Raw genomic sequence first — 56042 nt, forward strand, 5'->3', positions numbered from 1 at the left:
CCTGCACCCGGGCTTGGGGACAGCAGACTCCAGCCTTGCTCCTGCTGTCCCGGGGAAGGATGTGACCGATCACAGGCGCCCTGGCAAGGATCTGGGACCGCATCGGTGTGCGCTCACGGCTGCGCCCAGGGACTGGGGGACCCGACTGCGCGGGATTCTAACAACAGCTGCCACTGCGCACCGGGACCGCCGGGATCTATACCCGCACCCGGGCTTGGGGACAGCAGACTCCAGCCTTGCTCCTGCTGTCCGGAGAAGGATGTGACCGATCACAGGCGCCTGACAAGGAACTGGGACCCGCATCGGCCAGCGCTCGGGTCACCAAGGATAGGGACTCCGCGCAAGACGGTCGCTGCGTTTAATTCCGCGCAGACTTGGAAAAATGCAGCCACTTGCCGGCTGCCGGGGTTCGAGTTGACCCATAACGAGTTCGCTAATGTGTATTCATGAATGGCCGCTGTCCCTTTGGGTCCCCGTGTCTCCCTCCGTCCCCGTCCCCCCCCACCCCAACTGGAAAATTCTAATCTCAGCGCCGGGGCGGCAGGAAGCTGGCCCTGTCTGGGCCTATCTGGGGCGGGACAACAGCCAGCATTTATGTAGCACCTGCTGTGTGCCCGCCACCTTGCCAACCCGCCCCCCAAGACTGGCGTTTGTTGCTGCTCTCTGGGCGGAACCTGGGGTCGGGGAGGAATCCCCCTTCTGGGCCCCCCGCGTGGGGTCTGGTCCCACGACAGCAGGTCTACACTGGGGCCGTGGCGTCCCCACGGCTGGGGATAGGGACAGTCATCCCCCCAGGGGTGGGGATCTGACCACCTACCTGGTCCAGGTCATGCAGCATCTGTAGGGGACTCCTGTTCCCAGCGAGCCAGCCGGAGCCCAGGGCGCGGCTTTGAAATGCTGCGGGGCACAAGGACAGAGGTGTTGTCACCGCTGTGTCAGAGGGACCGACGTGGAGCTGGCGGGCTTGGCCAAGCATCTCGGCCCAGGTGACCCACCTCTGGGACTCAGTTTCCCTCTGGTGTCCTGCCTACCTTCTGGGGGCTTAGTGGAGTACGCTGACAGGGGCCCTAATGCATGTCCTTGGGGATATGGTGGCATCGTCATTCCTTGGTGCCATTCCTGCCGCCATATCCTGCTCTCTGAAGCTGCAGGGTGCCAGGCAGGAAGGCACGAGTGGGCAGGCGGGACGCAGCCCACCGGCCACCCGGGAAAGGCCCGACCACCCAGCCGGGCCCACCTCCGTCCGCCCCTCAGCCCCGGGAGGACCGGAAACACGGTCCCACGGAAACTCGTGCAGCCATGTTGCCATCAGCATTATTCATGACAGCAGGAACACGGAAACGCCCCAAATCCATCCCCCGCTGGCGACGTGACCGTCTCACTGTATCCTCGGAGTCACAGAACATCGAATATTCCCGGGAAGAGCATTGCGGGAACTCAGGAATGTAGGAGAAGAAAATGTGGCCGGGCGCAGTGGCTCACGCCTGTCACCCCAGCACTCGGGGAGGCCGAGGCGGGAGGATCGCTCGAGGTCAGGAGTTCGAGACCAGCCTGAGCAAGAGCGAGACCCCGTCTCTACTAAAAATAGAAAGAAATTAGCTGGACAGCTAAAAATATATATAAAAAATGAGCCAGGCGTGGTGGCGCATGCCTGTAGTCCCAGCTGCTCGGGAGGCTGAGGCAGGAGGATCGCTTGAGCCCAGGAGGTTGAGGCTGCTGTGAGCGAGGCTGACGCCACGGCACTCTAGCCCGGGCGACAGAGCGAGACTCTGTCTCAAAAAAAAAAAGAATGCATCTAGAAGAACAACGGTTTCTACAACCCTCCGCGGTCAACAACATGCAAAGTCTATAAATGAATATATTCGCCGAAAACATTCTAGAATTTTCCTTACGACGGACTTCTGGGAGGGTTCAGCGGCTGCTTGTGTCTCGGGGTCATTGAGAGTCCCAGCACTTGGACTTGTGGCTCCGGACTCAGACTCAGGGATCCTGGACGTGTCCCAGGGACACCACTGTCATCAGAAAGTGAACGGACGACACAGGGCAGCCGTGTTGCCCAGTCCCTCAAAGCGCGGGGAGGCCACAGGCCGGGTGTGGCCACCGCTGGCCCGAGTGTAGCAGCTGTCACCGCGTGCTGAGCTGGCACCGCTCCAGGCCGCTCTGACAGGAGGCGGGGGCCTCCTCACCGCCCTGCAGATGGCAGGTGTCCCTTTCCCCGGGGCCACGGCTGGGGACCGAGACGAGGCGGGGGCCCACCAGCCCGGGTCTGTGGGCAGGGGTTGGAGCTGCCCCAGGGCCCCACCGTTGGCAGTTCTCGGCCTTCCGGAAACACCAGCTCTCCCGCAGGGCCTCTCAGTTCCCGGCCAGACCACAGCCTGCGGGACAGTGGGTCCCCGACAAACCCCAGGGGCCCGTGGGTGGAGGGCAAGAGGGGACAGGAACCAGACAGAGGCCCAGAATAGCTGCGGCCGGTGATTACACGGCTGAACCGCCCTGCAGAGCCCCGCCCTGGACACCACGCAGACCCGAGGAGCTCGGGGCCCCGCAGACGGGCGGGCGGGCTGGCATGCAGGGGACAGATGGGTGCCTTGTAGATCCCTGGGTGCAACCCCCCACTCAGGGCCACCCCCCACTGCTGTCGTCCCAAACCCAAGCCCCCTTGGCCTGTACCCTCTGCCCCCAGGCCCTCCGCTGGGTCGGAAGGGGTGGGAGCAACAGGGAAGGAGCTGCCCACGGTCTGGGGGAGCCCAGGGTCCCTGCCCGGACGTGCACACAGCGGACGGGACAGCCCCGGACTCGAAGGCAGGTCTCGGTCCCCAGCCAGGGGACACCCTGCAGTGCTCGGCCCCCGGCGGACACGGTGCCAACCGCAGTGTGCGAACAGCAGACCCTTGGGGTGGCAAGTGCCCAGCACTGTGCTTTGCACTTTGCGTCCCTCGGCGTGCTGGCTTTTGGCAGGTAGAAACTCATATCACCCCCATTTAACAGATGGGGAAACTGAGGTCAGAGGGACAAAGGGACTTGCCAAGGCCTCACAGCTTACCCGCTGTGCCAGAAATGGCATCCAACCCCAGGGCCCAGGCACCCCTGCCTGCACCCTGATGTCCATGCCGTCCTGCCTCTCGGGCACCCACGGCCCATGCACACGTTGTCAGTGCATTTACACGGACCGATGGGGAAATGCCAGCTCAGGGAGGGACAATGGGCCGGTCAGCAGAGGACACCTGCAAACACCACGCCCACCCCACCCCCCCGCCAAGGAAGGGCTCATGCCCCCCCCTTTGCAGGGCTGAGGGGCACAAGTCACCTTTGGCAGGGACACCCCCGGTGCAGCGAGCGGAGATTACGACATGGCTTCTGGTTAATCAGTTCCAGCCGGGCAGTGTCGCAAGGCCGGGAGAGCTGGAGGGGCCAGGGGCCAGGGGGGCCTCCCTGCTGGGTCCCCTGTGCCCCATTCCCCTCCCCCAGGGACATTGTGGGGTGATCTTTGCACCCCAGAGCCAGAGACATTCCTTCTGGGCATCAAGCCCAGGGAGGGACAACTGGGCAAAGCCCTTCACAAGTAAAAAGCAATTGTGAGTTAGTTTTTTTTTTTTTTTGAGAGAGAGACATAGAGATCTCTCTATGCTGCCACTACTGGCCAGGCCCGTGGCTCTCCCTGGGACAAATGTCCCCTCTGCAAAGAGGGCCCGTCCGAGCAGTCTAAAGCAGCACCCCACGCCAGGACTGTCCCCGCGCCCTGCTCTGACGTACTCCTGGCAGTTATTCCCGCGGAATCATCTGGTTTGTGCACAGGTTGACCCTTCTGGAAGGTCAGTTCTACGAGGAGGGGGACCGTTTTGCTTTCCTGTAACCCTTGTACCTCACCCAGTGTCACTGACTATTTAAAGACCGATAATGGTCACTCACAGCCATAGGAAGAGCTCCTAGCCCGCCATTCAAGGCCGTTCATGACTGAGCCTCAGCCTAAAGTATCTTTCTGGCTGCCACCACCCCCCCACCCCTCCTTCTCGAGGACCCAGACCTCTGCCCACGACACGTCCCTTAACACACCAGGCCATTTTGTCCGGCCTTCTGTCCGGCCTTTCCCTCTGTCTGTAGTTTCCTGTCCGGTAAACTCCTATGCAGCCCTCAAAGCCCAAACACAAATGCCCCTGCCCTGCAGAACGGAACACAGCCCCCGGGACTCCAGCCGCAGCTGTTGGCGAAGGAGCCCTCTCTTTTAGCTGGGGCCGCTGAGCTGGTGAAGCTGAGGGTGAGGCCACCGCAGAGACCAGCCGAAGCTAGAGCCGGAGCTGTCCTCTGAGCCCCTGGGGTCTGTCTGTGTCCACGGCAGGGACACCTGGACTGTTACCGTTGTCTGCGGGTGGCTCCCAGTCTCGGGTCCCTCACTCGCTGTGGCTGAGCAGAGCCGGGACTGCGGAAGGAGTCGGTTGCAGACCAGAGCACTGAGCAAGGGACTAAGGGAATGCCACCGGCCGGGGGCCCGCGGGGGCTGAGTGGCAGGCGGGGGACACGGGGCAGCTGAGAGGCTCCAGCTGCCCGCCCGGGCGTCCTCCAGCTGTGCCAGTGTGGCCCGGCCCCTGTGCTGGAAGGTTCCGCAGCGGGGAGTCCTCGGGGGGCCCTAGTGGGCTCCAAGCCCAAGCCCATCTCAGTCCTCAGCCACCTGCCACAGCCCTGGGGACTCGGCTGTCCGGCAATCTTTGGGCGTTTCTGCACGTATTCTGCGAGGGACCCCAAAATGGCATTTCGTCAACGCCTGTGGATGCTTCCAGGGCCGTGCAACTGTGGTGTGTCGCCCACCTGCAGGGGACCGTGGGGGACCCACCCACCTGGGCCGACGGGCTGAAATTCCCCTGAGGCCCCCGTAGAAGCGCTCACAGGCGACAAACCACACTCCTTCAGCCGCTCCCATCTGGGGCCATGGCTGCAGGGACATTGAAGCCGCCCCCCCTTAAGGCCATTTCCAGAGGTGACAGGCAGCGGGGTCTCTGTCTAGCAGGCCTGAGGCCTGGCAGGAAAAGACCTGCCCCCAGCTGTGTCCCCTCCCCTCAGCCGGGGGGACAGGAAAGAGCTCCCCGGAGAGGCTGGACGAGTTGGTGACATTAACCCTTGTCTGTCTGAGGCCGAGGGTCCTCTCGCATCCGACGCCGCGGCCGAGCCCTGAGGGGACAGAAGCCACTGTGGCCTGCCCTGTCCCAGCTCCCGGGTGACCATCTGTCTACTGAACGGGTGGCCGGGGACAGGGACGGCCGCACGCCAGACTGCGGGGAGACGGGAGGAGCACCCCCACGCGGCCGGGCGGCTCACGGGTGGGGGGAGCTCCATGCCCAGGGCTGGCCTGCTGGGTCTGGACGTGCAGGGGACAGGGGACAGCGAGAATGACAAGGTGGATGGGCAGGAGCCTCCCCAGCCCTGCTCTCCTCCCCGCCCCCACTGCCCACGGTCCCCGCCCGCCCTGGGGGGTGGCTAGTGAGTGACTCCCTGGGACTGCGTCTGGGAGGCTCCAAGGGTCAGCCGCAGATTGTCACAGAGCTGTGGGGGAGGTGGGCGGAGATGTCCCCGCCACGTGCACACGCACATGCACACACATGCACACACGTGCACATGCACACATGCACACACGCATGCATGTGCACGTGCACGCACACCCATGCATGCACATGCACACACATACATGCACACATGCACACACATGCACGTGCACATGCATGCACACACGTGCACATGCACACACATGCACGCATGCACACGCACGTACACGCACACATGCACACACATGCATGCATGCATGCACGTGCACATGCACGCAGGCACATGCATGCATACAGACACACACGCATGTACATGCACGCATGCACACATGCACACACATGCACGTGCACATACATGCACACACACATCCATGCGTGCACATGCACACGCATGCACACACGTGCACATGCGCACACACATGCACATACACGTGTGCACACATGCACATGCATGTGCGTGCACACACGCACGTCCACACATACACGTGCACACACATGCACACGTGCGCACATGCACACATACACATGCACACACGTGCACACACGTGCACATGCACACATGCGCATGCACACATACACGGAAAGGCAAACAAAGCAAGACGTCAGGAAATCAGGGCGCCGACCGGGCACCTCCAAGCCCAGGCATTTCCGTAACCAGCACCCGGCCCTGCACACCCGTCCCCCGGCCTCTCCGGCCTCAGTTTCCTTCGTTGTGACATGGGACGGTGGGAGGATCTGAGCAGAGAGACTCAGAGCGGAACACTCAGCACGTGTCCGGCTCCAGCAAGGACTCAGCCCTGCAGGGTCAGGACTGGCTGCCTCAGTTTCCCCAAGGGAGATGCAAAGGAGCCCCGAGTCCTTCCCAGTGGGGACTTCGGGGAGAGCGGGACGCCCCTCCACGGCCCGCACAGGCTTCCAACGAGGGGCTCCGGGGGGGGCGCTCAAGGAGTGGGGACAGGACAATGAGGTCCCTCCGGTGACTGGCCGAACGCCGGTCCCCACCCGCAGCAGACCGGGTCCCCAGGCACCCAATGGTCACCTCTCCCCGCGGCATTGAGAGACCCACTTCCGACGGGGACCAAGACGGTTGCTGGCGCGCGCGCGCGGTATCTAAGCCTTCCTGGGCCACCCCGCCCCCAGCCCTACCCTGCCCCCACCCCAGGTGGCAGGTGTCCCCGCATCCCCCCACCTGCCACCCTCCTCCGTCCGTCGCGCGCACTCACCGGGGCGCAGGGCACGGGGCACCGCGCACAGGACCAGGAGCGCTGCGCCCAGACAGGCCAGCGCGCGCCACCGCCAGCGGGGTGTCCCCATGCTGTGCCGGCGCCGGGTGGCCTTGCTGTCCCGCTGGGGGCGGAGGGACCTGGCCTGCCAGCCCCGCCCGGCGGCGCGTACCAAGGCGCGCGGCGCACGGGGGGTGCGATGGCCCAGCCTCTGGGGCCGGGGACACGGACGGGGGCGACGGTGGGTCAGCGTCCCCGGTCGCCTTTGTAGGTCCCCACCCCAGAGGGCGCAGGGGACCCCTGTCGCCGGTAAGGCCCTGCCCCTAGAGCGTGCGCTGGGGTGCCAGAATCCACCCAAGGCCAGGAAGGGTTGTCACAGTGGCGTGGCTCCCCCACCCCCAGGACAGTGTTCTTGTCACCGTCCTGTGAGTGGCTGGACTTTAAAGTATGTCCCTGTCCCCCGCTGCCAGACACTCAGCAAGGGAGCGTCAAGAATTCTCTGGAAGGGAAGTCTAAGGCTGCAAAGCGAAACGGGTCTGTCTACACTCGCGGAGACAGACTCTTCTTCTGTGTTTTGCATTTCACACGAGTATACGCTGATGCAAACGCCCGTTATAATTACTTGTGACTCTGTGTCACCAGTTTTGGGGGGTCTGGCTTTTCCCAGACACGGACATAACTTAAAGGTTCGGTTCCAGACGTTTCCTTTCTCCTGTAGGTTTGATGGGCAAAGTCACCGATTATGGTGTTTTCTATTTTCTGGCTGGCGACCGCCGGTCCGCGGTCTAATTACCCGCTTCTTCAAGACCGAAATAACTGTTTCCGCTGGTTCTTTTTTCTTTTCTTTTTTTTCTTTTTTTTTTTTTTTTTTGAGACAGAGTCTCGCTCTGTCGCCCGGGCTAGAGTGCCGTGGCGTCAGCCTCGCTCACAGCAACCTCAGACTCCTGGGCTCAAGCGATCCTCCTGCCTCAGCCTCCCGAGTCGCTGGGACGACAGGCATGCGCCACCACGCCCGGCTCATTTTTTCTATATATATTTTTAGCTGTCCAGATAATTTCTTTCTATTTTTAGTAGAGACGGGGTCTCGCTCTTGCTCAGGCTGGTCTCGAACTCCTGACCTCCAGCGATCCTCCCTCCTCGGCCTCCCAGAGTTGGTTATTTTTTCTGTAACTATTTCCTCCTCCTTGTTTTTCTGCCTCTATCATTCCTCCTGTCACCTCTTGTTTTTCTGTCCCTAACGTCCTCTTGCCTTTTTGCTGCTTGAGATACCAGAGCCCCCCCCCCGCCCCTGGGGCCACCGTGGGCTCAGCCGAAAATCCTTAGACGCCCTCCCTGCTAGTCCCACTGCCCAGCTGTGTGAGGTCGAGAAAATCCCTCACCCTCTCTGTGCCATTTCCCTGCACTGATTTATTTGCCGGTTACTGCCTATTTCTGGCAAGCGACTCTGGTTTTGGTGACAGTGGCAATATAAAAATTCTTTGCTATCCCATTTGTTTACGTTTGAAACGTCTATTGAAGGAAGAAGATTAAGGAAATGGTAGTTTTGCTGGCTTTTTTATTTATTTTTATTTTTATTTTATTTTATTTTATTTTATTTTTGAGAGAGAGTCTGGCTTTTTAATTTATTTTTATATTTTATTTTATTTTATTTTATTTTATATTTTATTTTATTTATTTATTTTTATTTATTTTATTTTATATTTTATTTTATTTTATTTATTTTATTTTATTTTATTTTATTTTATTTTATTTTATTTTATTGAGAGAGAGAGTCTGGCTCTGTCACCCGGGCTAGAGTGCCGTGGCGTCAGCCTCGCTCACAGCAGCCTCAACCTCCTGGGCTCAAGCGATCCTCCTGCCTCAGCCTCCCGAGTAGCTGGGACTACAGGCATGCGCCACCACGCCCGGCTAATTTTTTATATATATTTTTAGCTGTCCAGATAATTTCTTTGTATTTTTAGTAGAGACGGGGGGTCTCGCTCTTGCTCAGGCTGGTCTCGAACTCCTGATCTCGAGCGATCCTCTCGCCTCGGCCTCCCCGAGTGCTGCGGTGACAGGCGTGAGCCACCGCGCCCGGCCTCTGCTGGCTTTAAGACATGGTTCCAAACGGTGACAGTGGGTCTCCAATGGCCGAGGGGTGGGAGATCCAGTTCCCAGGGAAAGTCACAAGCTCCTGATCATGACTCCCGGCCTTGGGGACCCTGCCACTCACACCCGGGACGCATCCCTGCCGGTCCCAAATTTCATTTAAACCTCACTGGCCACATGTCTGCCCCCGGGAGCCCTGAGTGTGAGTCTTGGCCTTCCGTGCTGCCACCTGGTGGCCAATGTGGAGAATAACATTTCAGCCCATCTTTGGGGACGTCCCCTGAGATCCCACCACTGGGGGGACCACGACAAGAAGGTCTTGGGTCTTGGGGTGGGAGTCGGGTGCTTGGCTAGAGAGGACACCCTCCCACGGGGTCTTGGTCAGGGACAGGCTTGGGGAGGAGGTGACATTGCCGCAGAGATGTGACCCCGGGGAGGTGTGCATCACCCAGGTATCTGGGCGGGGGGGGGGGAGTTGGGAGTTGTTCAGCCCGTGCAAAGGCCCTGGGGTGACGTTCCAGTGACCACGTAACACATTTATGGCTTTAAAACAACCATTTGAACCTTGGTCGCGATTTTGGGGATCAGGAATTGGAGAAGGAGCTTGGCTGGGTGTTTCTCCCTGGCGGGGGGGGGGGGGGGTGGGGTGTCTCGTGCTGCCACAGACAGGTGGCAGCTGGGGACCCCGGACGGCTCACGCTCACCCTGGAAGGTGATGCTGGCTGTGGTCACGGTGCTCTGCCCGGCCGGCGGTCCCACCGAGGACCTCCACGGGGCCACACTCGGGGACTGCTCCTGGGAGCCTGGCTGCGTGGCCATTTGTCCACCCGGCCTGGGGCTGGCATCTGTGGGGGTCCCCGAAAATCACAAAGCCTGGCCCAGATTCAGGAGGCGGGGCCACCCCCGCCCCCAGCGTCACTTGCAGAAGTCCGGTTCCATTCTGACGCGACCCACAGGGAAATAGTGTCAGGTGCCACAGTTTGAGGCCACAGTGTCACAAGACGACCCCCTGCCCACTTCGGATGCGATCGCAAAACCCCCAGATTGTGACCTGTGCCTGTGACCCAGCCGCGCAGCACAAAAGGGCTGCAGAGGCACCGTCCCTTCGCCGGTATTCCCGCCCTTCGGGAACTGTGCGTGTTCAGCTGTCCCCGAAGGCAGCTCTTCTGAATCCTGTCCTTTTCGGTTTCCTACGGAGACGTCATTCCGTGGGCTTGATTGACGGCGCCATTGCCCGCGGGTGACCAATCCCTTTTGGCCCCTCCCCCCTCCCCGGGGCTGGAAGTTCTAACCCTCTAACCGCAGGTCGGTTCCCCTGGCAACCAGCCCCCATCCTGAGGCCACCAAGAGTCACCTCCTTAGAGCAACGATGCTCCTGTCACCTAGGAAATCCCAGGAGACTCAAGAGCTCCGCGTCAGAAGCTCCGGTCACTCAGGGAATGACAAAGGTCTCAGGCCTAGGACTTAGGGACTGTGTGTCAGAGACCGGGCAGATATGGATGTACGTTTCTTACTGTGTCTCGATACCACACCGGTCACGCTGTCCCCATGGCTCCCCGGGGGGACCACTGGAATCCCAACTGCGGCACCTCCCTGGCCGTGCCAGTGAGACCCGGGCCTCAGTTTCCCCATCTGTAGTATTGGGCCGCGGCAAGGAGTGCTTTCTGGCAGAGTCGTGCGTGGGTTTGGGGACGACAGCGAGGCCCCGGGGCAGGACGGTCACAAAGAGCTTTGGGGATGGGGGCACCTGTGGCCGGGACAGGGAGGAGGGGGTGGTCGCTTTCTGGGCCAGGTTCGAAGTCACGTGGCTCCTGATGGCGAAGACACAAATTGCGACATCGCTTGCTTTTTGTGACGCCCCCCTCCAGCCCCCTGGCGTTTGTAAAAAAACACAAGCCCTGAGGGCCAGCACCCCAGTGGAAGGGTCCACTGAGACCGTCTGCCCCGAAAGGAGCCTGTCCCTTCCCCAGAACGCTGCCCCTCCCCCCCTGTCAACACGGCAGGTGGCCTGCCTAGAAACCAGTGACCCCTCTGACCTACACGTGGCTCCGTGCGCGCACAGGCCCTAGGTCCAATGAGGGGCTCGGGGAGGTGGCCCTGGGGTGGGTGGCGGGTCCCTCCCCTGCTGGGCTGTGACTGCCAGTCTCTTCCTAGCCTCCCACGGAGCTGGCCTCAATCCCGGCTCGCCATGTCCGGCCTCCAGGCTCTGTGCTCCGGCCTGCCCCTGCGTCCCCTCCCAGAGAACCGGGGACGCCGGGCTGGGGTCCCGCACGCCCCGGTCAGGACCCCGGGCCTCAGCCCGCGCGAGCAGCAGGTAAGCACCGGGGGGTCCCCCACTTCCTGCTGTGGCCCCGCCCCGGCCTCCAGGGGCTCCCCGTGGGGTACGGGGGTGCTGGTCTCTGTCACACTCAGGATCACATGGCTGCAGCACCCTTGGGTCACCCTTGGGTGCGGGATCACTGTCCCCATGTACGCTGAGGCTCCAGGACACCCAGCCAGTGAGTGGTGGCACTGTGGTCACTTCCAGTGTGACAAGGAACCGGCCGGGTGTGCAGTGCCGCACGGCCAACGCGGGTGACCGTTTTCCTTGCCCGGTCCCAAGGCATGTGACTTTTGCGTGCTGCTCCACGGTCGGGCAGTGCCTGTTTTCTTTTCTTTGCTTTTCGAGACAGAGTCTGGCTCTGTCACCCGGGCTAGAGTGCCGTGGCGTCAGCCTCGCTCACAGCAACCTCAGACTCCTGGGCTCCAGCGATCCTCCTGCCTCAGCCTCCCGAGGAGCTGGGACGACAGGGGCTGCATCACCACGCCCAGCTCATTTTTTAAAATTTTTTTTGTAGAGATGGGGTCTTGCTATGTTGTCCCGGCTGATCTCCAACTCCTGGCCTCAAGCTCTTCCTGCCTCGGTCTCCCAAAGTGCCGGATGACAGGCGTGAGCCAGCGCCTCCTCCCCAGCTGTTTTCGTTTCAAGTTGCAGGCGTGGGGCTAGAACCCTACTGCGGTTTGGGGGTGCTGGGGAGAGCCAGGGCAGAGGCCGGGTGTCCCCTCACCTGATCGCCCCACTTTGCCTATAAGGAAACAGGCCCGGGAGGGAGGGCGCGCTTGTGGGGGGGTCCCCCGCGCTGCTGAGGCCCCACAAGAAGTCACTGGCCTTTGGGGACCCCATTTTTCTCGCTTGTCAGCTGCGGGCGTGGAGAGGGAGTGACAAGTGGCACAGAGCTGTCGCCCACTTGCTCTGTACTCAGAATTATTCGGGGATTTTGGATCCTGGGGGGGGGGACTGGAAGGCACAAACAAGCACAGATGTTCAAAGGGGAACCTACGACCCCCGGTGAAGACCCTGCACTTTGGCCCGGCGGCTCCTACACCGCCCACCGCCCCCAGCGCCGGCCACGAAGGCAGGGCGGGCGCCGCCGTGGGGAGGGGGTGCTGGGGGTCTTGGGGGCGGGGCTGGCGCCGGGGCGGGGGGGTGTGCAGGGGTGGGGATGGGGTGGGGGCGGGGTGCTGGCGCTGGGGCGGGGGTAGGGATGGGGGTGGGGGCGGGGGCTGGGGCAGGGGGTGTGCAGGGGTGGGGGATGAGGTGGTGGGCGGGGCTGGCGCTGGTGCAGGGGGTGGGGATGGGGTGGGGGCGGGGCTGGGGCAGGGGGTGTGCAGGGGTGGGGATACGGTGGGGGCGGGGGGGTGTGCAGGGGTGGGGATGGGGTGGGGGCGGGGGGGTGTGCAGGGGTGGGGATGGGGTGGGGGCGGGGCTGGGGCAGGGGGTGTGCAGGGGTGGGGATGGGGTGGGGGCGGGGCTGGCGCTGGGGCGGGGGGGGTGTGCAGGGGTGGGGATGAGGTGGGGGCGGGGCTGGGGCGGGGGGGTGTGCAGGGGTGGGGTTGGGTTGGGGGTGGGGCTGGGGCAGGGGGTGTGCAGGGGTGGGGATGGGGTGGGGGTGGGGCTGGGGCGGGGGGGTGTGCAGGGGTGGGGATGGGGTGGGGGCGGGGCTGGGGCGGGGGGTGTGCAGGGGTGGGGATGGGGTGGGGGTGGGGCTGGCGCTGGGGCGGGGGGCGGGGGAGGGATGGGTTAAGGGGGGGCGAAGCTGGGCTGAGATGGGGTGAGGGCGGGGCGAGGGGCGGGGCTGGGTTGAGATGGGCGGGGCGGGGCGGGGCTGAGGTGGGGCGGGTGGCGGGTGGGGGCGGGGATAAGGGCGGGGCGGGGCTGAGGTGGGCGGGGCCGGGTGGGTGGGGCTAGGGTTGGGGGCGGGGCTGGGGTGAGATGGGGCCGGAGTGGGACGGGGTGGGGCCTGGGTGGGTGGGGCTAGGGTTGGGGGCGGGGCAGGGCCAGGATGCCCCGCCCCCTGGCTTGCCCATCTGGCCCCAGGTCCACAATATCCGGGCAGTGGTCAGTGTTACTCCGCCCTTGGTCACCTCCCTGCTGGGTGCCCATGGCTTGACCTTTGACCTTCGGCCATGCGGGCTGGAGGGCCTGCCACCTGCATGGCTCACGTGATCCCAAAGTAGAGAGGAGTGACAGCTTCCCTGTGCTGAGAGCAGGCGCCCAGGGGCTGGCCGCCATCTGCCGGAGGGACACAGAGGCCCCGGGGTAGCAGAGGGACCTGTGAGCTTGGGGACCTCAAGCCTGAAGGGGCTGGATCTTGCCCCTGGCTCGGGGACAGCCAGCCTCCCGCTGTGCCCAAGCCCAGAGCCGGCTCCCTCTGCAGCTTGCTTTGTGCTGTGGCTTGTTTGCTGCTTTTTTTTTTTTTTAATTTAAATGTATTTCTTTGATTTTTGACATAAATTTTAAAGGTAATTTTATAAGATGAGAAATCAGATATGGCCGGGCGCGGTGGCTCACGCCTGTCACCCCAGCACTCTGGGAGGCCGAGGCGGGAGGATCGTTTGAGCTCAGGAGTTCGAGACCAGCCTGGGCAAGAGCGAGACCCCGTCTCTACTAAAAATAGAAAGAAATTAGATGGAACTAAAAATATATAGAAAAAATGAGCCGGGCATGGTGGCGCATGCCTGTCGTCCCAGCTACTCGGGAGGCTGAGGCAGGAGGATCGCTGGAGCCCAGGAGGTTGAGGCTGCTGTGAGCGAGGCTGACGCCGCGGCACTCTAGCCCGGGTGACAGAGCCAGACTCTGTCTCAAAAAATAAAAATAAAATAAAATAAAAGTCCCCAACCTTTGTGTCGAGCCCCAGAGGTGCCCTTGAATTGCACCTGCTGTCCTGACCTCTAATTGCGTACCTCGGCCGTGCCTGTTCTGGAACTTTCCATCGATGCAATTGTGCGGCATGTTCCCTTGTGAGTCAGCGTCTGTCACTGACTTTACGTTGGGAGAGTCATCCCTGCGGTTGGGTGCGGCTGCGGCGTGTTCATTATCACTGCTGTAGCGCAGCGGTTCTCAAAGTAGGGTCCCGGGCCAGCAGCACCGGCACCCTCTAGAACTTGCCGGAATCACCAATCCGGAGAGGGAGGGGGCAGCCCTCTGGGTGGTGCCAGAGCCAGGTGACCCTGATGCGTGCTGGAGTCTGAAAGACCCTGTCACCTCCTGCCTTCCTGTCCGGAGCCTGTGTCTCCTCCTAGCTGCACCCCAGCACCCCTCGATGGATGTTTGTTGATTGACTGAGTGAGCACATTCACCAAACCGGGCTCCTCCTGGTCCCTGATGCCTGCAGCCGGCCAGCCAAGCTGGGTGCCCGGAGGCGGACGCTTCTCTGCCTTTGCACAGGGCGCTTGGGGCTGGGGGCAGGCTGAGTCTGCATCTCCCCCATCGGGTCATGAAAGCAGAGGGAAGGGGCAATCAGGGCGGGCTTCCTGCAGGAGGAGACATTGAACGTGAGCCTGGGGAGACAGTCAGACGGTCTCCGGGTAGGACTGAGCACGGCAGAGGCACATCCAGGTGGGGGAGGGAGGAGGCCACCACGGTGGCCTCGGGATGCTTGGACTGGAGCCGGGGACCCCGCTGACTGTCCCGCCGTCCCCCCCAGCTGGCGCTGAGGAACGCCCTGCGCTATTTCCCGCCGGACGTCCAAGAGCTGCTGGCCCCCGAGTTCGCCGAGGAGCTGCGGCTCTACGGGCACATCTACATGTACCGCTTCTGCCCCGACATGGAGATGAAGTGAGCGCTGCCGGGCCCAGCCCCAGAGGGGCGGGGGGAGGGGGAGGAGCAGCGGGGAGGAGGGGGAGGGGCAGCGGGAGGAGGGGGAGGAGCGGCCGGGGGGAGGGGGAGGAGCAGTGGGAGGAGGGGGAGGAGCAGCCGGGGGGGGGAAGGGGAGGAGCAGCGGGAGGAGGGGGAGGAGCAGGTGGGGGAGGAGGGGGAGGAGCAGGTGGGGGAGGAGGGGGAGGAGCGGCCGGGAGGAGGGGGAGGGGCAGCCGGGGGGAGGGGGAGGAGCAGCGGGAGGAGGGGGAGGAGCAGCGGGGAGGAGGGGGAGGAGCAGTTGGGAGGAGGGGGAGGGGCAGCCAGGGGGAGGGGGAGGAGCAGCGGGAGGAGGGGGAGGAGCAGCGGGGAGGAGGGGGAGGGGCAGCCGGGAGGAGGGGGAGGAGCAGTTGGGAGGAGGGGGAGGAGCAGCCGGGAGGAGGGGGAGGAGCAGTGGGGGGAGGGGGAGGAGCAGTTGGGAGGAGGGGGAGGGGCAGCCGGGAGGAGGGGGAGGAGCAGCCGGGAGGAGGGGGAGGGGCAGCCGGGAGGAGGGGGAGGAGCAGCGGGGGGAGGGGGAGGAGCAGCGGAGAGGAGGGGGAGGAGCAGCGGGGGGAGGGGGAGGAGCAGCGGAGAGGAGGGGGAGGAGCAGTTGGGAGGAGGGGGAGGGGCAGCCGGGAGGAGGGGGAGGAGCAGCGGGGGGAGGGGGAGGAGCAGTTGGGAGGAGGGGGAGGGGCAGCGGGGGGAGGGGGAGGAGCAGCGGGGGGAGGGGGAGGAGCAGTTGGGAGGAGGGGGAGGGGCAGCGGGAGGAGGGGGAGGAGCAGCGGGGGGAGGGGGAGGAGCAGTTGGGAGGAGGGGGAGGAGCAGCGGGGGGAGGGGGAGGAGCAGTTGGGAGGAGGGGGAGGGGCAGCGGGGGGAGGGGGAGGAGCAGTTGGAAGGAGGGGGAGGGGCAGCCGGGAGAGGACGGGGAGGAGCGGCCGGGCCACTGCCGTGCCTCGACTTCCCCTTGCAGGGCCTACCCGATCGGGCAGTACCCCTGCCGCACACGAGCCGCGGCCGCCATCATGCACATGGTCATGAACAACCTGGACCCCGCCGTGGCCCAGGTAACAGCGGGGAAACTGAGGCCCGCCGCTGTCCAGCAGAAACGCAACATGAGACACAAACGTCACATTTTTAAGCTCGTGATGTGGCAACAGGGACACATTCACGGGACGTCGCCAAGCCCGTGCGGAGAGGCCCCTGTGTCCTGTCAACATTGTCACAGGGAATGCATGTGGCAGTCTCAGTTTTGTGACAATGCCACGAAAAACCAAAAAGACGCGGATTTCGTGCTATATTTCATTTATTCTGATATAGCCAAAATATCGTTTTGATGTGTCATCGGTGTAAATATTAGTAATGAGAATTGTCACTTTGTTTTTCCACACTGAGTCGGACATTGGGGGTGTATGTCACACGCGTGTGTGTGTGTGTGTGGTCAAAAGCCACATGTAGCCGGTGGCCGCCACGTTGGGTCACCTGGATCTGGCCACATGTGCCCACCCTGGGCGTCCTACGGGAGCCATCGTCACCCGTATTTCAGACAGGGCAGCTTCGGGGTGGGAGAGTCCCCGAGTTCCTTGGGGACAGCGTGTGGCTCTGCGGGCCCCTCCCGGGCCCTGCCCTCAGACAACACCCCGTGTTGTCCAGTTTCCCCAGGAGCTGGTGACCTACGGGGGCAACGGGCAGGTGTTCAGCAACTGGGCTCAGGTATGGGGGAGGCTGGGGCTTCACCCGTGTCCCACCGGCCTGTCCCCTGGGCTCGTCCTCCGATCTGGGCGGAGCTGGCAGGTCCACGGCTTCTGGGGACTCAGGCCACCTCCCGGGGCCTGTCCTGGAGATGCTTTGGGGGGGGTGGGGGGGATGCCATTGCGGGGTGTGGCCTGGGTGGACCAGGGGGCCGCCCGCGGGGGCCGGCAGGAGGTCTATGGGCCTGGGCGGTGGCAGGGGGTGGTGGCAGGGGGGTTGTCACCTCCGCTGACGGAGCCCTGCCTGCTCTGCTCCCCCTGCAGTTCCGGCTGACGATGTCCTACCTGTCGAAGATGACAGAAGAGCAGACGCTGGTCATGTACAGCGGCCACCCGCTGGGGCTCTTCCCCAGCAGCCCCGGCGCCCCCCGGCTGGTCATTACCAACGGGATGGTGCGTCCCAGATGGCCGCCTGCCCCGGGGGGAGGGGGGCTCCGGGACTGGGTCCGCTGGGGCAGGGAGGAGGGACAGGCACCCCGATCGCGCTCCCGGTCCCCCGCCTACCGCCTGCCCCTGTCCCCGTTTCCCAGGTCATCCCCAACTACTGCTCCAGGACCGAGTACGAGAAGCTGTTCGCCTTGGGGGTCACCATGTAAGTTGCCGTCTCAAGTCTATTAACACGATGTCCCCCCGCCCCCCGCACCGCTGGCATGTGTCATTAGAAAGCAAAGTGACTGGGAGGCCGAGGCGGGAGGATTGCTCGAGGTCAGGAGTTCGAGACCAGCCTGGGCAACAGAGCGAGACCCCGTCTCTACTAAAAAATAGAAATTAGCCGGACAACTAAAAATATATATAGAAAAAAAAATGAGCCGGGCGTGGTGGCGCATGCCTGTCGTCCCAGCTACTCGGGAGGCTGAGGCAGGAGGATCGCTGGAGCCCGGGAGGTTGAGGCTGCTGTGAGCGAGGCTGACGCCACGGCACTCTAGCCCGGGTGACAGAGCGACACTCTGTCTCAAAAAAAAAAAAGAAAGCAAAATGAAGTGATAAAGGCAAAACTCTCAGCATGGTGACAAAGAGAGAGCTTAGTGGACACTCTGCTCAGACGGGTGTGGGCCCTCCCCGGGAGCAGACCCCATGGGGGCAGGACGGGAGGGGTCCCCGCCACCCCGGTGGGGTCTGGGGGTTTCATTTGACTTCCTGGGTGCATCTTTATTACATTAGTATTATTCTCTTAAGTTGTGTGATAATCATACAATCTTCAAACGTAAGGATACGTCTCCCCATTTTTTTAGAAGAGGAAACAGAGGGTCTGAGTGGTCAGGTTTCTCGCCGAGGTTATGAGATGGGCTTGGTATTCAGACACAGCTTTGTGAGACCCCACTCTTGACCTATATCGGAGAGAACAGGGAGGGGACAAGGGGCTGGCGGAAGTCTCAGAGGGACAGGAGCCCGGCGGGAAAGAGATAGGAGCTGGCAATTGACAAGGAAGAAAACTGAGCGACAATAACCCCTGGAGAGTGTCCCCGTCCCCGGGGGCCGGCACGGTGCCAAAAAGTGAAGTGGTTGATAATTAACCAAGTGACGGAAGCAAGCAGGCTTGTGCACTGCTGGGGACAGTCACTTTGGAATTGCACGGTGTCTGTCAATATTTGAAATGTTTCTACCCTGTGACCCAGCGGTCCCCTCCCCGGTTTCTACCCTGGAGGGCGTGACCCACGGGCCCGGGGACCTGGGCAGGAGGCCGATCACGGCAGCACCATTCACGTAGCAGAATCGGAGCCATCCCGGGACCCCCGGGAGGGCGGCGGGAATGAAGCCCTGCAGAGGGTGCTCCTGGGTGTCCCTCTCTGTCCCTCAGCCCCATGACCAGGGGCGGGACTGTGCCCATCTTCTCTGCCGGGTGGCACTCCCGAGTAGCTGGCACGACAGGCATGCGCCACCACGCCCGGCTCATTTTTTCTATCTATATTTTTAGCTGTCCGGCTAATTTCTTTCTATTTTTAGTAGAGACGGGGTCTTGCTACATTGCCCAGGCTGATCTCGAACTCCTGACCTCGAGCGATCCTCCCGCCTCGGCCTCCCCGAGTGCCGGGGTGACAGGCGTGAGCCCCCGCGCCCGGCCTGGTCTCTTTTTCTTAAAGGAGAATGTCTGAATGCATTTTGGGGGGAGTTAAAAACGGATTTTGAGCCTCCTAGAGGGGGAGGCCGGTAGGAGCTGGGTGTAGCCCTGGGCTCGGTTGTCCTCTCTGTGGTCAGGTATGGCCAGATGACCGCGGGCAGCTACTGCTACATCGGTCCCCAGGGAATCGTCCACGGCACTGTGGTGAGAGACGGGGCCACTGGGGTGGGACAGGGGCCGGGGGCGACACGTAGGAGGGGCAGCCGATGCCCTGCGGCCTCTCCCCGCAGCTCACCCTGTTGAACGCCGCACGCCGGTACTTGGGTGTCGAGGACTTGGCCGGGAAGGTCTTTGTCACCTCTGGGCTCGGTGGAATGAGCGGGGCTCAGGCCAAGGCCGCGGTCATCGTGGGGTGCATCGGCGTGATAGCAGAGGTGAGCTGTCCTGAGCGCCCCGTGTGTCCCACTGAGTCCCCGGAACGTAGGTGACAGAAAAGACGTCGGTCCCGCAGCTCAAATGACACACCGGGGCCAACATCTCTAGATTCTCTTGTGCTTTCCTCGTGGACACAAAATCGCTGCCGCAGCTCCAGCCATCGCACGCACCCCTCAAGGCAGGAAGAAGTGAGACGGGAAGCGTCAACTGTCACCGACTATTTTAGCGGGAAAATCATGTCTTGCAGCCTCCTTTTTTGAAATGTCCTTGGTCAGTCTCTGATGAAATGGATGTGGGTTTTTTTGGGTTTTTTGGGTTTTTTGTTTTGTTTTTTTTTTTGAGACAGAGTCTGGCTCTGTCACCCGGGCTAGAGTGCCGTGGTGTCAGCCTCGCTCACAGCAGCCTCAACCTCCTGGGCTCAAGCGATCCTCCTGCCTCGGCCTCCCGAGTCGCTGGGACTACAGGCATGCGCCATGGCACCTGGCCGAAATGGATGTTCTTATCGCCAAGGGAAGGCAGAAATAGGGGACAGTTGTGACTATTTTGCACGTGGATCCTCTGCTGGGGCTCAACAGTGTCACCCTGAGTGAAATCTGGGTTCCCTGGGGATGGGAGGAGGAGGAGGAACATCCAGTGTGAAGGCAGCTTGCAGGGTCTGCCCCGAGACTGTGTTTTGGAAGCCAGTGATCTCCGGGCACGGCCCCGAGATATATACTCAGGGGTGGCAGCTGGGTGACAATGCGTCTCCCGGTCCCAGGTGGATAAAGCCGCCCTGGAGAAGCGTCACAAGCAAGGCTGGCTGATGGAGGTGACCGACAGCTTGGACCACTGCATCGAGAGACTCAGGTGTGGCCTCGGGGGGAGGGCTGGCTCCGACCCCTGACCCACGGGCGCTGGGAGGGGGAGGCCGTGAGGGGACCGGTGACTGCCTGTCATCTCGCCACCCCCGGGTGCTGCGGGCTCAGTCACTCGGCTCTGATGGGTCTCCGGTTGTCCCCTCGTGTTTCTGCACTCGGCCACCATTCTGGGGAGTACGTGGCTTGTCGTGTCCACTGTGTCCCCGGCCCTGCTGGGGACGGTGCGGTTGGGAGGGGTGTGTCCCCTCCACGTGCCCCGCCGGGCGCAGGGCAGCGTGTCTGCTCCTATTTGAGGTCTTCGGGGGTCTCTAGAGGACCGCGGGGAAGACTGCCCCGGGGGCTCCCGCTCGGATGCCATTTTTGAAGCATCCCCCCAACAAATTTGCCACGGGGGGGCGAGTCCCCTTTCCAAGGACGCGTCAGAGCCGTGGCAGCCACCTGGCCGTGGTGACAGTCACCGCAAGGGGTTGGATGTTGTTTGCTATAAAAATGTAAACTTCAGACACGATCCGGTGACCTTGTGGCTGTCCCCACGATCCAGCAGCGGATGCCGTGTTGATGCGGAGCTTTCTCAAATACCGATGTGACAGCAGTGGACCCACGGGAAACTGTCACATAACCGGGCAGCGGTTACAGGGGACATGCCAGAGCCCAGTGTGGCCTCCGAGGGCTTCACCGGGATCCAGTCCCGCCCCCGTGCGGGACGTTTAGTGCGCTGAGCATGGCCCGCCCACACACGTGAATGCACGTGAACACACATGTGAACACACATGTGAATACACATACAATGTGCACATACACACTGACTCTCACACACATAAACACCTACACCAGACACACATACACATATATGCACACAGATGCACACACATCTACACACAACACATACACACAACACATACAATACACATACAACACACATGTACACATACACATATATACACACAGACTCACACCTACACACCTACACACAACACATACACACAATGCACACAATACACATACACACAACACACATGTACACATACACATATATACACACAGACTCTCATATACACCTACACACCTACACACAACACATACATACAACATACACGATACACATACACACATACACAACACACATGTACACATACACATATACACACACAGACTCACACATACACCTAGACACAACACATACATACAACATACACAATACACATACACACAACACACATGTACACACACATACACACAGAGACTAACACATACACCTAGACACAACACATACATACAACATACACAATATACATACACACAACACACATGTACACATACACATATACACACACAGACTCACACATATACCTAGACACAACACATACATACAACATACATAATACGCATACACAACACACATGTACACATACACATATATACACACAACATACATACACATAACACACATACACACATAAACACATATGCACAACACATACACAGACATACACCCACATACACATCAACACGCACAACACACACATACAACACACACACATATACATACAGACTCTCACACCTACACACAACACATACAACACACAATGCACATAAACACAACACACATACACAACATATATACACACACACACTCCTACACACAACACATACACACAACACACATACAGAACACACACATACACGCAGGCACACACACTCACACGCACGCACATGCACACACGCACATGCACACGCACGCACACACACGCACACGCACACACACGCACACACACGCCAAGGCAGAGGGCCAACCGCCTTGTCCCCGCCGCCCGCCCGCGAGGCCCGTTCAGATCTTTCGTCCCCAAAACGCGCTTTGATTTCTGCCGTCCTGTTCAGCGTTTCCCACGTGACTTTGGGGGGGACCTTCGGCGAACCCCACAACTCTAGGGCCGCCCCAGCGAGTGCCCCGCAGACCCCTCTTAGGGTCCCCACAGCCTCGCTCTCCAGATCACCTGGGGGTCTGTCACTGCCGCTGCCTCAGTTTCCTGCTCCGGGCTGTCCGAGTCTGGGTTCCCCTTTCCCGTTCTGCGTCCTGGACAAAAGTCGGGGTCCCGAGAGGACACCCCCCAACCCCTGCCCGGCTCTCACGCACACGATGCTGGCGGTAGCCCGTGTGTCCCCCGTGTGTGCAGGTGGGTGGGTGGCGGGTGTGTCCGGGTGGCCGCGGGCAGGTGTGGAGGGGCCATCTGTCCCACCCTTGTGTCCCTGCTAGGGAAGCGAGGACCAAGAAGGAGGTGCTCAGCCTTGGCTACCATGGCAACGTGGTGGCTCTTTGGTGAGTGTGGCGGGGGAGGTGGCAGCCTCGGGGACCGTCCCCCGTCCCCAGGCTCTGCCGGCAAAGCGGACGGGACGCGGTCCCCATTTGGGGGTGGGTGACGGGTCACAGCCTCCGCGCGGCCGGGCCTAGAGTCGGGGACCGTCCCTCGGCGTCCCCAGGGAGCGCCTGGTCCACATCCTGGACACGACGGGGGAGCTGCTGGTGGACCTCGGCTCAGACCAGACGTCCTGCCACGACCCGTTCAATGGCGGCTACTACCCCGTGCAGCTCGGCTTCACCGAGGCCCAGAGCCTCATGACCTCGGACCCCACCGCCTTCCGGCGCCTGGTGCACGAAAGGTGACACGGGGTGCAGGGAAGGTGACCCAGGGCCAGGGCCGCTCCGTGGCCGGGGCGGGGCGGGTGGCAGGAGGTGGCTGGGCAGCCAGCCCACTTGTCCTGCTGTGTGGCTTTGGCCAAGATCTTGCCCTCTCTGAGCCTCGATGACGTCATGACATACGTGCGTCACGGGAATGGTGGGGGACAAACTGGACAGCCACTTGCAAAGTACCCGGGGCCACTCCCGACACACACACCTGTCGGTGCTTGAATCCATGCCGGGGCCTCTGTGTCCCCAAGCGGCTGGCGGGCCAGAGACCGGCAAATGCTTGTTAGGGGACTGGCAGGGTGGGGAGGGTTTCAATGCATGACAGGGGACAGGGGGCCACTCCCAGGCAGGTGGCAGCGTGCAGGGGCAGACCCGAGGCGCCAGGGGCTCCCCCGGCTGCTTGGCGGGGTGGGCTGGGGTGCCGGCCATCGGAGAGGGGGGTGCTCAGAGCTGTCACCGTGCAGGGACGTGACCCCTTGCCCCTTGCAGTCTGCGGAGGCAGGTGACAGCCATCAACAGGCTGGCCGAGGAGAACTTTTTCTTCTGGGACTACGGCAACGCCTTCCTCTTGGAGGCCCAGAAAGCAGGTGGGTGACAGGCGGAGGGGTGGGCCAACCCAGGGGGGCTTCCTGTGCCCCTGCCGAGGCGGCCTGGCTTGGCCCCTCCGGGCCTCAGTTTCTCCATGTTCTCTGAGAACACAAAACGCCATCCGGAGGGTGTTGGTGGTGACTGTCCGGGGTGGGGTGGGGGGCTGTGCCCGCAGGAGCGGACGTGGGGAAGAACGGGGACACTAGGACGGAGTTCCGCTATCCCTCGTACGTCCAACACATCATGGGGTGAGTGACGTGGCTGGCGTGGCTGGTGCAGGGACTTGGGGGGAGCGGGTGCCAGGCCACCGCACCCCACCACTGTCATCTGGGAAGGTGAGTCTGTCCCAGGTGAATTTGCATGAGGCTCGCCCGGGCACTGCGCCCCCCTGGCCCGGCCAGTCCGGAGGGGTCAGCCCGGGAGCCCCACGTGACGAGACGTTTTGTCCCCATAGGGACATATTCTCCCAGGGATTCGGGCCTTTCCGCTGGGTCTGCACGTCGGGGGACCCCCAGGACCTCGTCGTCACGGACCAGCTGGCCACGTCTGTGCTGGAGGACGCCATTGCTGGAGGAGGTGATGCCACCGGGTTGCTCGTGGGCGGGGGTCCCCCAAAGCTCCTGCCTCTATAGTGACAGCCCCCCCCCCCAGAGCTTGGCAGCTGGTGGCAGCTTCTTTCTGGCCCCGATGGCTTTTGGGAGTGTCCGGTGGACACACCGCTGCGGACCACAAGGGACTCAAAGAATCTTGAGGCCAGCCAGCAGGGTCTGGGTCCCCAGATGCCATCCGGGGAGTCTCGCACGCACAGACCCCGTGCTACACGAAGCCACCACCGTCCGGAGGACTCTCTGGTGGCACGTGGCAGAAAGCCACTCACCGTGGCTGAAGCAGAGAGGGCTTTGCAGCGTGGGGAGCTGGGGCGTCCCCAACACGACCCTCTGTCCCTGCCTCTGCCCTGCCCGTGGCCGCAGGGTCATGCCCGTCCCGGGTGCCGCCTGCACGCGGCTCCGCCGGCCCCACACCCGCCGGTGCACGCAGGTCCCTCTGTGCAGGGTCCCTCGGGCTCGGTGACGGTGCTCTGTCCCTCTCGAAGCCCCCCGCCCCCCTTTCTAAACCACAGTGGGTCCTTGTCGCGTGTAGTTGATGTCCTCGTGCATCACGTGGAGACGACAAGGCAGCTGCTTCGCGAAACTTCTCGGTTGTGGGAGTCTCACCCCCCTCCCCGTTTCTCTGCAGCTTCCCTGCGGGTGGGGGTGCAGGTGGGAGCGGCCTTCCCGTGCGGGTGGGCGTGGCCTCCCGTGCGGGTGGGAGTGGCCCCCCGTGCATGTGGGAGTGGCCTGCTCGTGGAGGTGGGAGTGGCTTCCCTGTGCGGGTGGGAGTGGCCTCTGTGAGAGTGGGAGTGGCTTCCCCGGGCGGGTGGGAGTGGCCTCTCCATGCGGGTGGGAGTGGCCTCCCCGTGGGGGTGGGAGTGGCCTCCCCGTGGGGGTGGGAGTGGCTTCCCTGTGCATGTGGGAGTGGCCTCATGGGGGTGGGAGTGGCTTCCCTGTGCATGTGGGAGTGGCCTCATGGGGGTGGGAGTGGCTTCCCTGTGCGGGTGGGAGTGGCCTCTCTGTGAGGGTGGGAGTGGCTTCCCCGGGCGGGTGGGAGTGGCCTCTCCATGCGGGTGGGAGTGGCCTCCCCGAGGGGGTGGGAGTGGCTTCCCCATGGGGCGGGCGTGGCTTCCCCGTGCGGGTGGGCGTGGCTTCCCCGTGGGGGTGGGAGTGGCTTCCCCGTGGGGGTGGGCGTGGCTTCCCCCTGCATGTAGGAGTGGCCTCCCGTGCGGGTGGGCGTGGCTTATCCATGCGAGTAGGAGTGGCTTCCCTGTGAGTGTGGGAGGGGCCTCCCCGGCGGGTGGGCGTGGCTTCTCCGTGGGGGTGGGCGTGGCTTCCCGGTGCGGGTGGGCGTGGCTTCCCCACGCAGGTCGCCATCCTTTGCCGCCTGCTCTACGTCCCCAGGGCCCACTGTCACCCTGCTGCCGGCTGCCAGCTCCCCCGGGCCCCCCTAGGTGGGAGGAGGCCGGCAGGGGCCCGAGTGGCGTCAGGGAAGGAAGGGGACCAGGGGTCTCCTCTTGGGAACCTGCTCAGGACCCCCCAAGGTGCCCTGGCGGTGAGGACAGTGGCACGGCCGTCAGCAGGCCAGGTGGCCGGGGTCTGACCACTGTCCCCCGCGAGGAAGCCGTGAGCTTCGCCTCTGCCATTGCCTGTGGTGTAAACACTCCCAGCCCGGCGGCCTTCGAGCCGTGCCCGTGACCTGGCTGCGTGTCTGCAGTTGCACCAGGGACAGGCGACAGGCGCTGACGCCTGGCGACCCCAGTCCCTAGCAAAGGACAGGAAAGGATAGGCAGTGAGATTTGAGTAGTACCTTCGTTTTATTTTTGTCTGTCACCCGGGCTAGAGTGCCGTGGCGTCAGCCTCGCTCACAGCGATCCTCCTGCCTCAGCCTCCCGAGTAGCTGGGACGACAGGCACGCGCCACCACGCCCGGCTAATATTTTCTATATATATTTTTAACTGTCCAGATCATTTCTTTCTATTTTTAGTAGAGACGGGGTCTCGCTCTTGCTCAGGCTGGTCTCGAATTCCTGACCTCGAGCGATCCTCCCACCTCGGCCTCCCAGAGTGCAGGGGTGACAGGCGTGAGCCTCCGTGCCCGGCCTAGCTTCATTTTTAATACAACTGTTTTACAGTTAGGTTTATTTAATTAAAACTTTAATGACATCTGCATTAATCGCTGGCTCAATTCGTCCTGGAAACATCACCCGTCTGCTCTCATGAGCTGGTCCACGCTGACACCCCCGCACGCCCTCCGCGTGTGAGCTCGGCCGGCCGAGCCTATTCCCGCCTCGGGGCCTTCGCTGTGGCTGTTCCCTCTGCCTAGAACTCTGTTCCCTTCGAGCTCCGTGTAGCTCATTCCTTCCCAGTTTGCTGTCGGCTCCCGTGGTCACCCTAACACAACCCGCAGTGACCACCTTGTCACACGCCCTCATTGTCTTCGTGGCCCGCAGCCGTCTTTGTTCCTGGTATACAGCAGGCGCTCAAGAGCTGTTCCGGAGGGGAAGGGTGTTGCAGGCAGCAGACTGCACAAGTCCACACGTTAACTCTCGTGACTGCCGCTATGGCTCTCCAAGCGGGACGGCCACTGTGGTTGGGCCTGGGTCCCCGGCTTGTGTCTTGTCTCCGGGGCTGAGGTGGGTGCAGAGCTGGTGTCTGTGTCCCCGGCGAGAGCTCCCAGCGCCTGTGACAGTCCCCTACGCTCTCCCTGCAGTGCAAGCGTCCGTGAACCTGCAGTATATGGACAACATCCGCTGGATCCGAGAGGCCGCCAAGCACCGGCTGGTGAGGGCTGGGGTCTGCGGGGGGCAGGGGGGGGCCCTGTGTGTTGGTGACATCAGCCCCCCCCCGGTGGCCATGCTGCGTGGACAGAGAAACACAATGTGTCACATACTCGCACATTGGAACATCATCCAGCCCTAGCAAGGAAGGAAATTCTGCCACCTGCCCCCACTTGGGTGCACCTTGGGGACATGACGCTAAGTGACACACGCCAGTCACAAAAGGCCAAGCACCGTGTGATCCCACTCGGATAGACAGTCACGTTCACAGAGAGACAGAACGCGGAAGGGCTGGGGAGGGGGCTGGGGGAGACGGGTGGGGTGACAGTCACACAACATTCTGATTTTGCTTAATGTCGGTGAACTGTGTGCACTTAAAAATGGCTACGATGCTCCATTTTATGTGACATGCATTTTGCATTTTTGCAAGACGGAGCTCCCAGCCCGCGGGCGCGAGGTCGCCTGGTCTGCAGGGGCTCACTGGCGAGTCGGGGACACGCCCGCCTCTTCCTGGGAGCAGCCTGGGTTTCCCAACCTCAGCACTCTAGACATTCGGGCCGGATGCATCGTTTAAATTTGGCATCGAATATATTCAGTGTTGTGCCACCATTGCCACCGTCCATCTCAGAACGTTCTCATCGCCCCAAACAAACTCTGTCCCCGTTAAACATGACCTCCTGGCCGGGCACGGTGGCTCACGCCTGTCATCCCAGCACTCTGGGAGGCCGAGGCGGGAGGATCGCTCGAGGTCAGGAGTTCGAGACCAGCCTGGGCAATGTAGCAAGACCCTGTCTCTACTAAAAATAGAAAAATTAGTTGCACGACTAAAAATATGTAGAAAAAATGAGCCGGGCGTGGTGGCGCATGCCTGTAGTCCCAGCTACTCAGGAGGCTGAGGCAGGAGGATCGCTTGAGCCCAGGAGGTTGAGGCTGCTGTGAGCGAGGCTGACGCCACGGCACTCTAGCCCGGGTGACAGAGCCAGACTCTGTCTCAAAAAAAAATAAAAATAAAAATAACCCCCCGTTCCCTCTCCCCTGAGTTGCCACCATTCTACCCTCTGTCTCTGTGCCTTTAACTATCATTCCCCGGACGTCACCTCACTGCAGTCACACGGAGTTTGTCCGTCTGCGTCTGTCTGATTGCTCTTAGCGTAATGTCCTCGAGGGTCATCGGTGGTGTGGCCGGGCTCAGAAGTCCCTTCCTTTTTCACGGCTGAGTAATATTCCAGTGTCTGCGAGTAGCGCGTTTTGTTTGTCGATCCACCTAGCGACGGACACTTGGGTGGCTTCTGCCTTTTGGTGGCCGTGCGTAAAACTGCGGTGACCGGAGGTGTGCGGATGGCTCCCCAAGTCTCTGGGGGCTGGATAACTCCTGGTGGTGGTCGGGGGGCACCCCCTCCCCGTGCCAGCCGGCAGCACCCCGAAACTGTCTGTAGTCCTTGCCAAATGCCTGGAACAGGGAACCTCCTCGGAGCACGGGGGTCCCCCAGGGATGAACCCTGGGCTGACGGGTCACGGGGGTGTCTGGGGACCCCAACGGCGTGGACACACGGGGCTGGGGTGGCCGTCCGGTGGGCTAGACGTGAGGCTTGGCCGCAGGACACAAGCTTTTGGGGACCCAGCACCTCGGGGGTCTGCCTGGGCCTTCCCGGAGGGGCCTCAGGGTGCCGGGGGGCTGTGTCCCTGTCCCCAGCGCCCTGACTCTGCCAGCTGAGGCCACTCTCGCTGTCCCCTCCGCAGGTGGTGGGCTCCCAGGCCAGGATCCTGTACTCCGACCAGAAGGGCCGTGTGGCAATCGCGGTGGCCATTAACCAGGCCATTGCACGGGGGGACATCAAGGTGAGGTGTCGTGTGCTCTGGGCGGGGACTTCCCTGAGGCTGCTCCTGTCACTCCCGCCGGCATGGCCCTGGGGCTTCAGCCTGCCCTGCCCCCCAGCTTTCGGGGGAGCGCCCCCCAATCCATCGGGGTCCACAGCCGCTGTCCGGGGACATTAGCCCTCCCCCAGCCGAGCCCCAAACTGCCACCTTTTTCGGGAAACCTGGAGGCTTTGGTCCCTGGGACCAGACGGGCAGAGGGGCTCAGAGGTGACCCGAGCTCTGTTGGGGACACAGCCGTGGGCGGTTGTTGAGGGAGTGACAGGGACCCAGCTCTGTGCTGTGTGTTGGTGCGGGGGGGCGGGTGACTGGGGCCGGGCATGATGCGGCCGGTCCTCAAAGCCAGGCCGCTCACACTGTCCCCTGCTGTGTCACCTTGAGCAACTCACATGCCCTCTCTGGGCCTCAGTTTCCTCCTCTGAACAGAGAAGGATGTTAAAAATCTCAAAGCGTGTGTGTGCGTGAGAATGAAATGAGTTGATGTCCCCAAAAGCAATTTCACGCATCCTTTTTATTTTTTTTGGGGGGGGGACAGAGTCTGGCTCTGTCACCCGGGCTAGAGAGCCGTGGCATCAGCCTCGCTCACAGCAGCCTCAACCTCCTGGGCTCCAGCGATCCTCCTGCCTCAGCCTCCCGAGTCGCTGGGACGACAGGCACGCGCCACCACGCCCGGCTCATTTTTTCTGAATCTACGATGAGTCACTACCGATGACCTCGAAGTGGCTGTGCTTCCTCTTGCCCAAGAGGGTCTATTTTCAAGGGGGAGAAATCCCAGGGGGTCCCGGCGTGGCCTGTCCCTTGTCCCCTGCCTCTCTGCTGGGCAGTGTCGTGGACAATTGCCGGCATCTTTTATCCCTCTTTGGCAGGCGCCGGTGGTCCTGAGCCGAGACCACCACGACGTCAGTGGCACCGATAGTCCCTTTAGGGAGACCTCCAACATTTACGACGGCTCCGCTTTCTGTGCAGGTGACAAAAACAAACATCTGTGTTTTTTTTTTAGTGTCGTGTTAGATTTGTATTTTATTTACAAATGAGTCGATTCATTCAGTGAGTCACGTTGTTGTTGTGAAGAATGTTCTGGCATCCCAGAGCCTTGGCGGGGAGGGGTGACCCACCCAGTGGGCAGGGGGCTCTGCGGTGAGGGACACCTGGTGCTAGAACTGGGCCGGTGCCAGCGCGCTGGGTCCGTCGGATGTCCCCGGACCCGGGTGTGGGTTGGCCCTGTCGCTTGCAGGGTGACACACACAGTGTCACCTTTTCTAGATTCTAGAGCTGCATGTCTTGGCCATTGGGCCCTTCCCCATGTTCATAGCCCGGCACCAAGAGGAGGGGAATGTTTTAAGGAGCCTCCCCGATCCTATCTGGGGGGGCTCTTGGAGGAAGAGGCTGCGCAGCCCTGTGTGTGTCTGTGTCCCCAAGAACTTCCCAGTCTCAGACCAGCTCCTGCCTGTCCCTGAGCACCGGGTGGGCACTGCGGGGCCCAGGCTGGGCTCTGTTGCTCCCTGGGGTGTCCCCTCTCCCCAGGGTTCGGCTTAGGCGACTGTCCTGGGACCTCCATTCTCTGATGGAGCAGGAGAAAGTCGTTCATCCACAGTTGGTTCCTCCACCCGCCTTTTCCGGGAGGAGAGCGATGCCATCTGGCCCTGTGCACCTCTGAGCTGACACCCGTCCCTCGGAGTTTATTTTATTTTATTTTGTTTTGTTTTATTTTATTTTATTTATTATTTTATTATTTTATTATTTTATTTTTTATTTTATTTTATTTTTTTATTATTTTATTTTATTTTTTTATTTTTTATTTTATTTTTTTTATTTTTTTATTTTATTTTATTTTATTATTTTATTTTATTATTTTATTTTACTTACTTTATTTTATTTTATTTTATTTTTTATTTTTTATTTTATTTTTATTTTATTTTATTTTATTTTATTTTATTTTATTTTTTATTTTTTTATTATTTTATTTTATTATTTTATTTTTTGTTATATTATATTATATTATATTATTTTTTTATTTTATATTTTATTTTTTATTATTTTATTTTATTTTATTTTTTATTTTATTTTATTTTATTTTTTATTTTCTTATTTTATTTTATTTTTTATTTTTTATTTTATTTTTTTATTATTTTATTTTATTTTTTATTTTTTTATTATTTTATTTTATTATTTTATTTTTTGTTATATTATATTATTTTTTTATTTTATATTTTATTTTTTATTATTTTATTTTATTTTATTTTTTTTATTTTATTTTATTTTTTATTTTATTTTATTTTATTTTTTATTTTTTATTTTCTTATTTTATTTTATTTTATTTTTTATTTTTTATTTTCTTATTTTATTTTTTCTTATTTTATTTTATTTTATTTTTATTTTATTATTTTATTTTATTTTATTTTTTTATTTTTTTATTTTATTTTATTTTTTGAGACAGAGTCTGGCTCTGTTGCCCGGGCTAGAGTGCCGTGGCGTCAGCCTCGCTCACAGCAACCTCAGCCTCCTGGGCTCCAGCGATCCTCCTGCCTCAGCCTCCCGAGTAGCTGGGACTACAGGCATGCGACACCACGCCCGGCTCATTTTTTCTATATATATTTTTAGCTGTCCAGATAATTTCTTTCTATTTTTAGTAGAGACGGGGTCTCGCTCTTGCCCAGGCTGGTCTGGAACTCCTGACCTCGAGCGATCCTCCCTCCTCGGCCTCCCAGAGTGCTGGGGTGACAGGCGTGCGCCACCGCACCCGGCCTCTCATCCTTGATTCTCGTGCTCCTTCTGCATCTGGGCACCTCATCAGGATGACAATAGCAAAGGATGACGGGGCCAAAGATGCCATGTGTCCCTAGCTGCCTGCTCGCCCCGTTCTCCAGGCCTGAGCCTGTCTGGGCCCCGCACCCGCGTGGCGCAGGGAGTGACAGGCGGTGGCTTCTGTTTCCCCCAGACATGGCCGTGCAGAGCTTTGTGGGCGACGCTTTCCGCGGAGCCACCTGGGTGGCGCTTCACAACGGAGGGGGCGTGGGCTGGTAAGAAGGTTTCGGAGGACAGAACGGGGGGCGGGGTGGGGGGCTGATGCGGGAGTCTCGGGCATCCCTGGGGTGGCTGGAGTCCTGGACCCTACATCCCGGGCCACCTCCCGGGCCACCTCCCGGGCCACCTCCCAGGCCACCTCCCCGGCCGCTGGCTCAGCTGCGGGGGTGATCCTCGTGTGACCTGAGAATCGTCATCGGACGGACAGAACCTCAGGGGAGGGGGACTTGCACAAGCCACTCCACCTGCTGGGGTCCCCATGTCACAGGGGACACGGAAACCCACGTGGGTGCTCAGTAGGGACAGCGGCCGCCCTTGCGTGTCAATTTCCAGGGTGCTCTCAGAGCTGAATTCCGGAGAATTCTCTGGGCCTTTTCCTTCCCACTCTGATCGGCCCATTTGAGAGATCAGCGGCCACCCGAGGTTCCCAGGGCAGCTGGCCGTGGGCGGGGGACATCTGTGTCCCCGGCTCACGGCTCTGCCGCCGCGCTGGCCTGCTTCTGTGTGTGCCGTGAGGAAGCGGGGTTCCTGGGGGGGCCTCACTCCGGCTGGCGTCACAGTGCCAGCGGGAAGACGGTCACTGCTAAGCACAGGGACTCACTAACCAGGACCACAGGGCAAGCACTTGCTAAACCCTTGGAGCCCAGTCTCTGACCTAAGCCTAGAAGGCAAGCACGTTTGACAGACGAGGAAACTGAGGCACTGGAAGATTTGATGAACTGCACGTGCACAGCCCTGCCTCTCGGGGGGAAGGGCCCCGGGCCTGGCTCTAGTGGCCGTCTGTGAACTGCCCTCTGAGCCCGTTTGTGTTTTTTTTTTTTTTGAGACAGAGTCTCGCTCTGTCGCCCGGGCTAGAGTGCCGTGGCGTCAGCCTAGCTCACAGCAACCTCAGCCTCCTGGGCTCAAGCGATCCTCCTGCCTCAGCCTCCCGAGTGGCTGGGACGACAGGCATGCGCCACCACGCCCGGCTCAATTTTTCTATATATATTTTAGCTGTCCAGCTAATTTCTTTCTATTTTTAGTAGAGACAGGGTCTTGCTACATTGCCCAGGCTGGTCTCGAACTCCTGACCTCGAGCGATCCTCCCGCCTCGGCCTCCCCGAGTGCTGGGGTGACAGGCGTGAGCCACCGCGCCCGGCCCTGTGCCCGTTTTGGCCAGATCACGCAATGCCCTGCCCTCCGGGGTCAAATCCCAGAGCATGTGACAGGCTAGCTTGACCCCGGGCACTTCAAGGCTGAAGTTCTGAGCTGCAGGCCACCGCGGTGGCTTCAATGCATGGACAATGTGACCGAGTCCACGTCCTCTCTGACACACGGGCTGGAGAAAACTTGCTCCAAGGCGACACCTCTTGTCTTTCTTGTGTGCAAACCCAGGTTTCCTCCCGAGCCCCCTGGCACCGACCCCCAGCCCCTGGGCTTCTCTGAGTCCCAGGGTGCCGATGGGTTCGTGCATGTTGTCCCCAGCGCAGGGGTGCACCTGTGGGTCCCAAGGACGGTCCTCCGTGCAGAGGATAAACGAGTTGCGATAGTGGCTCATGCTTATTCCTCTAATCAGGTCTAATACCTGTGACATTTATTTTGCTTTACCTGTGACACGGGGTTGTACGTTTATGGTTTTTCTCAGAGGTACAGCTGGGTGTCCCCACCCCATCTGTGACATGTGTGCGTCACCCCAAATTGTCCGTTAATACCGACGCCATAGCGATGCCGTCTTCTGGGATCCGCCTGCTGAGGGTTCCCCGGCAGTCAGAAGTTGTCACCAGGAGGGGCCCAGCTGGGCAGGGAGGCAGGCAAAGCTGGGTGAGCCCGGGAGCCCCCCGGGACTAGGCCAACCGGGGGCACACACTCGGCAGGTACAGGGAGAAGTTGCAAGTGACGTCCACGGCAAGTGACGAATGACAGGCAGGAGGGACACGTTTGCAGCAGGACGATGCCAGCCAGTGACAACATCGAGGGTGTTTCCTGTGTGTGTGTGTGTGACTGAGAGCCAGGAAGACTGTTGTGATCTGTCCAGGGCAGCACATGGCACGGAAGCCCCTTTGCCCTTGACAATGACGTCGTCGAAGATGAGGATGGAGAAGGTTGTCACAGGCCGACGGGGGACACCCTCGGGGGCAGACACGGGGAAATATTTAACAGTCAAATTGCACCGACACACTTGGCTAAAATTCAAACTGCAGCTATTGAGAAATGAATGAGGCCGGGCGCGGGGGCTCACGCCTGTCACCCTGGCACTCGGGGAGGCCGAGGCGGGAGCATCGCTCGAGGTCAGGAGTTCGAGACCAGCCTGGGCAATGTAGCGAGACCCCGTCTCTACTAAAAGTAGATAGAAATTAGCTGGACAGCTAAAAATATATATAGAAAAAATGAGCCGGGCGCGGTGGCGCATGCCTGTAGTCCCAGCTACTCGGGAGGCCGAGGCAGGAGGATCGCTTGAGCCCAGGAGGTTGAGGCTGCTGTGAGCGAGGCTGACGCCACGGCGCTCTAGCCCGGGCGACAGAGCCAGACTCTGTCTCAAAAAACAAAAAAAGAAAAACAAGAACGTGGCAGGGCCTGTTAGAGGTGGTTAAAACGGTGCACAGCGAAATGCAATAATAAAAAAACAAGAAAGATTGAAAATAAAGGAACTCAGACTTCGGGGAATCGGAGGGACCCCAAAATACGCCCGAAGGGGTAAGATAAAGATCACGAAGATGAAACTACAGAGAATGACAACTGGAGGGAGGGATACGAGAGACACCCCCCAAGGGAGTGGGCTTTATGGGGACGGCCCTTTGGGGACAGGCGGAGGTCACAGCCCGCTGGGCAGGCGGGCTTCCAGCGGGTGACTCCAAATGGGGGACAGCGCAGAGGCACGAGCCGGCAGGCGGCTGGTCTACACCCCATTCCGGCTCTGCACCCGCTTGTCCGCACCCCGCACCCCGCATTTCCAAAACCCCCGCCCCGTGCGGGGTCAGGCCCCGGGGAGGGACCCGGAACCCGTCTGCCTCTTGCAGGGGCGAGGTGATTAACGGGGGATTCGGCCTCGTGCTGGACGGGACCCCCGAGGCCGAGCAGAAAGCCAGGCTGATGCTCAGCTGGGACGTCTCCAACGGCGTGAGTCCCCCCCCCTCCATGTCCCTGCACCTCCTTCCGTCCCCCTTGGGGGCTGTCCCTCTTCCGAGTGAGCTTTGTCCCCTTCGCCCCGGAAAACAAGAGCTCGTCTTGCCCATTCCTGCGTCCCCGGCTACTGCCGGGGCTCCCTCCCCCTCGGGGACATTTCCAGAGCCTCCTTTGGGTGTCCCTGCCTCTGTCCCTGCAGGCGGCTACGACAGTCCCCGTGCTGGAGGGAGGTGGCTTCTGCCTTAGTGTCCCCTCTCTACTGTCCTCGAAGGCGGGACAGAGGGTGCAGGTTAAGCTGCGGGGGTCTTCGGTTGTGCGACCATGACCCTCCCCTTGCTGTGACACAGCACGCTCTCGGGGTGGGGGACAGGGGGCTGGATTTGTCCCCAAGGCCCTGTTATAGGCAGCTGGGAAGGGTGACAGGCAGGGCTGAGACCCCAAAAGAAGGCAAGAGAGGGGAGGCCTGGGCTCGGGGCCAGGCGAGGGCAGACACGCACAGCATCCGAAGTCCCTGACGTGGACGGAGCCGGGACACGTGGGGACGCCGGTGACAGGCACGATGACTGCCACACCCTCTTTTCCCAGGTGGCCCGGCGCTGCTGGGCCGGGAACCGGAAGGCCTATGACATCATCTGCCAGACCATGCGCGAGAACAGCGGCTTGGAGGTGACCCTGCCCCACGAGGTCGGGGACGAGCGTGTGCTCCGGGAGGCCCTGGGGCTCTGAGCGGGGGGGGGCCACCGTCACAGCCAGGAGCCCCCGGCTGCGGCCCCTCCAGCCTCCCCTCCTCCCTGGACCGGCCACCGTGCGCCTTCCTGCCGGCACAGCCCCACCGCTGCCACCAGGCCCATTTCACAGATGGGCATGTTGAGGCCCAGGAGGCCGGCGACAGTCTCGCTCAGGGCTGCTTTGTCCTCAAGCCTCCAGGGGCTTGGGGGTGCCAGCCGCGAACGCCGGCCGAGCTGGGCACCAGCCAGGGCCCTCCCGAGCCCCCCTGGGGTTCTCTGTAGCCGGGTTTGTCCCCAACTGGGCCTCCGGCACAGATGAGAAATAAAGGGGTAAACAGTCGGCTGTGTACTGTCTCTGCCCCTAAGGCTAAGGGACCGTTTGCTGGGGACAAAGGAGAGGAGGAGGGTCAGGCCCTGAGGCCAGCACAGCAGGGACCTGGCTGTTGACAACAGAGGTCACCTGGGGGCCCCGTCTGGGACCTGGGGCCAAGCAGGACCCGTGTTGGTCCCCAAGGTCACGGTCTTGCTCCCCTCCCCCTGGGCCCCATAACCCAGGGATGGCTGGACCCAGAGCTGTCACCCCAGCACTCTGGGAGGCCGAGGCGGGAGGATCGCTCGAGGTCAGGAGTTCGAGACCAGCCTGGGCAATGTAGCAAGACCCCGTCTCTACTAAAAATAGAAAGAAATGATCTGGACAGCTAAAAGTATATATAGAAAAAATGAGCCGGGCGTGGTGGCGCATGCCTGTCGTCCCAGCTACTCGGGAGGCTGAGGCAGGAGGATCGCTGGAGCCCAGGAGGCTGAGGCTGCTGTGAGCGAGGCTGACGCCACGGCACTCTAGCCCGGGCGACAGAGCCAGACTGTCTCAAAAACAAAAAAAAAAAAATGCTTTTCATCAAACTTTCACCTGGTTAGGAAGCAAGCGTGTGCCAGGAGTCTGGGCGTGCAGCCGTGAATGGGAGGGAGCTCTGTGGTCCCCGAGCGGCCATGGGGAGGGGACCGTAGTGACTCAGCGGGGCAGGGACATGTCCCAGGATTGCACGATGACAGCCACAAGAGGAGACAAGAGAGATGGGGGAGGTGCGAGATGAAGAGGGGGCTGGTCAGCAGAGTCCTCCAGGAAGAATCAGACACCAGTGGAAAAACAGGTGACTGTGCTGTGCGTGTGTCCGGGTGACATGGGAAGAGAGGGCAAAGGGCAGGAGGCGGGCCAGAGCAGCAGACCCTACGGGCAGGGTTTGGGTGGGGCAGGGTTGAGACAACCAGGTGTGCATTTTGGGGACAGCACAAAGCTTGGCCCTGGGAGACCAGATTGGGGACAGGAGGAGGGAGTGGCGAGGACGGAGCCATCTGTCCAAGATCCTGGGAGTGGGACAGGGGTCCGGAGACAGGTCATTGACTCTGCAGGTGCCACGTGGGCGGGAAGGGGAGGCCACGTCCGGGCAGCAATGAGCACGTCCCTGTAGTACAAAATGCCATTGCAACTACGGGTCCCACCAGGGGGGCCCCCCGGGGCGGTGTCCCGCCCGGCTCTGCCAGGCGACGCTGTGTGACCTCGGGCCAGGCGCTGCACCTCTCTGTGCCTTGGCGAGCGCGCACGCGCAGTCCGCTCATTGACGTAAAGCCCCTCAGCGAGTGCTGACCGGAAGTCGCCTGGTCGTAGTCCCCGCCCCTTTGCACTAACCGGATACGGAAATAGGACCCCGGAGTCGGACAAGCCTCGTTTGCCACGCCGGGAATCGGACCGCGGGGCGGGAGAGAGGACATGGCCCCGCCCCTCTGTGCCCCGCCCCGCCCCGTGACGTCACGCCGCCGCCGGCCCCCTCAGGCAGGCCTCACGCCCCGCCCCGTGACGTCACGCCCCCGCGACTCCACGCCGACGCCGGCCCCCACAGGCAGGCCTCACGCCACGCCTCGTGACGTCACGCCCCGCGACTGCACGCCGGCCCCCACAGGCAGGCCTCACGCCCCGTCGCGGCTGCTCCCGCGCACGCGCAGCTCGGCGCCGGGCGTCGACGTCATCCACGTCCCGTGGGGGGGGGGCGGCACGTACGGCGTCGCGTGCGCACGCGCGCACCGGGGCGGGGCGTGCTGGCTTGGACGCCGCAGCTCTCGACGTCGCCGCCGCCGCCGCCGCCGGGCCCGACATGGACCTCCCGACGCTGCTCGCCGCCCCGACCGCGCGCGCCGGCGCCGGCCAACATGGCGGGGGCCAACATGGCGGCGGCCCCGGGCGGCTCCGGCGCGGCCCGGGGCCTCCCGTCAGCCCGGACGCCGCGCGCCGCCGCCTGCTGGTGCTGAGGGGCCCGGAAGACGCGAGCCGGTCGCCCCCGCAAGACGGCGACGGCGACGGCGACGGCGGCGGCTCCATCGTGGTCCTGCTGGGAGTGGCGCTCGCCGCCGCCACCGCCGCCGCCACCGAGGAGCCCTCCGGGCCCGACGTGGAGCCGGGGCCTCGCGCCGTCCCCGCAGGCCGCCCCGAGCGGGGCCCCGCGGCCGCCGACAGCCGGGACCTGCTGCTGCGCCTCGACCGCGGCGTCCTCAGCTTGGCCGGGCCGCCCGCGAGTCCCGCCGGGGGAGGCCGCGGGGCCCCGGGCGTCCCCTCCGCGGCGACGGCGACGGCGACCGCGCCGGGCTACCGCTGCCCCGAGCCGCAGTGCGCGCTGGCCTTCGCCAAGAAGCACGAGCTCCGCGTGCACCTGCTGTCGCACGGCGCCGGCCCGGCGCGCCGGCCCTTCCGCTGCCCGCGCCCCGGCTGCGGCTGGGCCTTCGGCACGTCCTACAAGCTCAAGCGCCACCTGCAGTCGCACGACAAGCGGCGGCCCTTCGGCTGCCCCGTGAGCGGCTGCGGCAAGACCTTCACGACCGTCTACAACCTCAAGGCGCACCGGAAGGGCCACGAGCAGGAGAGCCTGTTCAAGTGCGAGGTGTGCGCCGAGCGCTTCCCCACGCACGCGCGGCTCAGCTCGCACCAGCGCAGCCACTTCGAGCCCGAGCGGCCCTACAAGTGCGACTTCCCCGGTACGCGCGGGGCACGGGCGGCCGGGGGACGGGCCTGCAGGGGGGACGGGATTGCAGGGGGGACGGGCCTGCACGGGGGACGGGCCTGCAGGGGGGACGGGCCTGAAAGAGGGGACGAGCCTGCAAGGGGGGACGGGCGGCGACGGGGACAGGCCTGCAAGGGGGGACGGGTCTGCAGGGGGGACGGGCCTGCAGGGGGGACGGGCCTGCAGGGGGGGACGGGTCTGCAGGGGGGACGGGCCTGAAAGAGGTGACGAGCCTGCAAGGGGGACGGGCCTGCAGGGGGGACGGGTCTGCAGGAGGGGACGGGCCTGCAGGGGGGACGGGATTGCAGGGGGGGACGGGCCTGCAGGGGGGACGGGCCTGAAAGAGGGGACGAGCCTGCAAGGGGGGACGGGCCTGCAAGGGGGGACGGGTCTGCAGGGGGGACGGGCCTGCAGGGGGGACGGGCCTGCAAGGGGGGACGGGCCTGCAAGGGGGGACGGGCCTGCAAGGGGGGACGGGTCTGCAGGGGGGACGGGCCTGCAGGGGGGACGGGCCTGCCAAGGGGGACGGGCCTGCAGGGGGATGGGCCTGCAGGGGGGACGGGCCTGCAAGGGGGATGGGCCTGCAGGGGGGACGGGCCTGCAGGGGGGACGGGTCTGCAGGGGGGACGGGCCTGCAGGGGGGACGGGTCTGCACGGGGGACGGGTCTGCAGGGGGGACGGGCCTGCAGGGGGGACGGGTCTGCCGGGGGGACGGGCCTGCAGGGGGGACGGGTCTGCCGGGGGACGGGATTGCAGGGGGGACGGGCCTGCACGGGGGACGGGATTGCAGGGGGGACGGGCCTGCACGGGGGACGGGCCTGCAGGGGGATGGGCCTGCAAGGGGGGACGGGCCTGCAGGGGGATGGGCCTGCAAGGGGGGACGGGCCTGCAGGGGGATGGGCCTGCAGGGGGGACGGGCCTGCACGGGGGACGGGCCTGCAGGGGGGACGGGTCTGCAGGGGGGACGGGTCTGCAGGGGGGACGGGCGGCGACGGGGACAGGCCTGCAGGGGGGACGGGCCTGCAGGGGGGGGACGGGATTGCAGGGGGGGACGGGCCTGCAGGGGGGACGGGCCTGCAAGGGGGACGGGTCTGCAAGGGGGTACGGGCCTGCAGGGGGACGGGCCTGAAAGAGGGGACGGGTCTGCGGGGGGGACGGGCCTGCGGGGGGGACGGGCCTGCACGGGGGACGGGCCTGCGGGGGGGGACGGGCCTGCGGGGGGGACGGGCCTGCGGGGGGGGACGGGTTTGCAGGGGGGACGGGCCTGCGGGGGGGACGGGCCTGCAGGGGGGGACGGGCCTGCAGGGGGGACGGGTCTGCAGGGGGGACGGGCCTGCAGGGGGGGACGGGTCTGCAGGGGGGACGGGCCTGCAGGGGGGGACGGGATTGCAGGGGGGGACGGGCCTGCAGGGGGGACGGGCCTGCAAGGGGGACGGGTCTGCAAGGGGGTACGGGCCTGCAGGGAGACGGGCCTGAAAGAGGGGACGGGTCTGCAGGGGGGACGGGCCTGCAGGGGGGACGGGTCTGCAGGGGGGACGGGTCTGCAAGGGGTACGAGCCTGCAGGGGGGACGGGTCTGCAGGGGGGACGGGCCTGCACGGGGGACGGGCCTGCAAGGGGGAACGGGCCTGCACGGGGGACGGGCCTGCAGGGGGGACGGGCCTGCCAGGGGGGACGGGCCTGCAGGGGGGACGGGTCTGCAGGGGGGGACGGGCCTGCACGGGGGACGGGTCTGCAGGGGGTACGGGTCTGCAGGGGGTACGGGCCTGCAGGGGGGGGACGGGTCTGCAGGGGGGACGGGCCTGCAGGGGGGACGGGCCTGCAGGGGGGACGGGCGGCGACGGGGACAGGCCTGCAAGGGGGGACGGGTCTGCAGGGGGGACGGGCCTGCAAGTGGGACGGGTCTGCAGGGGGGGACGGGTCTGCAGGGGGAACGGGTCTGCAAGGGAGACGGGCGGCGAGGGGGACAGGCCTGCAAGGGGGGACGGGAGGCGAGGGGGATGGGCCTGCAAGGGGGACGGGTCTGCCAGGGGGGACAGGCCTGCAAGGGGGGACGGGTCTGCAAGGGGGACGGGTGGCAAGGGGGACAGGCCTGCAAGGGGGGACGGGAGGTGAGGGGGACGGGCCTGCAAGGGGGATGGGCGGCGAGGGGGACAGGCCTGCAAGGGGGACGGGCGGCCGGGGGGGACGGGCCTGCAGGGGGGACAGGGCTGCCAGGGGACGGGCGGCGAGTGGGGGACAGGCCTGCAAGGGGGACGGGTCTGCAACGAGGACAGGCCTGCAGGGGGACGGGCGGCGAGGGGGACGGGTCCTGCAGGGGGGACAGGCCTGCAGGAGGACGGGCCTCCAGGGGGGACGGGCCTGCAGGGGGGACGGGCCTGCCAGGGGGACCCCCAAACTCACCCCCACGCGCCGCTGCTCCTGTGGGGTTCACCCCCTCTCCCCACCCCTGCCGTGGGCTGCCCGATCGCAGCCAGGCCCGGGGTTGCCAGCCCTCCCGGGTGTTTGTGTGTTCCTTCCTTCCAGGTGACTTGCTGGGACATCTCCACCCCCCCTTCCTGCGGGGACAGACACACACAGAGAATGACAGCTGGGGTTCTCGGTGGTGGAGGTGACAGCTGTCTCTGCAGATGCTTTTCGGTCAATGCACGTGGGGACGCGTCTTGGCCAGAGTCGCACTGAGTTCTGAGTCTGGGCGTTTCTTTTCCTCGGTCTCCCCGTTTGGAAGTTCTCGGTCATTGCGGTTTTTTTTTTTTTTTTGAGACAGAGCCTCGCTCTGTCCCCCGGGCTAGAGTGCCGTGGCGTCAGCCTCGCTCACAGCAGCCTCAGACTCCTGGGCTCAAGCGATCCTCCTGCCTCAGCCTCCCGAGTAGCTGGGACGACAGGCATGCGCCACCACGCCCGGCTCATTTTTTCTATATATATTTTTAGTTGTCCAGCTAATTTCTTTCTATTTTTAGTAGAGGCAGGGTCTCTCTCTTGCTCAGGCTGGTTTCGAACTCCTGACCTCATCGAGCGATCCTCCCGCCTCCGCCTCCCAGAGTGCTGGGATGACAGGCGTGAGCCACCGCGCCCGGTGTTCATTGCGTATTAACGCAGTACAGGCTCCATCCCGGAGGAACAAGGGTGACTGTGGCCAGATCCAAGACCCCTGAGACACTGAGGGCGTCATCGCAGGCGTACGGGGCGTCCCTGTTTTTGTGCCTTTTGTACCTTGATTTCCTTTGGACTTCGCAGTGTTGTGGAGTTGGAAAAACGATCCCTTTTTGAGGATTAGAAACGGTTTCCGCTTTACAGATGGAGAGACTGAGGCTGAGCAACGTGGGTAAAACCCCCTGCTGGTTCTCTCCAACCCTGCTGTCCCTGGGAATGTGAGACCCCAACACGGCGACCTCTTCGCCAGGGTGGGCAGGGTCGGGTGCTGTCAGAGGGACCGAGTGTCTCTAGAGGAGCCAGAGGAGATCCTTGGCTGGGAAGGGAATAGAATGGTAGGAGTTGGCGCAGGGCGGGTGGGGGGAGTGCCGGGGGTGACAGAGCCCGGATGGGCAGCGTGGGCTGTGGCCGGGGTCTTGGGTGGAGGACCTTCCACGACCCATGCGTTCAAACCGCATCTTGAGTGTGCACCTAGCGTGCCGCTGACGTGTGTTGGCATGTTAGGTTTGTATACTGCTCTGCTAATAACGTATGCGGTGTTAAAAATAAATTTTGGAAAGATGGAAAATATGCGGGGAAAATGTGGGGGTCACCTCCCACCCCCGCATCCCTCTTCATGGAGAACGTGGCTTTAGGCCGTGACTGGAAGCCTTTCTCAGTCGTACACGGCTTGTGGGAGTCCCGTGGTGGCTATAGACACACACAGCGTGACATTCCGTGTGTGACACTGGGAAGATCGGGGATGCCACGTGCTTCGAGGCATGAGGTCCCCCCGAGGGTTTAGTGCTGGTTGATGCGTAGGCTTCGTGCGAGAGGTGGCTGGAAGCAGGAGAGGAACTAGCGAGAATCCCCAAAAGATGACCCAGACAGGAGTGTCCCCAGGGCCTGAGCCAGGCTGCAGCAATGGCTCGGGGCCACCTCTAGGCACGAGATGGCAGAGGTGGAATCAGAAGGCGTGATGACTGATGAGGGGGGTAGTTCTCGCTACGGCGGAGAGAGTCCGTGTTCAGATTGATGTGACCAAGGATGTGAATACACCCAAGCCCAACAGAGCCAACCTGTGGGATGCGGGGACCAGATTGAGGCCAAAAAGGATGACTTTAGGGTCTTGGGGAATATCGGCATGTCCCAGTTAAGTAAGTGCTGCTGGGGAAGAGCAGGTGGCTGACACCTGTCGAGGTGCATGGTGACTCACAGGTGTGACGATATCTCGCGACAAAGACAGTTGTTAAACGTCCTGCAGCCTCGTATTTTCTCCCCCCAGTTTGAGCACCGGATGTTTTTGTCAGAGGAGTGTTGACGTGGAAATTCGGGGAATGGCCGAGGTGTAGGCTGCACTGGCTGGGCCTCAGCTGGGGCCCGAGGCTGCGAGTGGTGGCAAAGGCCACGTGGGTGAAAGTGACAAAGCAGGGAACCCCGAGGAAATGGGCAAAAGGAAAAGGAGGCAGGTGACGAGAGCTGGGGCTGTCAGGGAGAAGATTCCAGCGTCTCCGCCAAGGGTGAGGAATCCCGGCTGTCGGGGTGGTAGGTGACGCTTCCCAGCTCAGCCCTGCCGGACAGAGTGTCATTCCTTGGTGCTGAATTCCTCCTGTGGCGTTTCCTGGTTTCCCGGGAGCAGCAGTGACACCTGATTGCCTGGAAGGGACCCTGAGTGTGGCGCGCAGGTGGCTGTGATGGGGGGACGGTCTCTCGATCCGTCACTCCATCTCCAGGTGGTGTTGCCTGCGACAGGTGGCCCGCGCGTGGCCGTTAGCTGCCGTCAGCCACCCCGACGGCCGCTGTCACAAAGCCCGACATGAACGGTCATCGCTTTTCAGAGCTTGCTTCTGGGTCGTGTGTTGCCTCGGCTGCTTTAGCGGGGACAGTTGCCCCGGGGTTGGGACCGGCGTCAGCCGCGCTCGGCGACGTCCGTGCCGCCGCGAGCCGGCTCTGTGTGCGTTTCCTTCCCCCAGGCTGCGAGAAGACATTCATCACGGTGAGCGCCCTGTTTTCCCATAACCGAGCCCACTTCCGGGAGCAAGAGTTCTTCTCCTGCTCCTTTCCCGGCTGCAACAAGCAGTACGACAAGGCCTGCCGGCTGAAAATCCACCTGCGAAGCCACACAGGTAACGAGCTGGGGAGCCTCGCGGCGTCATTTGGAACCCAGGGCCTGGCGGTGTCGGATTTATAATCGCGCCGTGTAATTTTTTTTTTTTTTGAATAAGGTGAAAGACCGTTTATTTGCGACTCTGACAGTTGCGGCTGGACCTTCACCAGCATGTCCAAACTTCTCAGGCACAAAAGGTAATGCTCGCGTGCCGCTGCGTGTCATCGGCTTCGAAAACGAACCGTTTGTCGGCAGCAGAAACCGATAAAGTATCAGTAGTTTGTTTTTTTTAAGTTACTAAAAAGCTCAATGTAGGTAATTTGGAAAATTTAGAAAACCGTAATAAGAAAACTACTCAGAATCTGATCACCTAAAGACAGTTTTCCTATTTTTACTTTTTTAAAAACTTCATTGGCTTATTTTATCATACAGTTCTTTTTTTTTTTTTTTAAACTTATCATAGAATAAGTTTTTTCGACGACAGCTCTGAAGCTAATGTTCTTATTCTCTTGGTTTTACAGTGAGACTCAGTGAAGTTGGGTGGTTTGTCTAAGTTTGTACAGCTGGGGGCCGAGGGGTTTAGTATAAAAATGACGCTTAGGAAAAGATATCGTCTTTAAGAGTTGACCTAAAAGGGTCTTTTTTTTTTTTTTTTTTTTTTTTTTTTTTCAATTTTTTTCTTTTTTTTTTTTGAGACAGAGTCTCACTCTGTTGCCCAGGCTAGAGTGCCGTGGCGTCAGCCTCGTTCACAGCAACCTCAGACTCCTGGGCTCCAGCGATCCTCCTGCCTCAGCCTCCCGAGTAGCTGGGACTACAGGCATGCGCCACTGTGCCCGGCTAATTTTTCTATATATATTTTTAGCCGTCCAAGTCATTTCTTTCTATTTTTCGTAGAGACGGGGTCTCACTCTTGCTCAGGCTGGTCTCGAACTCCTGACCTTGGGTAATCCGCCCGCCTCGACCTCCCAGAGTGCTGGGATGACAGGCCTGAGCCACCGTGCCCGGGCTGATCATTTTCTTAAATGCAGAGAGTTTGTGATTTGGTACATTTTGCGGAGTTTTAAACAAAGAATCACGGCTGAGGCCGTGCGTGTGAGTTGCGTGAGTAATCACCGTGCCGCGGTTTTCCGTTCTGGCAGGAAGCATGACGATGACCGGAGGTTCACCTGCCCCGTTGAAGGCTGCGGGAAGTCGTTCACGAGAGCAGAACACCTGAAAGGCCACAGCATCACCCACCTGGGCACAAAGCCATTTGAGTGCCCCGTGGAAGGTAGGTCTTGAAACCTTGCTTTGAGCTGTAAACTTAGTACCACGCCAACATTTCCGTTGTCAGTTTCGCTGGTCTGAAGGTCAGTTTCAGTTGGTTAAAGGCAAAGCAAGTGTGAGTCGCAGTGTTGGGTTTGCTTGGCTTGTTGAGTGAGTCGTGCAGGACCAGGGTAGAAAGAGCACACGGGCTGGGCGCGGTGGCTCACGCCTGTCATCCCAGCACTCTGGGAGGCTGAGGCGGGAGGATCGCTCGAGGTCAGGAGTTCGAGACCAGCCTGAGCAAGAGCGAGACCCCGTCTCTACTAAAAATAGAAAGAAATTATATGGACAGCTAAAAATATATAGAAAAAATGAGCCGGGCGTGGTGGCGCATGCCTGTAGTCCCAGCTACTGGGGAGGCTGAGGCAGGAGGATTGCTTGAGCCCAGGAGTTTGAGGTTGCTGTGAGCGAGGCTGACGCCATGACGGTCTAGCCTGGGCAACAGAGCGAGACTCTGTCTCAAAAAAAACAAACAAAACAAAACATCAATATATGTCACTTACTATTATTATGATGGCTGTTAGATTAAAAAAAAAAAAGGTCCAGGACGGCACCCGGGGACCGCCACAGGTTCGAGAGGGAAGTGGGTGGCCCTGTGGGGCCAGCAGGAGCGTGGGGTGGCTCTGAGCCGAGAGGGGACGTGTGAACAGTGCCCAGGGGATCCCTGCAGGGGTTGTGGGTGGGTGCGGCTTGGCTGGGTGGCCTGGGCAGTGCCCTGCTCTGGTGCCCTGATGGGTCGCCCTGGCGGGAGACCGGGCATGGTTTGTGCTGACCCTTCTCCTTGGGGCGACTGAGGAAAAGAGGCAAGGCCCAGAGCTGGCTGTGGGGGAGGGAGCTTGGAGCAAGCCCAGGAGTTGAGGGGTCGGGGGAGAGAGGTGATGGCTTGGCGCCGGGGGTCTGCTGAGCGGGCTCTGTGTGCAGGAGGTGGTAGCGCGGCCCAGAGCCTGATGCAGGGACCCCACAACCCCCTCTTGGGTGGACTGAGAGCTCGTAATCCTTGGGGCCGGGTGACGGGTGTGCGGGGCCGGCCACACCATCTTCTCCACGTTGGTAGATGTTTGAAATATTTTATGAGAAAAAGCAAAACCAACGCCTGCCCGCCTTTCCCGTGGTAACAGGAGGACAAAGCCAGGATGGGGCGCGGGGCATCAGCAGGGGCGGGCCGAGGAGGGAACGGAGGACAGCGTGTAGGTGACCGGGGACGCGCGTGTGCCCGAGCCTCGGATGTGGCCGAGCCCTCCCGCCGAGTGCAGGTTGGCGTGGAGCGCTGCGGCCCCGGGCAGACCTCGAAGCATCCGGCCCTCCGTTGCGTCGCCCGGTTGGTCTCTAGCGAGCCTGACCTGGAAACGATTCGAAGCTTCATTTGAAAATGAGGAACATGGATCGAAACCGCATTCAGAGGCCCCCAGGGCCCTTCCTCACCCGGCCGAGTGTCACCGTTGCAGCCTCGAGGCCCCGGGCTCCAGCAGCTCCGTCCCCCTGTGCTGGGCTGTCGCAGCGTGTGGTGACGCTTGTTTCCTTGTGCCGGGCCCCGTGCGGTGGCCCGTAGGTGGCTGTCGCTCTGTCTGGCCCTCGTGGCGTCCCTGGGAGGCTGGTAAATAAGTTGCCCGAGCCCACGCAGCCGGTCGGCGGCGGAGCTGGAGCCGGAGTCCAGGCCGGGCCGTCCGCTCTGCCGCCCTGGGCGTCCCGGTGCCTCAGCCCGGTGGCTTCCGTGGCCGAGAACGCCCTCTGCTCCGCCGTGGGGTGGCCCCCAGCACACATCAGGGCCCAGTCCCCTCAAATGCCACCTGCCTTGTCAGACCTTTCTCTGTCTTCTCAGGAGCTGTGTTGTGTGCTGTGCTTCCAGAATGCTTGGTTGTCGTGCTCAGGCTGGTTTTTTTGTTTTTTGTTTGTTTTTGAGACAGAGTCTGGCTCTGTCACCCGGGCTAGAGTGCCGTGGCGTCAGCCTCGCTCACAGCAACCTCAGACTCCTGGGCTCAAGCGATCCTCCTGCCTCGGCCTCCCGAGTAGCTGGGACGACAGGCATGCGCCACCATGCCTGGCTAATTTCTTCCATATATATATTTTAGTTGTGCAGCTAATTTCTTTCTATTTTTAGTAGAGATGGGGTCTTGCTCTTGCTCAGGCTGGTCTCGAACTCCTGACCTCGAGCGATCCTCCCACCTCGGCCTCCCAGAGTGCTGGGATGACAGGCGGGAGCCACCGCGCCCGGCCTGAATATTCGAGTTGTTTGATGGATTTGACTTTGTCTTCCCCGCGGGGCCGCGCAGTGGGGGAAGGGACAGCACCAGCACTAGCTTGTCCCAGGTCGGGACTTCGGACCTCCTTGTGGTTCTCGCTCTTTACCTCTTGCCTTTTAAAGACGGTTTGCTTTTGACTTGACTTCCCCGTGATGCCGCTCCCAGGGATACGCGGTCTGTGTCCCTCGCCGGCGGCCGGCAGGTGACTCTGACCCGACACGCGGAAGTGTTGTCCGTTCCTGGCGCCTTGGTCGCCCTCCGCTGAACGCTGGTGGCCCTCTGTGTGTTGCAGGGTGCCGTGCCCGGTTCTCCGCCCGCAGCAGCCTCTACATCCACTCCAAGAAGCACGTGCAGGACGTGGCTGCCCCCAAGAGCCGCTGCCCGGTCTCCAGCTGCAGCCGCGTCTTCAGCTCCAAGCACAGCCTGAAGGCGCACGTGGTCAGACAGCACAGCCGGCACCAAGGTCTGCGCCTGTCACCTCCCCGCGGGGACCGTGGGTGCGCCTGCCGGTGTGCGCGCAGAAACGGGAGTAGAGCCGCCGTTCCTTCCACCCCTCTCGAGGGATCTAGGACAGACAGTGTGCCGTGCTTGCCAAGCCGGTGGCCTCCTTTGCACCCGCTCCTGCCACCGTCTTCCCCTGACCCTCGTCCCCCCTGGCCTGCGAGGTGCTTCCCTGGAAGGATGTTTGCTCTGCGCTGAGCCGGCCTTGCCCGGCACCTGTGCCCTCAGTCACCGTCTCCACAGGACCTGTGTCCCGAATGCCGAGCCAGTGCCTCTCTTCCCAGGTCTCGTTCCGTCTGAGCCCCCGAGCCTGTCTCCTGTGTCCCACTGGGACGGTGCTCCCGCTGCCCGGGACTCGGTTTCCTCCAGGAAGCCAGCCTGGAGGAGCGAGGGCTGGAGGAGAGACTGTGTTGATGTCCTTTTTTAACTTTTAAGTAATATGGCAGCCAAAGAAGTTATATTCTGTGGCCGGGCGCGGGGGCTCACACCTGTCATCCCAGCACTCCGGGAGGCCAAGGCGGGAGGATCGCTCGAGGTCAGGAGTTCGAGACCAGCCTGAGCAAGAGCGAGACCCCGTCTCTACTAAAAATAGAAAGAAATTATCTGGCCAACTAAAATATATATAGAAAAATGAGCCGGGCATGGTGGCGCATGCCTGTAGTCCCAGCTACTCGGGAGGCTGAGGCAGGAGGATCGCTGGAGCCCAGGAGTCTGAGGCTGCTGTGAGCGAGGCTGACGCCACGGCACTCTAGCCCGGGCGACAGAGCCAGACTCTGTCTCAAAAAAAAAAAATATTCTGAGTCTGATTTCTTTTCCTCTATAGAGTAGATTTCTTTCGTAGGCGAGCGTAAATGGCTGGGTGTTCACAGCTGGAAAGTGGGAGTTTGGGGTCAGCTCGCAGTTGGCGTGGGAGGAATAGAGCCAGCGAACTGCGAGAACCTCTTCCCCCGGGGCCGGCCGCTCCCAGGGTCGGGAAGCTGCAGTGAGTTCTTGGGAAAGAATCACGCTGGGGCCGTATTTGGCTCTTTTGCCCAAATTCATTGCACCCCCCCTTTTACTACCTGCTTGGTGCCTAAGGAGTCCTGCAATTTGGTGCCATTGCTGTGTTCTCGTCCACGAACCCGCAGCTTGAATATCCGTTGCCATTTTTTTTGAAGTGTGTTAATGTTCGTTCTTCTCCCAGGGGTGTTTCTGATTGTTTAAATTACTCAATTGAACAACAGTCAGCTGTTGAAAGAGCGTTATGGCCGAAAGCTTAGACCCGGGATGAAGAGGGCCCTGTGGGATTGTTTCCGTTAATCGTTCGGGGCTACACGCTTCCTTCTGTCCGTGTGTGTTGGTCCCTGGGGAGACCCGGTGACAGCCGGGCGTTGGTGTACGGGAAGGGGACAGTAGATGTCCCCGTTGGGAATTGCTTGGGAATGTCTTGAGCCCGAGCAGAATTTCTGGGTCTTCTGAGGTCGTAAAATAACCAGGTGTCCGTTCCTTTTGCAGATCTCTTACCTCAGCTGGAAGCTCCGAGCCCCCTCATGCCGGCCGGCGAGCTGAGCGGCCCGGGCCAGAGCGAGCTCGCCAACATCGACCTCGCCGCCCTGTTTTCCGACGGGCCTGCCGGCGGCGGGAGCCCCGCAGGCGGCTCAGACGAGGCTCTGAACTCGGGAATCTTGACTATCGACGTCACTTCCGTGAGCTCGTCTCTGGGAAGGAACGCTGCTGGCAGTGGCCCCCCGGGCCAGATGGACCCCCTGGTCCTGGTGGCCCACGGCGACCTTCCTCCGAGCCTGGACAGCCCCCTCGTTCTGGGGACGGCGGCCACCATCCTGCAGCAGGTCGGCGTCAGCGTGGAGGACGCGGCCGTGGGCGCGGGGGCGTTGGGCTGTCTGGTGGCTCTGCCCGTGAAGAACCTGGCCCCAGAGCCACCGCCCGCGACCTCCGGCGACAACTCGGCGGCACACAGCACCGCGCCAGCCTCTGCGGGCAGCCCCCGGGGGAGTGGCAGCGTCCCGGCCCTGCTGGCTGCGGTCAAGGTGGAGCCGGACTCGCCCCCTGGCCCCGGGGCGGCTGGGCGGCAGGAGGGAGACCAAGGGCTGCCCCCGGCCCTGTCGCCCGGCCCCGCGGAGACGCACGGCGATCGGGACGCAGAGCTGAGAGCGGGCACCGGCGGCCTCTACCTGGTATGAAGCCCTCGCTCGGTTCCGCGGCCACCACGTCGCTCTCTTCTCTGACACTCAGCTCCGAGGAGGTTCTGGATCGTTCCTTTCTGTGCAGACACTTCTCAGGGGTTTGCAGGCGGCCGCAGCCCTGGACTGCAGAGTCTGAATCGACCTTGATGAGCTCCTGCGACCTTGAGCAAAATCACCTAACCCGAGCCTTAAATTCTCGTTTATTTCTAAAATAAGGGGATTTGGCTAGATGACCTCTGAGGTCCTTTCCGAGTTCTGTGATTCCGTGGTCACGCGTGTCTTTCCTTGCAAAAAAAAATCGAGGTGTGTCCTAACGTTGAGCTGTTTCGGCTTTGCGCTTTTCAGCTAAGGACGAGTCCTGGAAGACGAGGAACCGTGACGGAAACTACCTTTAAAGGTTTAATGGAAACTTTAAAACCATGCCAAAATATTTTTTTAAAAATCACAGTTAACAAGGGAAAAAAAAAAAAAAAAGGAAGTGGTGTGTGATCCTGCGTTCTTGGAGGATTATGAGAGTACTTCTCCAATTCTGAGGCTGGACAATTAATATACTTTAATTGTATTTATATCAATTAATACATTTAATGTAATTTAATTCCCAGTAATTTAATTAAATTTTCTTGGGGTGGGGAGAGTGTGACTTTTCCTCAGTCTCAGATGGGAACGATCGAGGAGGTTTTTTTTTTTTTTTTTTTTTTCCTTGTTCGCAGAGGTTAAATTGCTGGTGACGTTGCTATCGTTCAGAATGTTAAATCTCATTTTACCACGACTTTCGAAAAATGTTAAGTGTTTTCAATGAGGACAGATTGCGAGGGGACGTAGGAACGGATTTACCAGGGGCCAGCTCTTGTCTTCTCCTTCAGTCTGCAAGAAGGACGGTCTCCGTCCGTCCGGTTCTGGTGTCCCGCTGGTGGCATTTGCTCGGGCTGCCACAGCCGCCACTGCCAGGGCAGGACGGGGCAGGGGACAGCGGTGGCCGCAGGGCAGAGCCGAGCGGGCAGGCAGTCCCTGGCGTGGGGACTTGGTGCCCCGAGATGTCACCAGAGCCCGAGCTACGGGGGCAGGCGGAGCAGCCAGCAAGACCCGGATCCTAACGCTTTGTTCATTCTCTCACTAGCTGTGTGACGTGGGGTCCCCTGGCTTCTCTGAGTACAAATGGTGTGTGGTGAAGGGGTCACAGGTATGCCACTGGCTGTCGAGGGCCGATCTTCCTCTCTCCGTAGCGATAAGCATTAAGATGTCTTTCCTTTAAAACGTTCACAAACTGGTGACAGTTTTAAGTCCCATCCGAATCCCGTTTGTGTGGCTTTCCCCGGCCGTTTCCTGAGCTCAGGAAACTCCCGAGCTCGGTAACGTCGCTAGTCCCCGTCTTGGCGTTTCAGACTTCGGGTGCGGTGGCCCCGTAAGGCGGGACGGACGTGCCCCAGGCCCGCGGCGCGGTGGGCGGCACAGTGAAAATGTCAGGGAGGTGGCCCTGAGTCCCCAAGGCCGGGCAGGCAGGCCGGGTGTCTGTCTCAGAGAGCAGAGAAGTGCGTATGCCATTTTATAACCGTCTCTGTGTAAGATATTTTAACATGTTTTAGACTTTGGAGAAATAAACTTGGCTTCTCTGGATAATAAAAATCCTGTCTGTCGTCCCAGCTCTTGAGTGTGTTCCGCTGTCCCCGTCACCGGGCGTGGCGTCCGGCTCTCCGCGTGCCTTTGCCGGCGGCTCCGAGGTGGTTACTAGGAGAGCTCCGCTAGGTCCGGGGAGCCGGCTCGCGGCCCGTCTGTAGGTCCCTTGCTCCCCTTCCCGCACGGTCTCCACCGAGTGACTGACACCCCTTTTTTTGGTCTCAGGACAGTGGGGGCTCAGCAGGAACCGATTACCAGGCCATGCAACTAGACAAGGAAAAAAAGCAGAGAGGAACCGAGAGCGCTGCAGGTGAGGCCGCACGTGTGATGGTGCCCAGGTACCCGCGAGGCCGGGCGCGGTGGCTCACACCTGTCACCCCAGCACTGTGGGAGGCCGAGGCGGGAGGATCGCTCGAGGTCAGGAGTTCGAGACCAGCCTAAGCAAGAGTGAGACCCCGTCTCTACTAAAATTAGAAAGAAATTAGCTGGACAACTAAAAATATATATAGAAAATATTAGCCAGGCGTGGTGGCGCATGCCTGTAGTCCCAGCTACTCGGGAGGCTGAGGCAGGAGCATCGCTTGAGCCCAGGAGTCTGAGGCTGCTGTGAGCGAGGCTGACGCCACGGCACTCACTCTAGCCCGGGCGACAGAGTGAGACTCTGTCTCAAAAAAAAGAAAAAAAGTTAAGGGTTCAAACACAAGCGTCAGGTACCTGGAAAGCTACTCAGGTAAATGAGAAAAGCCAGGTGTCAGGAAAGCAGGGAGGGGGCCCGATGCCGCGTGGCCACCAGCCTTGCTGACCTTGGTGTGGCAGAGACCCCGGGGGCTGCTGTCACTGTCCCCAAGGGCCGTGGTACCCGGAGCCAACCCTTGTGTCCTGTGGCAGGGTGGCTTCCAGTTCTGAGTGACGTTGAAATCTTGTTTTAAAATGTCAGCGACTTATTTGAATTTTTAAAAAAAAAACACCTCGTGGACCAAACGAGACTGGGTGGGTGGTGGCCTCGTGCAACTGTCTCTCCCGGAAACGGAACAGTGGGACACAGCGCTTGGAGGAAACTGGTAAATCCTTCTGTAAAAAAATCAGTGAATTCTTTTAATGTATTATTTTGTGTGTTTCATTTGTCTTCTATATTTATTTAGAGGTTATCATAGAAATATTAAGAGGTACGTAGGATGAGTGGTAAAGATTTTATATCTCGCTCTCTATTTTTAATCGTATCATGGCGTCTTATTTAAAATAAATGATAGCTGCCTATTTTTTTGTTAATCCGTTTTCTGAATGCAAATATTTCCCTATGATGAATGTTGGAAATGTCGGCGTTGATTATGACTCAGGAAGATACACCTCCATGGTGCATGAAGCGCCAAAATGGAACTTCTAAGGTAACAGAAATGTGGCGGTAGAAATGTCTAGAAAAGTTCACCGCGTACTAGGCAAAGTTCATGAAGGAAACCAGATGTCTGTATTGAACCTGGTAGACAATCTTGAACTTGAAGGGGAAAGGCGTACTGCGGACATTCAGGTTTAGAATACACGTTGCATTCAGTGTATTGCATTGGGATACCATCTTTTTTTTTTCTTTAATTTCAGCATATTATGGGGGTACAAAAGTTTAGGTTATGTATGTTGCCCATGCCCCCCCACCCCCTGGGATACCATCTGTACAAGTGGTTTGATCCTTTTGTCACTGTTCTTGTAAATATTTCAGTGTTATGTTTAAAAAAATAAGGACACTTTAAAAAAATCATAGCCCCATACCGTCACCACTTCTTTAAACCAGTGTTTGCCTAATATCAGTATCTGGCAAGTCTTGCAATTTTTCGGTTGTCTCAAATGCCACCGACGCGTTTTGACTGTTTGCGTCAGAATTCTAGCAAGGTTCGTGCATCACTGTCGGTCGATACATTTCTTAAGTCTCTTTCACACCTATAGGTTTGTCCTCTGTCTCCCCCACCCCCATGTTTTTTTGTTGAAGAAACTGAGTTGTTTGTTCTGTGGAATTTGCCAGTCTGCATTTTCCTGATTGCGTCAACTTTGACGTAGTTTTAACAGGTTCCTCCGTTTTTCTTATAAATGATTCATCATATCTAGAGATTTGATCTGATGGGTGGGTGGTCCTGGGCTCTTGCAGGAGGCCCGCGGTCCCTGGTGGCCTGTCCTGTGCTGTCAACAGCCGCCGATGACCAGTGACCACCTCCTCAAAGGGGTTGCAGAAGGATGATGCTCTAATCCCGTCACTCCTCGTTCATTTATTAGCCAGGACATATCTGTAAATAGCAACTCCTTGCCATTTCTTTACCCCGAGCTACGGTTTGTACAAGAAAGTCCAGGCATTTGAGTCTTTATCAGTTTTCAAATAATGACTTGGTTTCTTAACATCCTCTAATGATGATCAGAGTATTTTAACACACATTGATTTAGACATTTAATAGCCTGGGGCCTGCCAGGTGTGTGGTTTCACGTGTGAAGACAGTGGAGAAGCATACAGGTAAGGGTGGGGACCTTCTGCCACCCATACCCTCCGAAAAGCCCCTCAAAGTACCGTGAACGGCCCAGAGACACGGGGCTCTGAGGACAGGCCACCGGCCCTTTTCCAAAGCCTTTGGGGCCAGCTGTGTTCCCCCCCCCCTTTTTTTTTGAGACAGAATCTCCCTCTGTCGCCCGGGCTAGAGTGCCGTGGCGTCAGCCTAGCTCACAGCAGCCTCCGACTCCTGGGCTCAAGCGATCCTCCTGCCTCAGCCTCCCGAGTAGCTGGGACTACAGGCATGCGCCACCACGCCCGGCTCATTTTTTCTATATACTTTTAGTTGTCCAGCTAATTTCTTTCTATTTTTAGTAGAGACAGGGTCTCGCTCTTGCTCAGGCTGGTCTCGAACTCCCGACCTCGAGCGATCCTCCCGCCTCGGCCTCCCGGAGTGCTGGGGTGACAGGCGTGAGCCACCGCACCCGGCCTGGTGTTTCGTTTGCTGTGACATTAGACTTAGAGAAAAGCTGCTTCCCTGGGGAGTGGTACCCTGTGCGTATCGTCACACCTTGGAATCCTCCAGCCTCCCCGGGCATCAGTGTCGTGCGCTAGGGAGTGTGTTCATCAAGGCGGAAAACTTGCCACCATCCTGGAGCCGGGTGACAGTGCCCGTCTCTGCCCCAGACCCTGTCCAGGCTCCCGCGTACCTGTGGTTGTCATCTGTCCCTCACCCCCAGCCTGTGTCACGGCCTTAGCCCACCCTTGCCTGTCACGGTGCTTTTGCAGAGGGCGGGTCGGACAATCCCTCCACGCAGGTGTGCCCGGCGCCGCCTCGTCACCAGCGTGAGGCTGGGGTTTGCTGGAGCTGCAGGTGACAGACGCCGTCCCCACTGCGTCCCGTCGGGGGCTGCGCCGTCCGCGTGCAGCGGGGCGGGCCGACCTGGGTCACCGCCTGGAGCGGTGGCTGCTGGATTCCCCAACTGTCAACTTGTCATGTGTCCCTTTGTAATTAATAAGTATTTATCTTGAGGTAGAGTCTTTGAGACTGTGCAAAGTTGGGGGGTCCCTAAGGCCACGCTTACGTTCAGTAATTTTCTAGAAACTCATCGAAAGCCGTTGTACTCACGGGTAAGGTCTATTGCAGGGAAAGGGCAGAGAGTCAAGCCAGCCCGGGGCAGAGTCCCTGAGAGCCTCCAGGGACTGCCTCAAGTGTCCTGCCCTAGAGGCGTGGCCAGGGCCACCTTCTCCTAGCACGACCGTTGCCACCAGCCCCGCGCCCCTGCGTCTTGCATTCAGAGTGTTCACTGGGGCTCAGGTGTGCAGACTGGCCTCACGCTCGGCCCCTGCAGAGGCTGAGCCGGCACCATGGGGTCCAGAACCTCCACCGTGAGTCCCGGTTAGCACAGACCGCGGGACTGGGCCACGGCCAAGGTCAACAGACACTGTCACCAGGCAGGACATGCCTAGCTCCTAGCGATCACCTCCCGGGAGCCAAAGGGCAAAGGTCAGATCTCTGTTTGCACAGCGTTAATCCTTGCCCTTGGATGGCAGTTACCACGTTTCTCTGTAAACTTTCCACTTGTCGCACCCTTAGCAGTGGAATTTGCCGGTGTGTCATTGCTGTAGTGTCCCGACGGGGACTTTCTCTTCCCCTTACTCTCGTGCCGTCGTTAACTGGGATTCTTCTGTAAGGAAGGGCTGTCTCTTCTCTCCCATTTACGCATTCAGCTATATCGGTGTGGGCTGGAGGATTTCTTTTATTTGTTAGGTGACAGTGTTAGATCAGGGTCAATATCAGCCTGTTTCCTTTGTAGCTCCCGTTGTCCCAGCTTTGGCCGTGGGGGAGCCCCTTCGGTTGGATTCTTGTGTCCTGTCCACCCAGCCCGTCCTGGGTTTTTGTTCCGAGAACTTCCTTTCTGGCACCGCCAGGCTCATCTTGTGTCACCCCTGCCCCTGCCCTGGCTCCCTTTCCGGGAG

General features: G+C 60.5%; 3 protein-coding genes across 3 annotated transcripts in view; 2 read left to right on the plus strand and 1 right to left on the minus strand.

The window, feature by feature from the left end:
* CHST13 (carbohydrate sulfotransferase 13) overlaps positions 1-6863 on the minus strand; it is a 7999-nt gene extending 1136 nt beyond the window's left edge. The window contains 3 exon segments of the mRNA XM_045534737.1: positions 1-91; positions 818-897; positions 6758-6863. The exon segment at positions 1-91 is cut by the window's left edge and continues 52 nt beyond it. Of these exon segments, the coding sequence (XP_045390693.1) occupies positions 1-91; positions 818-897; positions 6758-6848 (262 nt within the window). The 5' untranslated portion in view covers positions 6849-6863.
* Positions 6864-10976: 4113 nt separating this feature from the next.
* Positions 10977-35810, plus strand: UROC1 (urocanate hydratase 1). The gene is made up of 20 exons (XM_045534707.1): positions 10977-11159; positions 14812-14942; positions 15970-16063; positions 16650-16709; positions 17012-17140; positions 17278-17339; positions 18944-19010; positions 19097-19240; positions 19999-20087; positions 22353-22415; positions 22577-22756; positions 23274-23371; positions 23548-23620; positions 23827-23948; positions 26675-26745; positions 28482-28580; positions 29483-29582; positions 31555-31636; positions 34637-34736; positions 35328-35810. The coding sequence occupies exons 1-20, from the start codon at positions 11034-11036 to the stop codon at positions 35466-35468; spliced, it is 2031 nt and encodes a 676-aa protein (XP_045390663.1). The 5' UTR covers positions 10977-11033; the 3' UTR covers positions 35469-35810.
* A 1807-nt stretch (positions 35811-37617) lies between these two features.
* On the plus strand, positions 37618-51618 carry ZXDC (ZXD family zinc finger C). Its single transcript, XM_045534738.1, has 6 exons — positions 37618-38491; positions 43622-43774; positions 43874-43952; positions 44895-45025; positions 47593-47763; positions 49296-51618. Exons 1-6 carry the CDS (start codon positions 37618-37620, stop codon positions 49979-49981), a joined length of 2094 nt encoding a protein of 697 aa, XP_045390694.1. The 3' UTR covers positions 49982-51618.
* Positions 51619-56042: the final 4424 nt, after the last annotated feature.

Source organism: Lemur catta, chromosome 21 (assembly GCF_020740605.2).
Source record: "Lemur catta isolate mLemCat1 chromosome 21, mLemCat1.pri, whole genome shotgun sequence".
Lineage (NCBI taxonomy): Eukaryota > Metazoa > Chordata > Mammalia > Primates > Lemuridae > Lemur > Lemur catta.

What these genes read in the sequence shown, in the direction of transcription:
- ZXDC (XM_045534738.1), top strand. Translation starts at nt 37,618, where the DNA reads ATGGACCTCCCGACGCTGCTCGCCGCCCCGACCGCGCGCGCCGGCGCC. An exon ending in CTACAAGTGCGACTTCCCCG is followed by an intron (nt 38,492 to 43,621) that starts GTACGCGCGGGG and finishes TCCTTCCCCCAG; the next exon opens with GCTGCGAGAAGACATTCATC. An exon ending in ACAGCACAGCCGGCACCAAG is followed by an intron (nt 47,764 to 49,295) that starts GTCTGCGCCTGT and finishes TTCCTTTTGCAG; the next exon opens with ATCTCTTACCTCAGCTGGAA.
- UROC1 (XM_045534707.1), top strand. Translation starts at nt 11,034, where the DNA reads ATGTCCGGCCTCCAGGCTCTGTGCTCCGGCCTGCCCCTGCGTCCCCTC. An exon ending in TTCGCCTTGGGGGTCACCAT is followed by an intron (nt 17,340 to 18,943) that starts GTAAGTTGCCGT and finishes CTCTGTGGTCAG; the next exon opens with GTATGGCCAGATGACCGCGG. An exon ending in AGGCCGCCAAGCACCGGCTG is followed by an intron (nt 26,746 to 28,481) that starts GTGAGGGCTGGG and finishes TCCCCTCCGCAG; the next exon opens with GTGGTGGGCTCCCAGGCCAG.